We start from the raw sequence: 60,948 nt of genomic DNA on the forward strand, positions 1-60,948 counted from the left end.
TCCGTACCCAACCTCCAGGCAAATCAATCACTCTTACCTGTCATTTAGCCTTTGCATCAATATTGATTAGAGCATCTCTTACTGTAATTCCTTTAGCTTTGTTTGCTCATGCCTGTCTCTCTTGCTGAAGTGTGAGCATCTCAAGGAGAGTATTCATACTCTATGCATCACTAGGATGGGCCTACTGCTAGCATCAAACCACCCCGTTAATGACTGTTGGATGAATGAGTGAATGAATGATGGGAGAAATGGATCTTGGTAAGAACAAGAAAGGCTTTGGGGAAATAAGACATAAAATGTGTGCTGGGTGGTGATAGCAGATTAGGATGAGGAAAAAAACCTGGGTGAGAAGGTACTGAAAGTGAAAGTGAGGAAGGTCCCAACTTGGTTTTTGACCCACTTCACACTTTTCCAGGACTAGTGGTGAGTGTGCCCAATATAAATGTTTGGGGAGGAAGATTTTAAATTTAGACTGAAATTTGTAAATCCTAGGTGAGTAAATGTTAACGTTAAGTCAGAACTTTCTTAGCATGTTAAAAGTGTATTCACGGGAGATGCAAGAGCTAGGTAAATTTTTTTTTTTTTTTGTGACGGAGTTTTGCTCTTATTGCCCAGGCTGGAGTGCAGTGGCACAATCTTGGCTCACTGCAACCTCTGCCTTCCAGTTTCAAGTGATTCTCCTGTCTCACCCTCCCAAGTAGCTGGGATTACAGGTGCCCGCCACCACGCCCAGCTAATTTTTTTTTGTATTTTTAGTAGAGACGGGGTTTCACCATGTTGGTCAGGCTGGTTTTTTTTTTTTTTTTTTTTTTTTTTTTGAGAGGAGGTTCTCACTCTGTTCCCCAGGCTGGAGTGCGGTGGCACGATCATGGCTCATTGCAGCCTCAAACTCCTTGATTCAACCCATCCACCCACCCCAGCCTCCTGAGTAGCTGTGACTACAGGCGTGTGCTACCATGCCTGGCTAATTTTTAGGTTTTGTAGAGATGGGGTCTTGTTGCATTGCCCAGGCTGGTCTCAAACTCCTGGCCTCAAGTAGTCTTCCTGCCTCAGCCTCCCAAAGTGCTGGGATTACAGGCATGAGCCCCGATCCCTGGTCCTAGATAAAATACTTTTGTTGTGGTTAAGTAATGTTCTTAACTTCACTGGGAGGAAATGATGCAGTAAATCTGGATACATATTTTTCTTTGTATTTTGTCATTAATGCAAACTTTGAGAAGTGAGAGAACTGTGCTTGGGAGCCAGGAGGTTGGGGCAGATATTGTTGAGTTGTTCAGTGCACATGGAAGAAATCAGGAGGCTGTCAGGAAAGATGGTGGGCTTGCTTCAGTGAATACTGCAGGGTACTACCCTGGAGTAAAGCAGACTGCTGGCTTAAAGGGCCCATGGGCTCTGATGGAAGCACTTCAATATATGTATATATATATATATTTTTTTTCCGAGACAGAGTCTTGCTCTGTCACCCAGGCTGGAGTGCAGTGGCTCGATCTCAGCTCACTGCAACCTCCGCCTCCCAGGTTCAAGCAATTCTCCTGCCTCAGCCTCCCGAGTAGCTGGGATTACAGGCACCTGCCACCACGCCCAGCTAGTTTGTGTATTTTTAGTAGAGATGGGGGTTTCACAATGTTGGCCAGGCTGGTCTTGAACTCCTGACCTTGTGATCCACCCACCTTGGCCTCCCAAAGTACTGGGATTACAGGCATGAGCCACCGTGCCTGGCAGAACTGCAGTATTCTTTGTGGAGGTTAAAAAGAGGCCCCAGGCCAGGCATGGTGGCTCATGCCTGTAATGTCAGCATGTTGGGAGGCTGAGGAGGGCAGATCATTTGAGCCCAGGAGATCTAGACCAGCCTGGGCAACATCGTGAAACCCCATTTCTACAAAAAATACAAAAATTAGCTGGGCATGGTGGCACATGCCTGTGGTTTCAGGTACTTGGGAGGCTGAGGTGGGAGGATCATTTGAGCCTGGGAGATGGATACTGCAGTGAGCTGTGATCGCATCACTGCACTCCAGCCAGGGCAACAGAGTGAGAACCTGTCTCAAAAAAAAAAAAAAAAAAAAAGAGAGAGACACACAGAGAGATGATCTAGAGAGAGAGAGAGAGAGAGAGAGATGATCTAGATACAGTATGGTGCAAATAATTGGGTAGATCGCAGTTTGGTTTAGAAACTTGGGCATTAGCCCTGAAAGTTCAAATTGATATATGTTACTCTAAACCCATCTAAATGAGGTCTTATTAAACTGAGGTCACCAGACAAGATGATCTGAAGTTTTCTGACACTTAATTTTGTTAAGCAGTAAGTGTGACTGGTAGAATTTAAGATAAGCATGGCACCATTATATGCCGTACTTATAAGCTTGACTATACAACTTTTCTTTAACCTTTAGTCTTAACTTTGGCATCATAGAGTCCAATGCGGATTTTTCTGGGGAAATTTGGGCAAGTCATTTAACTTCTTTGTGTCTGTTTTCTCCTGTGCAAGAAAATAGGGATAAAAGTAGTACCTCCACTGTAGGTACTGGTGTGCTACAGCTAAATCTTACCAGCTCATGAGGGCCTATTGTGTACGTCTCTTCCCAACTGCATGCTCAGTGATGCCATTGGGTAGCTTGAAATCTACCAGGTATTTACACCACAGAAATTGGCAACCACTTCAGACCAGGCAGTGTTTTTCTCCCAGAGAACCAATTGTTAAACATTTCTCAACACAATTCCACTTATAGGATTGCTGCAAAAGTTAAATGAGGTAATGAATGCAAAGGGTTTAGGATATTGTCTAGCAAATACACTAAATATATATGTGAGCATGGCATATACAGATTTTTATCAGACAACTTTTGCTTTAAATTGTTATTTTATTTTAAAAGTTTATTTTTTGCAGTGAGCACAACATTTTAAGTCTTTTCAGCCTCTTGCTTTTCTGGGGTTCCCACCATCTCCACCCCCACCCTTATAATAGGAGCAAAATTGCCTTTATTGTTGTGATCCTGCCCCCTGGCTAGAGTTGTTCAGGAAGGAATAGTCTGGCTGGTCTCTTGAATGGAGGAGATAATACATGCTTGGGAGTTATTGGCAGGGACTACTTTCCAGCACGAAGACTGGAAAATAAAGAACATCTATCTGTAGCAACATAAAGGATGATTCAGATGAAAAGCAGAGGACAGAAATACTTGGAAATATCCTGAGTCCCCCATAGCTTTCCTCTCCCTGCTTCTAATCTCATGTGAAGGCTGACTGTATCTCTGCATTTGGATTCCACGAATCAAGTTTTATTTTAAGTGCCTATTCCAGTGTTTGGCAGAGTAAGTGCTCAGTGCATATTTGTTCTCCTTTTCGTTTAAACTAGTATGTGCTGGTTTCCTCTGTAGCCCAAAGATTTTTTTAAATTTTTATTTATCTATTTATTTATTTTATTTTTTATTTTTGATACTGAGTCTTGCTCTATTATCCAGGCTGGAGTGCAGTGGCATGATCTCAGCTCACTGCAACCTCCACCTCCCAGGCACAAGTGATCCTCCCACCTCAGCCTCCCAAGCAGCTGGGACTACAGGCATGAGCTACCATGCCTGGCTAATTTTTGTATTTTTTTTTCTTTTTTATAGAGACAGAGTCTCGCTATGTTGCCCAGGCTGGTCTCAAACTCCTGGGCTCAAGTGATCCTCCCACCTCAGCCTCTCAAGCAGCTGGGACTACATATGCAAGCCACCGTGCCTGGCTAATTTGTCTGTTTTTTGCAGAGACAGGGTTTCACCATGTTGCCGAGGCTGGTCTCAAACTCCTGGGCTCAAGCAATCCACCTGCCTCGGCCTCCCAAAGTTTTAAGATTACAGGCGTGAGCCACTGTGCTTTGCCTACTCCAAAGAATTCTAAAAAAGCATATGGAGCCTATGCTTTGTCAAAATCTCAGTTATTAATGCCTAGGAAAGCCAGCTCCACTCTGTCTATGACTTAAGACTCCAGTGTTTATCTGGTGGCAGCCTCAGCATAGGCACAATTAGTATAGTATAGAAGAAGCCTTCTCCTCTGGGCTCTAAATGTCTGAGTTATCTCAGTTTTTTTTTTTCAATAGGCAGTAAAAGGACTTTCTGGTTTATATGTGTGTGGGTCTGTGTGTGTGTCTGTGTTTATAGGAGGACTTTAGAAAGGGAGTGAGAGAGAGAGAAAAATGACACAGTTCAAACATAAAATGATGGCTGGGCGTGGTGGCTCATGCCTGTAATCCCAGCACTTTGGGAGGCCGAGGCAGGAGGATCACTTGAGGTCAGGAGTTCGAGACCAGCCTGGACAACATAGTGAAACCCTGTTTCTACTAAAAACACAAAAATTAGCTAGATGTGGTGATGCCTACCTGTAATCCCAGCTACGTAGGAGGCTGAGGTGGGAGAATCGCTTGAACCTGGTAGGCAGACATTGCAGTGAGCCGGAATCATGCCACTGCACTCCAGGCTGGGCAACAGAGCAAGACTGTCTCAAAAAAAAAAAAAAAAAATGATGCATTGGAGAAGAATTTTGTACTATAAAAAATGGCTGAATTGGCAGAGGCTTTCATATATTCAAAGTGCACGAGGGCATTAAGGCATTTATTTGTTCCTTGACCACTGGGAAGAATTGGATCTTTGCTAATCTCTGGAAAATCTTGATGACCTGGTATTACTTAGCTGTGCAGGACCTCTCTTGTGAAGCTCATAAAAACACTGCCAAAGGAGTGTGCGCAGAGCAAGTGGGAAGGCCAAGTTGGAGAATGGAAATGACATAATCTCTGATATTGCAACAGTTTTTAGCAATTGTGCAATGAAATTGCATTATGGTATTCAACCAGCAAAGCATTAGGAGAGAGACCAATAGAACACTACAATGTTTGCTGGAAATAAAAGCACAAACACATTTGCTCTTGCCTTTTAAAATGTCACAAGTGTATTTTGCCTTGGAGATCAGCTTACATTAATTCTTGAATCTTGGCTTCCAATTTTTTAGCATCAGCTCCACAAAATTCAAAAATCTGTTCACAAATGCACAAAGGTGAAACATTTATTGATTCAAGTACTGCGAAAATGTTGAGGCTTTAAGGAATTTTATTCTTGATTGAAAAGTTAATCCTACTCATTTCCATCATCTGCAAGACACTTTAAATATAAATACACATTAAACACATTAAATTCATAATATTTTCATATTTGGCATCCTTTCAAAATTACTTATGCTAAAACTTTGCCAGATCTCTATAATTCTCCATAATATACCTTTAATCTAAGATCTAAAACATATAATGATGCTGGAAATAAACTAACTCCATCACTGGAACTTCTCAGAGCTCTTATACATTGGTATCGAGGATTTGTTAATTAATATACACAATCTCCTGAAATCAAATGGCCTGGGATTTGTCATTCCCTGACTTCTCCCCAGGTAAGAGTATTATAATTCATTGATTCTAAGAAGCACATGTTCTTTTCAAATGTTTACATCTCTGAATCAGAATTCATTTCATAGTGGATGGTATGTTATATTTCACTTGGAACACTTTTTAGTGGTATATAAAATAATGCATCTTTCATGAGAGTGTCTTATTTTGAAGAAAGATGGAATTCAAAGACTTTAGTACTAAATATATTACGTGGTTGAAGACAAGGAAGAGTGTGAGGTTGGGACTGGGTGAAAACTTGAGTTCCCAGTAAGGGGGTGGTTGAGCCACCAGGAATGGTGTTAGGACTTTGGGGCAGGGGCTAGAAAAGTCTAGAACTAACTTTAGTGCCTGGTGTGCTGCAGGGAGAAACCATCCCCACACCTAAGGCTTCTGCTTCTCCAGGCAGCAGCATTCTGCCTGAGTCTGTCATTATATTTATTACTTCAAAGTAAACCCCAGATTTACTTTATCAAAGTAAACTCTACCTTGATCCCATTTCACTTACCAGGTTGCTCATGAATCCACTTCTGTAACAGCAAATTATTCTTTTGATTCTTGAGAATAGGGTTACCTAAGTGTGGGTGCAGAATTTCATAGTTTATCTGAGTTGCCTGGTTTGTAACCATCTCCCCTATAACTAGTTCTTTTGGCCTTGGCCAGGGGAGGAAGGTGTCAGAAAGGATCTGCAAAAGTTTCTCTTTGCTAAGAGTTAGGTGGCAGCTGGGTGGTGGCTCTTTGGCATGAAGGGAGGTTCATGATTTTCTGTGAAATCTGAGGTCAGAGCTCATGCAGAGATAAGAACTTCTGGTGGGAACATAGGCAGGGCTTGGCTAACCTGAATGACCAGTCTTGGCAGGAAGCAATGATAAATTCATTTTGCCTGTTTTTGGACTTTTAAAGATGGACGGCTGGGTGCAGTGGTTCATGCCTGTTATCCGAGCACCTCGGGAGGCTGAGGCGGGTGGGTCACTTGAGATCAGGAGTTTGAAACCAGTCTGGCCGACATGGCAAAACCCCATCTCTACTAAAAATACAAAAATTAGCCAGGTGTGGTGGTGCGCACCTGTAAGTCCAGCTACGTGGGAGGCGGAGGCACGAGAATCACTTGAACCCAGGAGGTGGAGGTTGCAGTGAGCCACGATCAAGCCACTGCATTCCAGCCTGGGTGACAGACAGAGATTCTGTCTCAAAAAAAAACAAAAAAACAAAAAAAACAAAAAACGGAATATGGGGCACTGATTCAAATGTAATTGTTTTTAAAAAAATAGAAAAAAAGAAAGATGGAATTCTACAATATGTATTCTTCTGTGTCTGGCTTCTTCCACTCAACATGATATTTATGAGACTTACCTGGATAGTGTCACTGCAGTCATTTTTCAGTGTTTCTTTGGTATTCCATTGCATGAATGTAACACAGTTTATCCATTTTCGCTGTGACAAATAGTGCTACTGTGGATGTTCTTGTCCATATCTTTGTAGGGATATCTTTGTGGGCACATAAGCACTGATTTCTGTTGTATAGCTAAAAGTGGGATTGTGGGTTCTGCTTCAGTAGAAGCTACCCCACAGTTTTTGAAATTATACTGCATGTATTATTTTTTCTTTCTTTCTTTCTTTTTCTTTCTTTCTTTCTTTCTTTCTTTCTTTCTTTCTTTCTTTCTTTCTTTCTTTCTTTCTTTCTTTCTTTCTTTCTTTCTCTTTCTTTCTTTCCTTCTTTCTTCTTTCTTTTCTTTCTCTCTCTCTTTCTCCCTTTCTTCTCTTTCTTTCTTTCTTCCTTCCTTTTTTTTTTTTTTGACAGTCTTTCTCTGTCACCCACTTTGACTGTAACCTCAGCTCACTGCAACCACTGCCTCCTGGCTTCAAGCGATTCTCCCACCTCTGCCTCCCACCACCACTCCTGGTTAATTTTTAAAATTTTAGTAGAGATGGGGTTTCACCATGTCGGCCAGGCTGGTCTCAAACTCCTGACCTCAAGTGATCTGCTCATCTCAGCCTCCCAAGGTGCTGGGATTACAGGTTTGAGCCACCATGCCTGGCCTGCATATATTTTCAATTTATACTCTACCAGCAGAGGATGAGTGTTCTAGCTCTAGCTCTGCATCCTTGACAACACTTGATATTGCTAGTCTTTTTCATGTTAATTCTGGTGGCTTTAGGGGACAAGTTTGCTACCGAATTCCATATGTTTCACCTGACTTTAGCAATGGCTATATAACTTGTCTCTTTCGGTCTCCAGTCTTGTGCCACTTAGGTCCTTTCTCATCCCTGAAGCTCAAAACCACAAATCCAGGCATGCGATCCTTCTTTGTAAACATCTTCAGTTTTTCCCCATCACCATACAATCCAAGCTTCTTCCAAGGTCTCCCTAATTTTGTCCTGTCTCCCTCCCTGTTGCTCCTTGCCATAAACCTTGAACTCAGATCCATTTGTTCATTTAACAAATACTTAATAAGTGCCTTCTATGAGCCACACTTACTGTGAACAAAACTGACAAAATCCTCTCATGAGCTCATCTGCTAGTGATAACTTTTTACTATTGTTGTGTTATTAGCCAAAGAATTCCTGACATATACCCATGTTATTTTATAACACTGCTTCCTGTCATCTTTTCTCACTTGCTAATCTTAACCATCCCTCAAGATGGTTTGAGTAACTCATGGAGCCTTCCTTGAACCTTTTCTCTGTGATCCCATAGTACTCTGGGCATCGCAGTATTAACTAATTTTTGTCATCTGTCTTTCCCACTACACCAAGGACGAAGACTGTACCTGAAATTTTTTTCCATATATTATTTATTTATTTATTTTAGAGATGAGGTCTTGCTCTGTCACCCAGGCTGGAGTGCAGTGATGCGATCATAGTTCACTGCAGTCTTGAACCCCAGGGCTCAAGTGATCCTCCCACCTCAGCTTCCTGAATAGCTAGGACTACAAGCATGCCCCAAAACACTGGCCTTTTTTTTTTAATTTTTAAATTTTTTGTAAAGATGAGGTCTTGCTGTGTTACCTAGGCTGGTCTCAAACTCCTGGCCTCAAAAGATCCTCTGCCTCCCCTCCCAAAGTGCTGGGTTTATAGGCATAAATCACTGTGCCTGGCTTTATAGTTTTAGTATCCAATCTAGTACCTTACACAGAGTAGGTGTACCATTGATGACTGTAGGCCTGTGTTGAGCTAAGTTTCAGCAACTAGGTATTACCTGTCTTATTCTATCTTTATCTTGTTTGCCAAAGAGAAATGTTACATTCCTGTCTCCCTATCCAGCACTGCGCTCTGCATACGGGAACTTAATAGGTGGAGTTAATGGATAAGGAGCAATTTACTGATAAGAGCTTATTGCACAGATAGCTTTCTTTTGAAGAGAGATGTATGCAAGGCAAATAGTTTAATTTCTGCCCAAAGTGTTGTGAGAGGAAAATAAATAAATCTTGGGGTCCCCAAATCACTAAGCTAAAGGGAAAAGTCAAGCTGGGAACTGCTTAGGGAAAACCTGCCTCTCATTCTCTTCAAAGTCACCTCTCCGCTCACTGAGATAAATGCATATCTGATTGCCTCCTTTGGAAAGGCTAACCAGAAACTCAAAAGAATGCAACCATTTGTCTTTTATCTACCTATGACCTGGAAGCCCCCTCCCCATTTCAAGTTGTCCTGCCTTTCTGGACCAAACCAATGTTCATCTTATATATATTGATTGATGTCTCATATCTCCCTAAAATGTATAAAACCAAGCTGTGCTCCAAGCATTCTTATACACCAATAACAGACAAACAGAGAGCCAAATCATGAGTGAACTCCCATTCACAATTGTTTCAAAGAGAATAAAATACCTAGGAATCCAACTTACAAGGGATGTGAAGGACCTCAAGGAGAACTACAAACCACGGCTCAACGAAATAAAAGAGGATACAAACAAATGGAAGAACATTCCATGCTCATGGATAGGAAGAATCAATATCATGAAAATGGCCATACCACCCAAGGTAATTTATAGATTCAATGCCATCCCCATCAAGCTACCAATGACTTTCTTCACAGAACTGGAAAAAACTACTTTGAAGTTCATATGGAACCAAAAAATAGCCCGCATTGCCAAGTCAACCCTAAGCCAAAAGAACAAAGCTGGAGGCACCACACTACCTGACTTCAAACTATACTACAAGGCTACAGTAACCAAAACAGAGATATAGACCAATGGAACAGAACAGAACCCTCAGAAATAATGCCACACATCTACATCTGATCTTTGACAAACGTGACAAAAACAAGAAATGGGGAAAAGATTCCCTATTTAACAAATGGTGCTGGGAAAACTGGCTAGCCATATGTAGAAAGCTGAAACTGGATTCCTTCCTTACACCTTATACAAAAATCAATTCAAGATGGATTAAAGACTTAAACGTTAGACCTAAAACCATAAAAAACCCTAGAAGAAAACCTAGGCAATACCATTCAGGACATAGGCATGGGCAAGGACTTCATGTCTAAAACACCAAAAGCAATGGCAACAAAAGCCAAAATTGACAAATGGGATCTAATTAAACTAAAGAGCTTCTGCACAGCAAAAGAAACTACCATCAGAGTGAACAGGCAACCTACAAAATGGGAGAAAATTTTTGCAATCTACTCATCTGACAAAGGGTTAATATCCAGAATCTACAAAGAACTCAAATTTACAAGAAAAAAACAAACAACCCCATCAAAAAGTGGGTGAAGGATATGAACAGACACTTCTCAAAAGAAGACATTTATGCAGCCAAAACACACATGAAAAAATGCTCATCATCACTGGCCATCAGAGAAATGCAAATCAAAACCACAATGAGATACCATCTCACACCAGTTAGAATGGCGATCATTAAAAAGTCAGGAAACAACAGGTGCTAGAGAGGATGTGGAGAAATAGGAACACTTTTACACTGTTGGTGGGACTGTAAACTAGTTCAACCATTATGGAAGTCAGTGTGGCGATTCCTCAGGGATCTGGAACTAGAAATACCATTTGACCCAGCCATCCCATTACTGGGCATATATCCAAAGGATTATAAATCATGCTGACCCTCTCCCTCTCCCCTCTCCCCTCTCCCCTCTCCCCTCTCCCCTCTCCCCTCTCCCCTCTCCCCTCTCCCCTCTCCCCTCTCCCCTCTCCCCTCTCCCCTCTCCCCTCTCCCCTCTCCCCTCTCCCCTCTCCCCTCTTTTTTCGGTCTCCCTCTCCTTCTTTTTTCGGTCTCCCTCTGTTGCCGAAGCTGGACTGTACTGCCGGGATCTCGGCTTGCTGCAGCCTCCCTGCCTCGGGCTCCTGTGACTCTCCTGCCTTGGCCTGCCGGGTGCCTGGGATTGCAGGCGCGCGCCGCCACGCCTGAATGGTTTTTGTATTTTTGGTGGAGACGGGGTTTCGCCGTGTTGACCGGGCTGGTCTCCGGCTCCTGGCCTCGAGTGATCTGCCTGCCGCGGCCTCCCGAGGTGCTGGGACTGCAGACGGAGTCTCGCTAACTCAATGCTCAATGGTGCTCAGGCTGGAGTGCAGTGGTGTGATCTCGGCTCTCTGCGACCTCCATCTACCAGCCTCCTGCCTTGGCCTCTTGGAGTGCTGAGATTACAGCCTCTGCCCCACCGCCACCCCGTCTGGGAGGTGGGGAGCGTCTCTGCCTGGCCGCCCATCGTCTGGGATGTGAGGAGCCCCTCTGCCCGGCCGCCCTATCTGGGAAGTGAGGAGCGCCTCTGCCCGGCCGCCCATCATCTGGGATGTGAGGAGCGCCTCTGCCCGGCTGCCACCCCGTCTGGGAGGAAGTGAGGAGCGCCTCTGCCCGGCTGCCCCGTCTGGGAGATGAGGAGCACCTCTGCCCGGCCGCCCCGTATGGGAGGAAGTGAGGAACGCCTCTGCCCTGTTGCCCTATCTGGGAAGTGAGGAGCGCCTCTGCCTGGCCGCCACCCCGTCTGGGAAGTGAGGAGCGCCTCTGCCCGGCTGCCACCCCATATGGGAAGTGAGGAGCGCCTCTGCCCGGCTGCCACCCCATATGGGAAGTGAGGAGCGCCTCTGCCCAGCCGCCCCTTCTGGGAGGTGAGGAGCGCCTCTGCCCAGCCGCCCCGTCTGGGAGGTGAGGAGTGCCTCTGCCCGGCCGCCCCGTCTGGGAGGTGAGGAGCGCCTCTGCCTGGCCGCCACCCCGTCTGGGAGGAAGTGAGGAGCACCTCTGCCCAGCTGCCCCATCTGGGAAGTGAGGAGCGCCTCTGCCCGGCTGCCACCTCCTATGGGAAGTGAGGAGCGCCTCTGCCCGGCCGCCCACTCTGGGAAGTGAGGAGCGCCTCTGCCCGGCCGCCCACTCTGGGAAGTGAGGAGCGCCTCTGCCCGGCCGCCCACTCTGGGAGGTGAGGAGTGCCTCTGCCCGGCCGCCCCGTCTGGGAGGTGAGGAGCGCCTCTGCCTGGCCGCCACCCCGTCTGGGAGGAAGTGAGGAGCGCCTCTGCCTGGCCGCCACCCCGTCTGGGAGGAAGTGAGGAGCACCTCTGCCCAGCTGCCCCATCTGGGAAGTGAGGAGCGCCTCTGCCCGGCTGCCACCCCCTATGGGAAGTGAGGAGCGCCTCTGCCCGGCCGCCCACTCTGGGAAGTGAGGAGCGCCTCTGCCCGGCCGCCCACTCTGGGAAGTGAGGAGCGCCTCTGCCCGGCCGCCCACTCTGGGAGGTGAGGAGTGCCTCTGCCCGGCCGCCCCGTCTGGGAGGTGAGGAGCGCCTCTGCCTGGCCGCCACCCCGTCTGGGAGGAAGTGAGGAGCACCTCTGCCCGGCCGCCCACTCTGGGAGGTGAGGAGCGCCTCTGCCTGGCCACTCCGTCTGGGAAGGGAGGAGCGCCTCTGCCCGGCCACCCCGTCTGGGAGGTGAGGAGCGCCTCTGCCCGGCTGCCACCCCGTCTGGGAGGAAGTGAGGAGCACCTCTGCCCGGCTGCCACATCTGGGAAGTGAGGAGCGCCTCTGCCCGGCCGCCACCCCATATGGGAAGTGAGGAGCGCCTCTGCCTGACCACTCCGTCTGGGAGGTGAGGAGCGCCTCTGCCCGGCCGCCCCGTCTGGGAGGTGAGGAGTGCCTCTGCCCGGCCGTCACCCCGTCTGGGAGGAAGTGAGGAGCACCTCTGCCCGGCTGCCCCGTCTGGGAGATGAGGAGCACCTCTGCCCGGCCGCCCCGTCTGGGAGATGAGGAGCACCTCTGCCCGGCCGCCCCGTCTGGGAGGTGAGGAGTGCCTCTGCCCGGCTGCCACCCTGTCTGGGAGGAAGTGAGGAGCACCTCTGCCCGGCCGCCCCCTCTGGGAAGTGAGGAGCGCCTCTGCCTGGCCGCCACCCCGTCTGGGAGGAAGTGAGGAGCGCCTCTGCCTGGCTGCCCCATCTGGGAAGGGAGGAGCACCTCTGCCCGGCCGCCACACCGTCTGGGAAGTGAGGAGCGCCTCTGCCTGGCTGCCCCATCTGGGAAGGGAGGAGCACCTCTGCCCAGCCGCCACACCGTCTGGGAGGTGAGGAGCGCCTCTGCCTGGTCGCCCCGTCTGGGAGGTGAGGAGCGCCTCTGCCCGGCCGCCCAGTCTGGGAAGTGAGGAGCGCCTCTGCCCGGCCGCCCTGTCTGGGAGGTGAGGAGCGCCTCTGCCTGGCCGCCACCCCATCTGGGAGGAAGTGAGGAGCGTCTCTGCCCGGCCGCCCCGTCTGGGAAGTGAGGAGTGCCTCTGCCCGGCCGCCCCCTCTGGGAAGTGAGGAGCGCCTCTGCTCGGCCGCCCCCTCTGGGAAGTGAGGAGCGCCTCTGCTCGGCCGCCCCGTCGGGGAAGTGAGGAGCGCCTCTGCCCGGCCGCCCCGTCTGGGAGGTGAGGAGCGCCTCTGCCCGGCTGCCACCCGGTCTGGGAGGAACTGAGGAGCGCCTCTGCCCGGGCGGCCCGGTCTGGGAAGCGAGGAGCGCCTCTGCCCGGGCGGCCCCGTCGGGGAAGTGAGGAGCGCCTCTGCCCGGCCGCCCCGTCTGGGAGGAGAGGAGCGCCTCTGCCCGGGCGGCCCCGTCTGGGAAGCGAGGGGCGCCTCTGCCCAGCCGCCCTGTCTGGGAGGTGAGGAGCGCCTCTGCCCGGCTGCCCTGTCTGGGAGGTGTACCCAACAGCTCCGAAGAGACAGCGACCATCGGGAGCGGGCCATGAGGACGATGGCGGTTTTGTTGAAGAGAAGGGGAGGAAGTATGGGGAAAGGAAGGAGAGATCAGATTGTTGCTGTGTCTGTGTAGAAAGGGGTGGGCATAGGAGACTCCATTTTGTTCTGACTAGGAGAAATTCTTCTGCCTTGGGATGCTGTTGATCTATGGCCTTTTCCCCAGCCCCCTGCTCTCTGAAACATGTGCTGTGTCAACTCAGGGTTAAATGGATTAAGGGTGGTGCAAGATGTGCTTTGTTAAACAGATGCTTGAAGGCAGCATGCTCTTTAAGAGTCATCACCACTCCCTAATCTCAAGTACTCAGGGGCACAAACACTGCAGAAGGCCGCAGGGTCCTCTGCCTAGGAAAACCAGAGACCTTTGTTCATGTGTTTATCTCCTGACCTTCTCTCCACTATTATCCTATGACCCTGCCATATCCCCCTCTCCGAGAAACACCCAAGAATGATCAATAAATACTTCAGAAATTAAAAAAAAAAAAAAAAAAAAAAAAAGAAATAAATCATGCTGCTATAAAGACACATGCATATGTATGTTTATTATGACACTATTCACAATAGCAAAGACTTGGAACCAACCCAAACGTCCATCAATGATAGACTGGATTAAGAAAATGTGGCACATATACACCATGGAATACTATGCAGCCATAAAAAATGATGAGTTCATGTCCTTTGTAGGGACATGGATGAAGCTGGAAACCATCATTCTCAGCAAACTATTGCAAGGACAAAAAAACCAAACACCACATGTTCTCACTCATAGGTGGGAATTGAACAAGAAAACACTTGGACACAGGAAGGGGAACATCACACACCGGGGCCTGTTGTGGGGAGGGGGGTGGAGGGATAGCATTAGGAGATATACCTAATGTAAATGACCAGTTAATGGGTGCAGCACACCAACATGGCACATGTATACATATGTAACAAACCTGCACGTTGTGCACATGTACCCTAGAGCTTAAAGTATAAAAAAAACAAACAAAAAAAACCAAGCTGACCATCTTGGGCACATAGCATCAGGACCTCCTGAGGCTGTGTCACGGGCACACGTTCTCAACCTTGGCAAAATAAACTTTCTAAATTAACTGAGACCTATCTCAGATGTTTGGGGTTTACATTTGGCAACCACAAAGGGATTCTGAGTGGAGGTACCCCTGACCTTTGGTAAATCTCCTATTGGTGCTTGATACCAGCATGAGATAACTTTATGGCTCAAACCAATGGGACAATTTGCTGAGGTCTGGGAGCACCCCACTCTAGAGAATCCCCAATCTCCTAAGATTTGGTCAAGATCTAATTTATTTTGCTGTACAACTCCCTTATTTTTGGAGTTTTACTTTCTTCCAACAAGGAAGGCAAGATTTCCTGCTTTCATGATGATGGAAGGCAGGTAACTCCTTTATAGAGTCTGAGGTTGCTCCCAACAGGGAAGACAAGTTTGATTTTTTTCCTGCTTCTTCAGCCCAAGACACAACCCTAGGTAAGTAGCTGAATTTGGGTTTTGTCTTGGCTAGAGTTAACAACCAGCTGATCTTAATTTCTCCTTATCATTAGCGTGCTCAGAGATCACATTTTTGTTATTGTTGTTGTTGTTTGTTCTTTTCTTTCTCCCATCAGATTTGACCTACTCTACCTGACTTGGTCAAATCTGAGTGAGAATTCCAAATTATGGGTAACAAGGCCTCTCTAATTTGGCTACAATTCCTTGCAGCTGCAAAAGAGGGAAAACAAAACAGAAAACCATGCACTTGGTTTCTGTGTTTGCTTCCTGTCTTTTAAAAAAAAAGTTTCTTTCATTTACTTTTCTTCTACAGCATACCTCCTTCCCCTTTGCCACCTGCAGTACCAAAAAAATCTAGAGAAGGCTTCTAATGATTTGAACCCCTTTAAAGAATTCAGAACAAAGGTGCCACTCACCCCTTTTGATGTGTTGTGTTTTCTTTGTGGAGTTTCAAGAGTCATGGGCAGATTCTTCTTAGGTCTAAAGCTCTATTTTCCTGTATTGCATGACCTGACCTCTTTGGCTTTGTGGGTACCAGAGATGACCTTGTACTGTGAGAGGTTTTGACCTTAGCGTGTGTAATGGCGAATGAGAACTACAAAGTTAGGGGTGGCTGAGCACAGTTTACAGGAAGTGGTCTTGGCTGTTATTTTATTTTTTCTCCTAGGAAGTTGTTAAGGATCCTAATTCTAGTTCAGATATGCATTCTAAAGGATCTTCTCCATTGCTTTTTCTCTGAAAATTAATCTTGATTTGGCTTGTCTGTGTATATTTGCATAAGAGACTGAATTTTCTTAGCTCTGAAGAGAAACAACATTTGCTCATTCCAGCTGAAAGTTGCCCCTGGGTGACTGGGGCCTCGAGGGAGTGTCTGGGGGCTTGACACCCCCACAATGTGCAGCAGCCCTACAGGAAAATCCCCAACAAAAATTAATTTTATGTATTTATTTATTTTTTTGAGATGGGGTCTTGCTCTGTCAACCAGGCTGGAGTGCAGTGGCATGATCTCAGCTCACTGCAACCTCTGCCTCCCATGTTCAAGTGATTCTCCTGCCTCCGCCTCCCTAGTAGCTGGAATTACAGGCATTCACCACCATGCCTGGCTAATTTTTGTATTTTTAGTTGAGACGGGGTTTCACCACGTTGACCAGGCTGGGCTTGAACGCCTGACCTCAGGTGATCTGCGCATCTCAACCTCCCAAGGTGCTGGGATTACAGGCGTGAGCCACCGCTCCTGGCCTAAAAATTAATTTAAAAAAAGGCTCATCCAGGAAACACATATAAGGGCTGATTACCTAGTGTTTTGAGCCCTCTCAGAGATAATAGACCTCTGGAGAGAGAAACTGAGTCATGTAAGAGGGTAGAAACAACTCAGTGGTGTGGAATCCTGCTTACAAGCAGCACACATCGATTCATCACACAAAAACTCTAGGCCACAGCTCAGTTCCTTTTATTAAGAAAAAAAAGTGGGAAACCAATAATCTAAGTTCCTTATTAATAATCTCAGTTCCTTTTATTAAGAAAAAGAAAGTGGGAAACCAATAATCTAAGAATGAGAAGAAAACAAGGAGAATGACTCCCCTTTCAAGCACTCCGTAGGTTTTATGGCACCTCTACTTGCCAGAGTTTATGTAAAATGGAAATAATATGGTCTTTGTGCACATTCACATTAAAGAAAAAAGAGTCCTAGGATCCATCTGCAAACTATAGAGTTCCTAAGTTATAGAATCTTTGTGTGTGTGTGTGTGTGTGTGTGTGTGTGTGTGCATGTGTATATTGGAAAGGCCTTTATAATTTCTGTAATTTTTTGTTTAATTGGCAATTAAATCCATTTTAATTTCCCTCTAGCACACCAGACATTTTCTTTCCATACTTGATTATGTAAATTTTGCTGATTTTCACCTGAGTTGTTTCCTTTAATATGCAAATTTAAGGCGATTTAGCTGACAATTGTCTAGGGTAGTGAAACAAGTTATCAAGAATTTGAAAGTCTAAGATAGGAAAAAATAGATTCTAGATGTACTTCTATTGGCATGCCTAATACATCTATGTATTTATGTGTTATGTTACACAATGTTTCATTCCTGAAAATATATAAAAGAGCTCTAATTAGTTGGCTTAAGAAAATAAAAGCACTTGAATCAAATACTTTATCAGGAAAAAAGGAAAGACTAGTCAAAGGCTTTTTCAAATTTATGTAACTTAAGTAAAATCTTTAATAAATAAGCTAGCTTTAAAATTATTGGAAACGTAATATTAGAAATGTCTTAAGAATTGCCAGCATACATTTTTGTTTGCATTTATTAATCAAGCAACTTAATACTTATCCCTGCTAAACACTATAAGGTGTCAAAATTTGGCATAGGGGTTACAAAACTATAAACCCAGCCCAAAACAGAATGAACTTTGCTTGTGTAATTTTTAATAAATAAGACATTGATATTGGTTTAATGAAAATAGTTACATCTTGAATTTAGTAACTTCTAATCTTTTGGCTTCAAGCAGTCTAGTCCACAGGCAGTAAAGTTTGTTTTAGGAAAGGACTGTTATCATCTTTGTTTCAAAGCTAAGCTATAAACTAAGTTCCTCCCAAAGTTAGTTTGGCCTATGCCCAGGAATGAACAAAGACAGCTTGGAGGTTAGAAGCATGATAGATTCAGTTAGGTCAGATCTGTTTCACTGTCTCAGTAATAATTTTGCAGTGGTCGTTCCATAACTTTAAATGATGACTATCACAGTTTACATAAATAATCTAGGTAAATGATTAAAATAGTTAGGTAAATACAATGGGAAAAATACTTGTAGACAAACTCATCATAATTTAGAATCTAAAGTTAGATTAATAGATATTTCATTATTTGGGTATTTTTCAATAAAAATGTATTGTAGGAAAACATTTTTTTTTAAAGAAGTGTGTCCTTTTTAAAAAGGTGAATAATTTTTGTCTAATTCAAAGCTTATTTAAAGGTTATGTATAAAACAAGGTAAAAGAAACCAGGAAATAAGAGCAATGTAAAGAAAGTTACAAAAATAAAGAGGTGTATATATATGTGTGTGTGTGTATATATATCCATACTATATATATACACACATACTATATATATATATCCATACTATATATATACACATACTATATATATATATCCATACTATATATATATGTATCCATACTATATATATATATATATCCATATATATATATATGGATTGCTATATTACTATATCCATATATATATATGGATATATATATACACTATATATGGATATAGTAAACTCATTTAACTTTTTTGTTTTTTGAGATGAAGTTTCACTCTTGTTGCTCAGGCTGGAGTGCAGTGGTGCTATCTTGGCTCGCCACAACCTTCGCCTCCCAGGTTCAAGCAGTTCTCCAGGGAGAGCTGAAATGTTCATGAATATCAAGCAGAACAGCAGTTATCTGCATGGACTGAACTAAAAAAAAACCGAAGTAATATTTTTGACTTTTTCTTAAAATGTTGCTGATCCTTTGTATTGTTTTTCAGAGTCAAGGAAACTTTTGCTTTATTGACAGCTTTTAACAATTTAGTATACTTCTATGAACAAAATTTGGAGTATATTTGTTTCTCTCTACCTGATTTCTCCAGAATTTGGAAACTATTTGTGAGTATTCTTAACTTATGGCAATACAGTTATGGCATAAGTGCAGTAAGAACCTGTTTTCATTTGTAACAGGACACAATTGGAGAAACTGGTTATTTTACCAAAGCTTTGGAATGGTGTACTTTCCCTTAAGGAATCAAATTTGACTTATGGAAACAATAAAAGTCCTTTGGGAAAACTGGCCTCATAACTTGTCTACACAGTTCCTGTACAGGATTCCTGACCTGTGGTAAGTAAAGAATGTCACTTTCTGACAGGCCCAGGAGCCCCAAGTCTATCTTGGAACCTCAAGGGGAGAGGAATTCCCATAGGCATTTGATGGTACAAATCCATCTATGGTTGGGCTCAGCTTTAAAAAAGTCTTATCTGAGATTCTTTCTATGGAACAAAGTTCCATCAAAGTCAATTTAAAAGCCTATGTAAAAAAAATTATTCTTGCTGCACTGTATACAAATACTCAGTCCAAGTATAATAAAGCAAATCAGTCCTATCATGATTTGTCTTTAGTAGAAATGGGAACCTGGAGAGAGAAAATTATGTTTCAAAAAATATAGTACATCTGTTGTTAGATTCTAGTCTTGCCTAATGTTTTTCCATTTATATTATTTTCTGCAGTTTGGACTGAATTCTAACTTCTCTTGGCTACAAGTCTTCTTTTTTTTGTTGTTTTTGAGACAGAGTCTCGCTGCTGCCCAAGCTGGAGTTCAGTGGCATGATCTTGCAATCTCAGCTCACTGCAACCTCCGCCTCCTGGATTCAAGCGATTCTCCTGCCTCAGCCCCCCAAGTAGCTGGGATTACAGGTGCCCGCCACCTTACCCAGCTAATTTTTGTATTTTTAGTAGAGACAGGGTTTCACCATGTTGGCCAGGCTGGTCTCGAACTCCTGACCTCAGGTGATGTGCTCACCTCAGCCTCCCAAAGTGCTGGGATTACAGGTGTGAGCCACTGTGTCCAGCCTGAGTCATATTACTCTGAAGTACAAAAATTACAAAAATACAAAATTTAGCCAGGTGTGGTGGCACACGCCTGTAATCCCAGCTACTTGGGAGGCTGAGGCAGGAGAATCACTTGTACCTGGGAGGTGGAGGTTGCAGTGAGCTGAGACCATGACACTGCACTCCAGCCTGGGTGACAAGAGCAAAACTCCATCTCAAAACAAACAAATAACAAAAAAACAACCAAAATGGAGTAATGTGGCCTATACAGATTTTCCAGGATTGTTCTTTTGTTTGTTGTTGTTCTTCTCCCTTCTTCCCTCTGTTTTCTTTTCATAGGATGTGAGACTTCACAAGCTGCTAAAAATAAGCTTTCCTAATAACTTGGGACCCACCTGTCTAGGAATAAACCATCCTAGCCATGAGAGATCAGATGAAACCTGAGACCAGAGACTCATTTTCTTCTAAAATGATTTCTCTAAAAGATTTTTAAATAGAAAAGGGGGTAAATGTGAAAGGAAAATAAATCTTGGGACCCCAAAATCACTAAGCTAAAGGGAAAAGTCAAGCTGGGAACTGCTTAGGGCCAAACTGCCTCCCATTCTATTCAAACTCACCCCTCTGCTCACTGAGATAAATCTATATCTGATCGTCTCCTTTGGAGAGGCTAATCAGAAACTCAAAGAATGCAACCATTTGTCTTTTATCTACCTATGACCTGGAAGCTCCCTCCCCACTTTGAGTTGTCCTGCCTTTCTGGACTGAACCAATGTTCATCTTACATATGTTGATTGATGTCTCATGTCTCCCTAAAATGTATAAAACCAAGCTGTGCTCTGACCACCTGGGCACATGTCGTCAGGGACTCTTGGGGCTGTGTCACAGGTGGACATCCTCAAACTTGGCAAATTAAACTTTTTTCTTTTCTTTTTTTCTTTTTCTTTTTTTTTTTTTTTGAGATGGAGTCTTGCTCTGTCACCCAGGCTGGAATGCAGTGGCGCGATCTGGGCTCACTGCAAGCTCCACCTCCTGGGTTCACGCCATTCTCCTGCCTCAGCCTCCCGAGTAGCTGGGACTACAGGCGCCCGCCACCCCGCCCGGCTAATTTTTTGTATTTTGTATCTCGGCCTCCCAAAGTGCTGGGATTACAGGCTTGATCCACCGCGCCCGGCCGGCAAATTAAACTTTCTAAATTAACTGAGACGTGTCTCAGATATTCAGGGTTCACATTGTTTTCTCATTTTATTCATGTCGGGTTATGCCTCTCAAAGGCATGCTCCACTCTGAAATATTAAAGGAGCGAGTTTACTTCTCTCTCCTCAATGCCTTCACTTCTCATGCACTGCTGCAACCCTAGTAATAACTGCTAATGAAAATTATAAGCTCTGGTTTGCTGAGACCAAGAGAATGGGGTGTGGCTGTCCATGCATAATATAACCAACTAAGCTCAGTGATCAGATTTTAAATCTTTTATTATGAACATTTTCAAACATCCACAAAAATAAAATAATGAAGTGAACCCTTCTATCCCCTGCATTTGCCCATCATCCAGAGGCAGGTTTTTTGTTTTGTTTTTTTGGCTCTTGTTGCCCAGGCTGGAGTGCAATGGCGCGCTCTTAGCTCACTGCAACCTCTGCCTGCTGGGTTCAAGTGATTCTCTTGCCTCAGCCTCCTGAGTAGCTGGGATTACAAGCACCCGCCACCACGCCCAGCTAATTTTTGTATTTTTAGTACAGACGGGGTTTTGCCATGTTGGCCAGGCTAGTCTCGAACTCCTGACCTCAGGTGATCCACCCGCCTCAGCCTCCCAAAGTGCTGGAATTACAAGCGTGAGCCACTGCACCCGGCCCAGGGGCAATTTTTTTAATGCCAAAAACATTCAATCACTTACAAAAATTCTAGTATTGCTGCTGCGAAATGCGAAGAGGCTGGAGACAGTGGTCCCCTCCTCACAAATGGACTTCTGAGAGTACCAATTAGACTTTAGAGTCTGACTAATGACACACTCAAAAGATAATTATAGCAAAATATCTTGGCCAGTTGATACGCAATTTTGGTTTTGATCCTCCTGCCTCAGCCTGCCAAGTAGCTGGGACTACAGAAGCCTGCCACCAAGCCTGGCTAATTTTTGTATTTTTTTTGTAGAGATAGGGTTTCACTATGTTCAGGCTGGTCTTGAACTCCTGGGCTCAAGGAACCCACCTGGCTTGGCTTCCCAAAGTGCTGGAATTACAGGTGTGAGCCATTGTGCCCAGCCACAAGACACTTTTTTTTTTGGTGGCAGGGGAGGGGGTTGAGGGGGCGGGGGAGCGCAGGCTGTAGAAATGTATGTACAATATACTTTCTTTTTTCTTTTTTTTTGAGACAGAGTCTTGCTCTGTCACTCAGGCTGGAGTGCGGTGTTATGATCTTGGCTCACTGCAACCTCCGCCTCCCGGGTCCAGGTGATTCTCCTGCCTCACACTCCTGAGTAGCTGGGATTATAGACATGTGCCACCACACTCGGCTAATTTTTTTTTTTTTTGTATTTTTAGAAGAGATGGGGTTTCACCATCTAGGCTACCACCAGCTAGGCTGGTCTTGAACACCTGGCCTCAAAGTGATCTGTCTGTCTCGGTCTCCCAAAGTGCTGAGATTACAGGTATGAGCCACTGCGCCTGGCCTGTACAATATAATTTTATAATTTATAATGATATTATATTCTCTTTTTTTAAAAGAGTTTACTAAAGCATTGAATGGTATGAATAAGATGAAAAGAATATGTCTAATAAAAATTTTTAAAATTTCTTTACCTTCTGTGGAGAGGTGGGCAATGTTAATTACTGTTTGATCCTATCTGGGCCCCTTTCTCTGACTCCTCCCCACCCATCTGTTCCCCAGAGCCATCTGCATCACGTTGCAGGTATTTGAACACTTCCCCTTTGACTTTCACAAGACTCAAGACAGGCTTTGCAACTGCAGGGGGCTTGATTAAAGTTTTTGGAGGAGCTAAATAAAAATCAAGCAAGCAGCTTGAATTTATATGCACTCGAATTCAAGAACAAGAGCCTATAAAAACAATGTTAATTTTTTTACTTATCTATACTGGCCTTTTTCTCAACTTATTCTAATAGTGTGATATCAGCAAAATACAAATTTACTTGCATTTTCTTGTAGCTGATTTAAGAAACTCTGCTTACAGATCTGATTCTTTGAGCATTGGTGGCATGAATAATGCAAGACTGCTTTTCTTCTGTGTAGGGGTTGACAAGCTTTTTTTGTAAAGGATCAGATAATACCAGTCTTAGGCTTTGCAGGCCATTTGGTCTCTGTTGCAACTACTCAAATTTGCTGTTGTAATGCTAAAGCAGCTAGCAACAATTCATAAACAAATGGGCATGGCTGTGTTCCAGTGAAAGTTTATTTACAAAAAACAAGTGGAGGGTCGGATTTGGCCCTGGGACTTTCATCAGCTCTTATTCTGTGCCATCAACTGAAGATGTTGAGGCTTCATGCAACTTCCTAAGAGCTAGGTACTCAGTACAATGTGGCTTTCTGTGGAAGGGCAAAAGTGTGTGCATCTAATGTCATAGGAATTCACCTCAAGCCACACCTTGAACAGGAAAACTGATTTTGGACTCTGGCCAGAGGAGATGTCATTTTTCCCGTTACTGGAAGTGTGGGGTGAAACTTTATTCTCAGGGATAAACATGGTTTGGGGGCCATTCCCTTCAATGGCTCATATACTTGTTCTCATGTTTCCACTGGAAAATCTGCTCAAATACCCTGTATTGAGAAAATATGCCTGTTTCCTATATCCCTTCACTTCTCCCCATGTTTAGAGGTGAGCTTATCTGTTAAGCTGACACAAAGGAATGAACTTGTGCCTATCCTCTCTCCTTTTGGGGATGCTCTGCTCAAGGGACAGGTAGGCGCTCTTCCCACTGTCTTTCTGCACAACACATGGGAAGTGGGCCCTAAACCTGCCCAGATAGATCTGGAAGGCCATCATACTATATCCTCACTTTTGGGGCTTGATAGTTGTGCAAAGCAACAATACCTCTTTTACCTGCACAGGTAAGTTTCTTCTTTGCAGCCCCAGATTCTCCCACAGGTGGGTCACCCCAACGTCTAGGCTTAAAGGGAATAGTAGGAAGTCTGTTGACATAGATCCCAGCCACATTGTTCAATGAGCACAGTGTAGCATTATGACTACTTATAATAAAGGTGATATTGTGATTAGCCACATGACTCCTTGGGAGAAAAGAGTTAATGCAGCAGGTCTGGTTGCTTTCTTCTTGTGTGTCTCCAAGAGAACTATGTTTGACCCTTCACCACCTCCTAGAAATGTGGCCCTCCAAGTGTTCTTTGTGTTAGTGATTGTCAGACTTTGTTATCTATTCCTGGAGGGATGGACCATGCCATGCTGGCGTGTCAAGTTGCTTTGCATACACATCAATATTGATGATATGCCCATGGTTTTATTGTTGGGGTTCTGAGTTTCTTTTGCCATGGCCTATTGTGTAGCAATAGTTGCACAAGATAATTATATGTAACAACTACTCCCCTACTTCCACAAAGACCTCAGTCTCTGAGCTCAAAGTGGTGTTCCTAAGTAGGGCCATACCACATAGCTACCCGAAGTTCATTGCTAGAGAGAGAGCATTCCTATGTGTCTGACAAGGAAAGACCTCAGAAGTCTCTGCTGGACCTTTCTGGACTCCATCAATGCCTATCTTTTTTTTTCTGCTGCTTTTTCTCTGTATTCTTTGCTGTACTAAATCTTAGCTATGAATATAACTTGTGATTGGGTCTTGTAAGTCCTTCTGGTGAATCACCAAACAAATCACTCCTATATTTCCACAACTTAAAATTCAGAGGAGAAGAGCAGCGTAGGGACTGGGGTAAAAAATTTAAGGGGTGGCCGGGCGCGGTTGCTCACGCCTGTAATCCCAGCACTTTGGGAGGCCGAGGCAGATGGATCACGAGGTCAGGAGATCGAGACCATCCTGCCTAACACGGTGAAACCCTGTCTCTACTAAAAAATACAAAAAATTAGCCGGGCATTGTGGCGGACACCTGTAGTCCCAGCTACTCGCGAGGCTGAGGCAGGAGAATGGCGTGAAGCAGGGAGGTGGAGCTTGCAGTGGGCCGAGATAGCACCACTGCCTTCCAGCCTGGGCGACAGAGCACGACTCCGTCTAAAAAAAAAAAATTTAAGGGGTAGCTGCCAAAACTCAGTAATCAAGATAAATATTATGTTAATAAGTATTATATAAAAGTATTAAAACCCAATGCAAAAAATCCATGATGAACAAAATATCAAAAATTTAAATAAAGGTAAGATTTAATCCTGCACTTGTCATATCCTAACTTGCTTGCTGCACCCTAATACCTGCTTGGGAGAAGAGACACACGTGAGCCTTTCAACTGTTAAAGCAGAGAGCAGCATCTTTAGCAACGGTGCTAAAGGTTGCTAGATGTTTCTAAATAGTTACTACACTTTGCCCACTTTTGTTCCATCTCACTTAGTTCTTGCCCCCCGACCCCCAGTCAATCTCTGCCAGTGCATCAGCTGTTTATGGAGTTGATAGGAACCCCTTTTAGGGATCTGCACCTTCAGAGTCCTGCACGTGAGAGGTTTCTTTTTTTTCTCATGCAGAACATCTCTGTGTGTAACACAGTCCTTGACAGGTTAAATATTATTGGGTAGGCAACTCCTGAATGCTAAAATGACTTAGCTTAAATGGATGTTGTAGTTATTGAAAGAGCCTTAGAGGTCTTCATAAACTTTATTTCTAAATTACTATTTATTTATACATTTTCAGAGAGATGGGTGTGCACAGCTAGATCCTGGGACTCTAATGATAGCTACATCTTCTAGTATTTACCAAGTCCAGTGCTAGGCACTTTAGATACAATATCACAAATTTGCCTGACAGTTGTTTAAAGATAGGTGGTGTCCCCATTTTACAGAGAAGGAAACTAAGCCTCAAGGTGGTTATGGTACTTTGCCACTAATAAGAGGCAGACCTGGGGCTCAACCTGCAGTTGTCTGATTCTATAGATGGCAAAAACTTACTGAAGACGCTCTTTTGGGAGATGGATCAAGCACTGTGTTTTATGAAGTTGAACAGAGAGAATCTGGGAACATGATTCTCCAGGCACCAACATCTTCCTCAAAAGTATTGTTTCACCTTATTCTCCCTACTTGGTCCTTGAAGACACAGAGTGTGTGACCCTTGCTTCCAATCTTGTCCTCTTTCTAGCATACCACGGTATCATCTCCTGGAGATTCTTGTAATTCCTGTACCTACTTTAAGGAGCGTGCTGTTGAAATGACTTTTATAATCTCAGCAAGAGCCCTACAGTTCATAAACATAAGGGCACAAGCTTCCTCCCACTTTATATGATAGCTCAGTCTAGCAGATGGGTTTTCCTGAATTATTCATTTGTGACTAATTTGTTTAGTAGCATCTATGTACTCATATCCCATCTCTCTTATGAGTGAACCTAAGTGCTTTGGGAAACTATTTTATTCTATAATCAAAGAATGAAAGATGGAGTCAACTTTTGATGGTTGGCTTATATTTAAGCAGTTGCCCCAAACTTGCTAATTCCTGGTTTCTCTTTCCCTACTCCATAGACATACACCAACCATGAGTTGTGTATCCAAATCTCATCTTGAGTTGTAGCTCCCATAATTCCCATGTGTCATGGGAGGGACCCAGTAGGAGGTAATTGAATCATGGGGGCGGGTCTTTCTTGTGCTATTCTCTTGATAGTGAATAAGTCTTATGAGAGTCTGATGGTTTTATAAAGGGGAGTTCCCCTGCGCACACCCTCTTGCCTGCCATCATGTAAGACATCCCTTTGCTTCTCCTTTGCCTTCCACCATGATTGTGAGGCCTCCCTGGTCATGTGGAGCTGTGAATCAATTAAACCTCTTTCCTGTATAAATTACCCAGTCTCAGGTGTGTCTTTATTAGCAGCATGAGAACAGATTAATTCAATGGGTCTACAACCAAAGTTATTCACTTTGGGGATCCATTGATAGGCTTCAGAGGGTCACTGAATATCCTACTATTATCTCACATTTTAGTTTATGTGCCTATGTTCTTTTGTCCGGATGGAGACAGTTCATAGCCTTTATTAGATTTTAAGAGGATCTATAAATCCAATTTATGAACAACTTACAAGAGAATACAGTTTAATATTCTGGTTACAAAGACCAGACAAAGTTTTGGCTCCCCCATCTGGAAGAAACCACAGGAATGATCTTATTTACCACAATTAATCTTCCTGAAACATGATGTGATGTCCTAGATGAAAACACCAAGGAGTACAGCAGGAAGGAACAAGCTCCCCTTATTTATTACCTGGAATTTGCTTAGGCTCTTCTTTGCCCTAGAACTAGGACATAACTTCAGCCACTGCTTATATTGCATCCCTGCCAGATGTTCGTTCAATCTCTGCATGAAAACTTCAGCAACCAGGGATGGCCCATAATCTGCCATGGTCCTAGGTCATTGTATATAGCTTCGTTTGTTTTAGTTTTTTCAAGTTCTATTTTATTGATGTTTTATATACTTTGAAAATAATTGAAACGAGCTAGAATCAAGGGGAAGAAAAAATAATGAAACCATTCAAGGATGTTGCTGTGTGGGTGTGGCTGATAGGGAGTGCCAGGAAACTGCTGGTAAGGGAGATTACTATGTTTGAGCAGAGGAGGCAATCCTGAGATTCTTGGTGGCCATGGCAAAAAGAGAAGCCCAAGGGATTCCCTAGCTTTTCTGATCCAATGCAGAGAAGAGAGCCATACTTTCAAGGGAGGTGAGTATTCTCCTAACTCTTGTGTTCTGGGAGAAATTATCATAAAGCTTTTTATACAATGTACATTTAAAAGGGTATAATGGACAAGTGGCTCTTTGCCAGATGTTTTACCAGAAATGTAAGACATTTCTTGTAAGAAGCCTTAATAGGAACTGGACTCTAGGTTTTATTTTTTAAAATAATAAAAGACACACAGTACTTAACTGCTTCAATAAGTCAGTTTTCAGTTGTGCTGTCCCAGATAAATGAGAGGAGCACATTTATGGAGGTAGTCCTCAAAAAAGTGCATTTGATTTTTCTTGACCCACCAGGAAAACAGTGGATGTTCATGGACACCTTCCTAGTCAGTTCTATGAAAAAAAAAAAAAAAGGGAAATTTATAGGAACATGTCTTTTTGGCTGGCCATCCAAACCTGCCTCCTCTGGTTCTAGTGACTTTCCTTGCAGGTCACTGTGAGGTAGGACCAGGGGAGAGTTTCAGAGGTGTCATGGCTTAACTGCAGCTCTGGAGGCAGTGTAGAAGTGGGGACCTCACTGACCCTGACAGTGCTGCTCAGATACCAAATCCTGCAGGCTGAGTCACAAGAGGTAAACGATTTCTAATACTCTCTCTTTAGGATCTCCTCCTCCTTTTTGTATCTTTTGCATAGAAAATTGATATTCTTTGTCAAATGGACTCAGTATTACAAATTTTTCTGGAGGTTTTCAAATTATATCTAAATTGATCCAGGTATGAGTCTGTCAAAGATATGATTACGATGTACAAAACGTTTAGAAGTAGACTCATTTGTATAATGTGACATAAATGGTCTCAAGTTTTTTTTCTAAATTCATAACCAGGATGCTAAGTTACTAATATTCAATGATAAATTGAATCCTCAATAAAACTTCTTGAGGTATGAGTATCCACATTATAATCAGAGGCTTGTTGGGTGACCCTGGAATTAGAATATGGAAGTGTAAATCATCTTAATGGTTCAATTTGTTTTCTAATAGCTGTCTGGCAGAAAATTCAGATTTGAGATCTTTAATGATCTCTGGAATGCAGGATCTATCAATTCAAAAGAGATACATATCCATTAGAGACCAGTTAAGATATAATTGTTTATAAATGTCCTCTCTCCCCAGCTTATTGAGGGTGCTTCCATCCCCATACAGAATTGAGACCAAGCAGGGCCATGCCTTTCCTCAAAAGCATAGCTTGGATTGGTTCAAGAGCTTAGACACATAATTAGTTGAGAACTCAGAGTCTTGTGTCATCATAAAATGGAGTAAAAACTGTTGAGTGGCAGCAGCTACCAAACAATATCAGTAGCAGAAGGAATAAAACCAGAAAATTAGACTGAACTGGAGAGAAACTTGCCCTGAATCAGACTGGTACCAGGACAGAATCAGGAGGGGAGGCTGAGCTGGCAGTGGGATGCAGGGAAAAAACAGAAGCATTCATTCATTCATTCATTTATTCATGCACTCACTCATTCATCACACACATGATGAGTATTTTCTATCCACTTGGGAATTCTTCTAGACACTGAGCTTTCAAATCAGACATGACCTCCTTTAGGTGCTTGGACTAGTATGAGAAAAATACATGAAGATCTGAGTTAAACAGAAAAAGGCTTAAAGCAGTAGATTGGGTCAAAATTATGGAGAAACTTGAATGCCAGCCTTAAATACAATGGTTTAGCCTTGATTCTATAGGCAATGGAGGGGGAGGGCATCACATGTTAAAAAAGGGGATGCCATACGGGGAGCTGTGCACAAATCTGGAGATGAGAACAGAGCTATGGTGCTAAGTTGAGGGTAAGGAGGGGGCATTGCAATTGTCTAAGTAAAAAAGTATTTATAGATGGAACTAGAAGTAGGAATGACATTGCTAAAGGAGAGAGGTAGAATGGGAAATGGATTGAACCAAAAAGATAGATACCCCAAATGGATATATTTGACTATAACAGGAGACAAGCCAGAGGAGAGCATAGGGAGGGATGAGAGATAAAGTCAAAAGAGAAGAAAATTTCCAGAATATAGAAGCTCATTAGTTAATGGTGCTTCTGTGTAGCTAAGGAATCAAGAATTGAGAAATGGCTATTTAAATTAGGTGCAGGGAGATCCTTGGTGACTTTAGAGAGGACAGAAAGATAAATAGATAGATAGATGAGGGAATGAGTGGAAAATGAGAATTGGAAACTGCAAATATATTCTACTCTTTTAACGATTACACCATGAAATGAAGGAGAGTAGCCTGGGAGAACACCAGATATATTCATCAGAATTTTTGGGGTTGCAAGTGACAGAGAAACCAACCCAGAGTTTACATAGCTGAAGAATCTATGGGGATAGTGTAGGCTTCAGGCATGGATAGATTCAGGGTGCAGTCAATGCCGTTAGTACCTCTTGGCTTGACTCTGTTTTCTTCTGTGTGGTAGATTCATTTTCAAGTTTTACATGGTGACAAGCTGTAGTAGCTTCAGACTCATATCTTCCCAAATTCAAATCCAGTGATATCAAAAGAGAAGGTTATTTACCTAGCTGCTTAAGCAAAGTCTTGCAATTAGCTCTGGTTTGACTTGGATTGGCTTGACTGGAGTCAAGGGTCCATTTCTGATGGGGATGGAGTTCACTGGTTGGTGTAGGCCTGAAGATGGAGCCCTAAGGAAGTACATGGGATAAGAATGCGAAAGGGAGTGGTTCCTTGGAGGAAAATCAGAGTACTATTAATAGAGAATGGATGCTGGGTGCCAAAAAGAAGTGTCTAAACTCCAAGTTTTAAAGAGAGTAACTGATGGATAGAGGCCTGAAGCAGAAGGTAGAGAATGCAGTCAAGCTGCGTGGATGAAACTGATTTTGAAAGGAGGAAGCATTCTCATTTCTGAAATGGGAGTGAAGGAGAAGATAATAAAAGATGATATGTAGACAATTGGACATCTAAGTCAGGTAAGTTGAGGGAGCATATGTTAAATAACTTTAGTTTTCAAGTAAAAATCCAAATGAGGGAATATGTAGTGTTATTTTAAAAAATAATTGAAATATATTGCACGAGCTATATTACAGAAAATACTTAGAAATTGAAAATAAAATTCTGCAGCTAGCATATCCAATGCTTTCATTCTTTACACTGCAGACATAATCTTTATAAAGCTTAAGCATGCATTTTGCTTTAAATTATTCTTTATAACTTTTTTTTTGCTTGCATCCTATTTCATGGAGTAGATGTATCAGAATTCACTTAGCCTTTTTACTTAAAGACGTTGAGATTGCTTTCATTTTTTAAAATTAGATATAGTGCTACAAATATTATTATATAGGTAGCTGTTTTTTTTTCCTTGAGGTATTTCTGTACCGAAAGTTCCCAGGAATGGGGTAATTGTGTAAAATGGAATAAACATTTTGTGTCTCCTACATATGTTTGCAAAATCGCCTTTCATAAGGTATGGAAAATTGCCAATGCCCCCGGCCATATAAGAAAGTGCTAGTTTCCACCAAATGCGGTGGCACATGCCTGTAATCCCATTACTTTGGGAGGCCAAGGTGGATGGATGACTTGAGGCCAGGAGTTTGAGAACAGTCTGGCCAACATGGTGAAACCCCATCTCTACTAGAAATACAAAAATTAGCTGGGCATGTTGGTTCTTGCCTGTAATCCCAGCTACTCAGAAGGCTGAAGTAGGAAAATAGCTTGAACCCAGGAGGCGGAGGTTGCAGTGAGCTGAGATTGCGAGATCATGCCACTGCTGTCCAGCCTGGGTGACCTTGCAAGACTCTGTCCCCCACTGCCCCAAAAAAATAACAAAGTACTAGTTTCATAACTTGCTGAATATTTTAGACATTTTATTCCATTAATATTTTTAAGATAACTAACATAACACAGTAAGCACTTAATGCCAGGAGGGGTCTAAACACCTGAGTCATGTTAATTCATTTAATTATCACACCAACCCTATGAGGGGAAAATTTATTATGATCCATGTGTAAATAGGGAAACTAAGATATAAACAGATTAAATACACTACTCAAGGCGCTACAGCTAGGAAGTGCTAGAAGCAGTATGTGAACCGTGGGAACCTGAATCCCGAGTCTGCGTGCTCAACCACTGGGCAATATTACTTTGTGATAGCTTTTGGTTAGCATTTCCTCAAGTATTGTTTAAATTTGTATACATTTTTTTTTTTTTTTTTTGAGACGGAGTCTCGCTCTGTCACCTAGGCTGGATGGAATGCAGTGTCGCGATCTTGGCTCACTGCAAGCTCCGCGTCCCGGGTTCATACCATTCTCCTGCCTTAGCCTCCTGAGTAGCTGGGACTACAGGTACCCACCACCACGCCTGGCTAATTTTTGTATTTTTAGTAGAGACGGGGTTTCACTGTGTTAGCCAGGATGGTCTCGATCTCCTGACCTTGTGATCCACCCGTCTTGGCCTCCCAAAGTGCTGGGATTACAGGCGTGAGCCACCATGCCCGGCCTACAACTTGTATACATTTTTGTGAGAATTTCAGAATATCTTTCTCTGAAAGAGTCTTTCTTGATGGTTTTGCCCCAGTGTAGAGATAATAGTGGGAAAATACTTATGGACTTGGATACTTCAGATGGTCTGAATGGGGAGATTTACTAATAAGTCATACATTTTTTAACCCTTTGTAAAGTTGTATGTAAAGTTGTTGTATGTAAAGTACAACATACTTGTATGTAAAGAATTATATTGGTAAGCATTAAAAATAAATGTAGTTATTTCATCCACCCAGGACAGCCAGGCTTTTTTGAGGAACTCTGATGGTTCTATAATCTAATTCAACCCTGCTGGTTACCATGGAAACATACCTTCTGCCTTTTCTTGAACATCTGAAATGTGGGTATTGTTTTGATGTGACAAGTTTCAGCCAGTTCCTGGGAAAGCAAAGAAATGGCATGAAGTTAACAGTATTGGTGTCCTCTCTCTGTACCAAGCATGTTATTTGGTAACTTCTCAGGAGGCGTGTCTGAAATTCCAAGGACACCTGACACTTTACAGACTCTCCTGCTATGAACTTTTCTAACGTTCCTCCAGGAATGTCACAATGATTGACATGAAATGATTGATAGAAAATGATTGTTACAGCATTCCTGGGCTTTTTCATCCCATAGAACCAGGAGGTGGGTAAGAGATGGAGGCCGCAACAGAGTAGATGCTTAATAACAAAATGAGCTGCATTTAAAGGATCTTGTGAAAGCATACAGAGGGGCCCCAGTGGAACTCAGTATAAGAAGAGCTTATTGCAAAAATAGAAAAGAGTAAACAAATCTTTATAACTCTACTTGAGGCGTGGAATGCATCCTGATCTAGCATTTTAAGTAAGGCTTATAACCATGTCTTTCTTTTAAGTCCTTCACTGCTCATCTTTGTGAAAGATTTGGAGCCAAAATATGAGAAAATATGCCAGAATCCCAATTGTTTTAATCTATTTCAAACGACTTTCAATGGTTAGATTTTGTTTTTCTTGTTTAGGAGTCAAAAGAAAATTAGTCACCCACAGGATCAACAGAACTGGACATCTCTCTCTAATATACCAATCATTTTGTTGGCATTAAATCTGTTGCCCTGCTACTCACGCACACACACACACACACACACACACACACGCACACCTGAAGACATACTGTATTATAATTTTTCGTGACCACACAGTGAAAACAACTGATACATAAATTACTATTAGACAATTACGCATTTTGTTTTACCTTAAAAGACAATGAGCTCTAATCAAAAAGCCAGACAATAACACAGGTTGGCAAGGATGTGGAGAAATCAGAGCTCTCATACATTGCTGGTGAGAATGTAAAATAGTGCAGCTGCTTTAGAAAACAGTTTGCCAGTTCCTCAGAAAGTTAAACAGAGTTACCATATTACCCCAAAATTCCAATCCTGGATATATACCCAAGGGAAATGGAAATTTTGTTTACACAAAAATTTGTACACTAATGTTTATACCATTTTTTTTTTTTTTTTTTGAGATGGAATTTCGCTCTTGTCGCCCTGGCTGGAGTGCAATGGCACGATCTGGGCTCGCTGCAACCTCTGCCTCCCAGGTTCAAGCGATTCTCCTGCCTCAGCCTCTCAAGTAGCTGGGATTACAGGTGTGCATCATCACGCCCGGCCAATTTTTGTATTTTTAGTAGAGATGGGGGTTCGCCACGTTGGCCAGGCTGGTCTTGAACTCCTGACCTCAAGCGATCCACCCATCTGGGCCTCCCAATGTGCTGATATTACAGGTGTGAGCCACTGTGGCTGGCCAAAGTACTGATACATTCTATAATATGAATGCACCTTGAAAATATACGCAGTGAAAGCAGCCAGTGACTAAAGACCACATATTCTATGATTCCCTTTAAAGGAAATGTTCAGAATAAGCAAATCTATTTAGCTTACTGTGGATTTGTGGTTGCCTAGGATTGGGGGGGTGGAGGGTGGAGGGAATTGGGTGTAACTACTGAAGGGTACAGTGTTTCTTCTTGGAGTGATGAAAGTGTTCTAAAATTGATTGTAGTGATGATTGCACAACTCTGTGAATATAGAAAAGGTAAAGAGATAGTCATACTAGCTGTGTATTCTCAATTTATAGGTTATGATTCATCCTAAAGGGCAATTAAACACTCACACTTCAATAAAGCTTGAAGGAAATGGAGAAAGGGAACTTCTATTATGCTCTGGGCACCATGTCATTTATTTAATGTATTTTATCTCATTTTATCTTCAGTTAAGTGTTACTATCCTGTTTTACAAATGAAGAAACTGAAGTTTATGGAGGTTGAGCTATAATGGGTCACAAAATCATTAAAGGGCAGAATGGTAGATATCACTTTTTTCATTCTAAAGCTCAAATGCATTCTAACATGTGAATAGACCACCTGTTGGTACCTTTCATCATTACAAATTAACAGATGTTAAAAATAATAATTTTGTAGAAACATTGTGTGTATTAATAAGACACACTTTGTTTGAGGTTATGGGGTTGATTTTTTTTTGGGGGAGTGGGATGAGGAAGGATGGCTTCAGAGACAGGAAGAAGGGATTTCTGGGAATTTCTTGTGATGCTTCAAAAAAAAAACACAAAAAGCATAAGATATTGCAAGAGAAAAGCAAAATATATTAAGATGTCTGTAATGCACTGAGTTAGGTTTTAGAAATTGATTAACAAGGCTGGATGCTGTGGCTCACGCCTGTAATCCCAACACTTTGGGAGGCTGAGGCAGGTGGATCACATGAGGTTGGGAGTTCAAGACCAGCCTGACCAACATGGAGAAACCCTGTCTCTAATAAAAATACAAAATTAGCCAGGCATGGTGGCACATGCCTGTAATCCCAGCGACTCAGGAGGCTGAGGCAGGAGAATCACTTGAACCCAGTAGGCGGAGGTTATGGTGAGCCAAGATCACGCCATTGCACTCCAGCCTGGGTAACAAGAGTGAAACTCTGTGCCCACCCACCCCCCCCAAAAAAGAAATTGATTAACAATCCATCACAGGGATGAAAACCATCTTTCACCTTGAGCTGAACTTTAACAGATTTCTATTGTCTCCCTAGAGCAACTCTGCTGAGGAGGATTCTGGGGCAGAACCCAGAGCAAGTGGTGAAGAAAACTGGGATTGATTAGTGAGGCCTGCCACAGCATAAGAGGGGAGAGGGGTATCAGGAGAGCTAACCTTTTTTTTTGCTAATCTTTTTCTTTTCTTTTAAGTAATACAAAACATATAAGAGCGTAATGAGGTTTACTGTAGTTATTAGAAAAAATATAAAATTCTACTTGATTTTAAATTGATCATGTATTAATAATTACTGAGACAGTGCTATTCAATTACAATGCCTTTGGATTTTGAGTATGTGCACGGAAGATTTAAGATTCTTACCGGAGAATTGTTCACATCCACATTAGCAAAAAATACATTTTGGTATTTCACAGACATAGCCTTCAAAATAAAAAATAAATATTTCCCATTAGTTTGATGTTAATATTAAAATACACACTGGAAGTGTCTTTTCAGTAGAAACGAAAATTGAACAAAAAGGCTGTTAAAGAGGACTAAGCATCATTCTGACATTTCACTACAGCCTAGAGCCTGAAGCATCAAGTCGAATACCAGATGATGCCGAGGTCAGATGATGTAAGGACCAGTGGCAGAAGCAGAGTCAAAGAACCAAACTGAAGATTACAGTTTCAAGGTTGGCAAAGAAATAACAGAATGTGCGTGGTGGATCCAGACTTACTTTGTGGGGTGGAGGAAGGGATAGTAGAGTAGCTTTCACCTGGGAGAGCAGTTGGGGGAGTCTGTCTTCAGTGATCTTTGAGATACAGTTCTCTGAGCCAAACTCTACCTTCTCTTGCCTGGCATTTTGGGAGGTGCTGGTGCTACTGGTGCTAGAAGGCTGTTCTGCTTGAAGCGATGTCAACATTTTAATGCTGACCATTAGCCTAATTTATTTGCACCCCTGTTGCCAACTCTCTGTGCTCTACTATGTATGGAAACTAGATTTTCCAGGTTCCATTGCTGGCTGACTTCCAATTAGCTCCTTCCAATGGGAAGTATTTGCAGGAAATGGAAGGGGAGGAGGGAAGAAGTAACTCCCTCCTACTTCTGTTTTGTTCTGGAATCATCTTTGGCAGTGGTGGTGATCATGGTGCTGGTAGTAGGTCTAGGGGAAGAGGAAGTGGCAGCAGCCACAGCAGCAGCAGTGACAACAGTGGCCTGTAAATGTCAGCTCCTGGGTGTCTTTTCATACAGCTGTGTTCATACCTTAAGGACACTTGATGGCATCTTGAATTGTTTGCTTAAAATCATATCTCATGTATTGCTAGTCGCTTATTTCTGTTGATCTAACTCTAAAATGTTTCCTGAATTTGATCTTTCCTTTTTCTCTGAAAGTCACTGCTGTAGTTTTGGAAAAACCTGTCATTACTGACATTCACTCTGGGTTTCCTGCTTTTAGACTTTCCAACCTATTCTTGTGCAACCTCCAAAAATATTTTCTAAATGCCACATTTGATTGTGGCAAAATCCTTCTTAAAATTGTCCTATTTGACTCTCCACAGCAGTTTGTTAAGTTATAACACAAGATCCTACTCGATCTGGCCTCAGCTTCCTTTTTGCGGCTCATTTTTTGCCAGTTCCATTGCACACTATATGTAAGCCTCACAGACTACATATTGCCTTCCCCCGATCACACCATACAATTTCTCAAAAAAATTTTAGCCTCTCCTTTTCCAGAAATGTTCTTTTCAGGGATCTATGCCTAGTGATCCTCTTAGCCCAGGATCAGCAAACTATGCCCTGTGGACCAAATCCAGCCCTCCACCTGTTCTTTTAAATAAAGTTTTTTTGGAACTAGTTGCCCATCTGTTTTTGTGCTGTCACTGGATTTTGCACTACAGCAGCAAGGTTGAGTAATTGTGACAGAGATCATATGGCCTGCAAAGCTGAAAATATTTTCTATCTTGTCTTTTACAGGAAAAGTTTGTTGACCCCTGCTCTTGCATGATTTAAATTACTTCTTAAAAGCCACATTTTCTTATGATTCACTGTTTTTTGTTTTTTTTTCCTTGTTGTAATACATCCATTAGCAATTTCTTCAGAGAGATTCTGTGGCTAGTAAACTTTTAGTTTTTGTGTGTCTGAAAATGTCTTGAATTCTTTCCCTCTCTTGAATAATGGTTTTGCTAACTAACTTCCATTTTACCATCCTGGAGAGCCTGGAAAGGAAAAGTGGTGAAGATTTCTTTGCCTCCCTTGCAGCTAGAGTTCTGGATGCAAATTTCATTTTACCAGTCAGATGCATGCCAGTGTAAATGAGACAGAAGCTATTTTCTTCTTATTTTTTGGTGGAAAGTGAGGTCGTGGGTACTGGTTGTGCTAGAGGCAAGCAGTGGTGGCAGCCAGACTCAGGGTCCAGAAATTAACTTCTTAGATGTCCAGAGGCCATGGTGGCTGTAGTAGCTGCCTAATCCTGCTTCTGACTCTCTGACCGCTGATCTGTTGGTGGTTTTTTAACTCCCAATCATGGCCTCCCGTTTCCTGTGACTTCTGGTTATGGCAAAGTTAGAAACTCCACAGGTGGGTCTGTGGTGCTCTGAAGAGTGGTTCGTGGAGTTTCTGTCCCAAACCCATTCACCCAGTCTTCTGATGATTTTATGAGCATTTAATTCCTTGTATTAAAATCCTTTTCTAATTTGGTTCTAATGTGGTTTATGTTTCTTGCTTTGATCTCTGACTGATACAGTCATCTAACCTTTTTGATACCAGGGGCCAGTTTCATGGAAGATATTTTTTTTTTTCCCCAGACTGGGGGTGGGGGGGTGGTTTCAGGATGAAACTGTTCCACCTCAGATCATCAGGTATTCGATTCTCATAAGGAATGTGCAACCTAGATCCCTTGCATATGCAGTTCACAATAGGGTTTGCACTCCTATGAAAACCTAATGCTGCCACTAATATAACACGAGGCGGAGCTCAGAAGGTAATGCTTACTCGCTGGCCGCTCACCTCCTGCTGTGTGGCCAGTTCCGAATAGGCCGTGGACCTGTGGAGTGGTACTGGTCCATGGCTTGGGGGTTGGGGACCCCTGATCTAGGGTAAGTAAAGCCTTCCTCCAACCCCCTCATATACTATGAGTTAAAAAAAATTACATACATGATACAGGAATGTCTTTTTTTGCAAAAGTTCAAACATTACAAGGAAAAACTGGTTATGGCGAAGTTAGAATCTCCACAGGTGGGTCTGTGGTGTTCTGAAGAGTGGTTAAAAAACTGAACACTAGATATTCCGTGGCAAAGTCAAGGAGATCCTCTTTTCTAAGTCTTGAGTGTCAGCATGGTAGGACCTGTCAGAAACTAAAATGTTCCCTCAGGATATTCTTCATTTTTTATTTTTAAATACAGACAGGGTTTCACTATGTTGGCCAGGGTGGTCTGGAACTCCTGGCCCCAAGCAATCCTCCCTCTTTGTCTTCCCAAAGTGCTGGGATTACAGGCATCAGCCACCATGGCTGGCCTCCCTTCTGGATATTCTAAGAATTTTAGGCAGATAAGGGATGTTGTGATGTTATGTAGCCAGTTTCTCTATTGGAATATAAGTTCATTTTAAATTAAATATCAAAGATTGTGATTGTGGTTAAAATTAACTCAGGCTGTGACTGAGGCTCAGGTGGATTTAAAAAAGTAGAAATGTTAGAAACCTTGCTGAAAATAAACCAGAGTATTTTTAGCTGTATAGAGTATTCTTTATATTTGAAGGAATAAACTTCACAAAAGTGACCATAAAAACATGTAAAGTTTTATACAATAAGAAAAAATGAAAAAAAGTGCCCTGAGAGTCTTTCTGCAGTATGTTATACCAAAAATAAATAAATAAAATGTTAAAAACTGTTATGTAGGATATTACAGAAATTAACCAGATAAAATATTGTATAGATATTGAAAGGTTCATTTGGAGACTATGAAAACATGAACCAATGTGTACGTGGAAAAAAGATTTGAATATAAATATATGATTACAACTCAGTAGAATATTGTACAAAGTAAATCACGGACAAGAAAGGAACATGCAAGGTGTATTATTCGCCTCATTGCAACAACATGTATGGACCTGGAGGACATCATGCTAAGTGAAACGAATGAGTCACCATAGAATAAATACTGCATGATTCAATTTTTATGAAGTATGTAAAATATAGTCAACTTACAGAAGCAGAAAATATAATGGAAGTTGCCAGGGAACAGGGAAGGAGTAAGTGAGTTGTTTAATGGGTATAAAGATACAGTTGTACAGGATGATAAGTTCTAGAGATCTGATATACCAGGCATCCTCAATCCCAGGGCCAGTCTACGGCCTGTTAGGAACCAGGTTGCACAACGGGAGGTGAGTGGCGGGCGAGCGATCATTACTGCCTGAGCTCTGCCTCCTGTCAGATTAGCGTGGAATTAGATCCTCATAGGAGCAAGAACTGTATTCTGAACTGCACATGTGAGGGAGCTAAGTTGCGCTACTTATGAGAATCGAATACCTCATGATCTGAGGTGGAACAGTTTCTTCCTGAAACCATCCTGGCACCCCCTACCCTAAGCCCTAGTCCATGGAAAAATTGTCTTCCACAAAACTGGTCCTGGTGTCAAAAAGGTTGGGGACCACTGTGATATACAACATAGTGCTTAGAGTTAACATTAGGGTGTTGCACACTTAAAAATTTAGTGTAGATTCCATGTTAAGTGTTCTTATCACACATACACACACACACAAAAGCAAATGTATTTTGATTGTGATTTGGAGGTGATGGATTTTGATTGTGGTAATAATATCATGGGTGTATACATATGTCCCAACATCAATTGTTTACAGTAAATAAACAGATTTGTTTATTTAACAATTATACCTCAATAAAGATATTTAACAATTATATATCAATAAAGCTGTAGGAAAAATAACATAAAGACGTATGGTTTGTTCTGATAATAAGGTTGAAGAATTGGGAGAAATTTATTCTTTTATGTTATATTTAAAAATAAATATCATATTTATCTGTATTCTAATCCAGTGTTTGAAAGTTCTGAACTCTTGAAACTTTGGTAAAATGTCATTGCTATAATAGGAAGAATCCATTAATTTGTACAATTGGACTCCTTTGCACATCTTGAGATGTTCTTGCAGAATTACCTTGGACAAGTAGTATTAATCTTCTGGTGTGTACACTCATTATCTAATTAGATCTCAGCATATTATCTTCAAGTTAATCAGGGTGCTTCAAAAATCTATGGCTCCATAATGGCTCATAATTGCCAAACTTTTAAGAATTACTGGGAAAAATATTCTGGAACTTTAAATTTCTTCTGAAACTATGAGATAGATACTGGTTGTACTCACATGGAAAACAGGAACCATCCTTTTGCAGGGACCACACTGTTTCGAAGAAAATTCAACCACTGCGAGTTTGTGTCCGGCAGCTGTCAAAAATGTTTTGAATTCATTCTGAAAACAGAAAATAAATGAGGAAATGTGCATAATGACTGAATCTCATGACATTTTGTAGAGAATAAGATGACAGATTAGTTTTGGTTTTGTTTTTGGTTTTTTAAAGCCAGGATATCACTGTGCTGCCCAGGCTCGTCTCAAACTCCTGGGCTCAAGTGATCCTCCCGCCTCAGCTTCCCAAAGTGCTGGGATTACAGGTGTGAGCCACCTTATCTGGCCATGTTAGTTCTTAAAAACCTTAACCACGTGTACCATGCCATTGTTCTCTAGCTGACCCCACCTTAAATGTCCCTCATGTCAAATATATTTCTCTTTGTAAGTACATACAAATCATGGAAGTCTATGCACCAAAAAGGTTGGTAATGGAAGTTGATAACAGTGGTTACCTCTGAGGAGAAACAGGTTGGCCAGGGAGGGATGGGGGCTGGAGGGTGGAGGTGAACTGCTGTTCAGGGCGGATATCTATAGTACTGGATTTTTATTAAACAAGGTCCTAAACATGCATGACTAGTGAACTTTAAAAGGAGAAGAATTAATCTCACACCTTGAGTCATTTCTTATTTTTTTGGGGGGAAGTGATCAGTATTACAGCTACAGTTAAAATTATACATTTAAGGATTTGACATGCTTATTGCTGAATGTTAAGTGAATTTCCCATCAACTGTTTGTATCATCTAAGTAAATAAAGTTTTCCCTTCCTGGGACTCAGATGACTGCATCTATATTTGATTGCTTTATGACAAGTGACTGGTCCTACACTAGTTATTTCATGCATGATTGATCTCCCCAAGTCCTTACAGGACTTAATCTTGATTCATTCGTGTACCTCCCATGATCCCTAACTGACACATAAGTGCTCATAGAGTACTCATAGAGTAAGTGCTCATAGAGTGTTTTCTTTATTTTTATTTTAATTTAACTTTATTTTTATTTTAATTTAACTTTATTTTTATTTTAATTTAACTTTATTTTTTGGAGACAGGGTCTGGCTGTTCGTCCAGGTTGGGGTGTAGTGGTGCGATCTCAGCTCACTGCAGCCTCTGCCTCCTGGACTCAAGCCATCCTCCCACCTCAGTCTCCCAAAGTGCTGGGATTACAGGTATGAGCCACCCCGCCCAGCCTGAGTGTCTTCTTGATGAATGAATGATTTGCTAATATATAGTACTCTGTTCAATACTTTTCCTTTTCTCACTGGAATTGCAACAATTGTAGCTAATTTACTCTGTGCCCTATATTCTCTCGCATAATCTTTACAACAACACTACAACGTGTATACTATTATTATCTCCATTTTACAAATGAGAAAACTGAAGTCCACTAACTTTATCATGATCAATTAGCTGGTGAGTGGTGTAGCTGGCATTGGTATCCTAGGCAGCCTGACTCCAGTTCCTGTTTCCTTAACCACTACAGAAAATCCACTCCTGAGTTCATCATAGAATTAGGACTTATTCTCCCTTTCATTGGCCCTAATTGCATTGTGTGCTTATTCCTGGACCAAACGTTAAGAGGAGGGGGATGGGATTGTTCATTGTATTAAGTCAAGCAAGGCCTATTCCCACTGTGGTTGGGTTTAATCCATACAAATGACATTTGATACAGTTTGGCTGAGTCCCCACCCAAATCTCATCTTGAATATTATAGCTCCCATAATCCCCACATGTCATGGGAGAGACCTAGTGGGAGGTAAATGAATTATGGGGGTGGGTTTTTCCCATGCTGTTCTCATGACAGTGAGTCAGTCTCAAAAGATCTGACAGTTTTATAAAGGGCAGTTCCCCTGCACATGCTGTCTTGCCTGCCGCCGTGTCAGATATGCCTTTGCCCCTCCTTTGCCTTCGCCATGATTGTGAGGCCTTCCCAGCCATGTGGAACCGTGAGTTCATTAGATCTCTTTTTCTTTATAAATTACTAAGTATTGGGCATTTCTTCAGAGCAGTATGCAAATAGACTAATACAACATGCCTGCTCTATAATAGCCTTGACAATTATGTGGCTACTTTGTTTAGTTTCAATCAGGTGAAAGTGATGACTCAAAGAAGATGCACTCTCTTTCTTTATCAATATTCCTCTAGGATGGAGTAACTGACTTTTCAGAGAGCCATGCCAAGCCTTTATTTCTCACTTGCTTCTGAAGTTATAAGGTAGATGCTATCCTCACAAGCTCCCAACACTCTTCACTTTCCAGTAGTTGTTGTTTGGTTGTGAGCTGGCCTAGTTGGACCCATGAACTTGACTTGACTAAACTATCTGAAGGGAATACTCTCACAGTATAGGTATTTATTTAACATATGCCTATTGAGGCCTATACTATGCCAGCTACTGCACAAACTGTGAGGATACCACTGTGGACAAAAACAAAACAAAACAAAACAAAAACTATGCATTCTGTCTCCATGAAGTTTACATTTTAGAATGGGAAGCTTACTGTAAGGTCAATAGGTAATAGTTATAGTATATTAGTGATAATTGCTAATAAAGAAAATGAAGTAGGAAGGAAGAATGAGGGTTGTATTACAACTGTAGTCCAGATGACCACAGTCAACCTCAAAGAGAAGGTGGCATCTGAATAAAGATAGGACAGAGAGCAGGGATTCCGGAAAGGTCCCTGGGGAAGAGAGAAAAGGTCTTCTGAAGGAATAAGGCTCCGGGCTATTCTGTGACATCCCCAGAACATTAAAAAAATAAGTGTCAAAAGCATTAGCAAATGTGTGATGTTTCAAAACATGTTCTTACATCAAAGTTACAGGGCAGTACTGTCTTTCAATCTGGTCAGTGTCATTTTTGTGATCTGTATAGCCACCTTTGGGAAAAATGTCACAAGTCTAAATCTGAGGGTGCTCATGGATATGAGGCTCAGGCCCTAAACCCTCTCCCCTCCTCCAGCTCTTGACTTCCTGTAATGAGGGCAGGCATCAGAAGGTCTGGGTTCTAATGCCCACACCACCTCTTAAACGAACTAGCCCTGAACCTCTCTTTTAGAGGCAATTTTCTCCTTTACAAATCAAGAATTATCTCTGTCCTATACATGAATTTAGATTTATTGTGACAGCAACATTGGGCTGTTCCCAATTTTCCCACCCCATTCCACATCTGGGGTTTCTGTTCTCTTTCCTTGGATAAAGATGTGGGCTCCCTTACTTCCATGGAATTTTCCAAGCACAACTGAGGTAGTATCCATGGGATCAGATACAGGATGGGATGTACTAGGAGCTGGTCTGGGATTCACCTGAACTCAGGCAGGAAATAAGAGTCCAGGAGGAAGAAAGCCCTTCTTTATCAATTTGCCCCTTGGCTGCTTTTCTAGATAGTACCATCCCTCAAGGAACAAGATAAAGAGCAAGAATTTAAAACTCTCCCCTTGCTACAATGCAATGATAGAAGACTGGATAGAGAGAACACATTCTTAAAGTTTTTCAAATCTGTTCCCAAGATGGCCACATTTGAAATATTCAGTGAAGCCAAATAAATACTTGCCATGTCTTTAATAATCTGCACCATGATTACACCAGGGAAGTGCTGATGAAAATCCCCTGTTGGTTTAGTTGGATCACTGTAGCTGTCTCCTATTTATTACAGTATCCTGCCTGGAATACATGGGTAACTTCTCTATGACATCATTAAACATGTCATCTCAGAACCTGGAACTTTGGCAGACTTTGGATCCCATTTTCACTTTTATGCCATGACTAGTTCACTTGTGGACAGCCAAGAATCAGAAAACTGAGGGCCTTATACGCAGAATCAGTGATGTGTTTGCTTTATTTTCATCTTTTATAACCTATTTCTAAATATCCTTCTCCCTTCTCTAATCCCTCCATCCCATCACCAAATGAGAAGTAAGCAGAGTAATATTAAATAGATGAGATTTTCACTTAAGAATTTGAGGACGCGATTTTGCTGTTGAGAAAAATACCAAAGTCTTAACCCTATAATAATGAGTTTCCTGTAAGTTTGATTTCATGAGTCATAAATTCCATGAACTTTGTTATTTTGCTCTAATTATTTAGAGAGTAAAGAAATGTCACTTTTATGCACTAGATCAAGGGTTGGCAAATGTTTTCTCTAAAGGAACAGATACTATTTTAGCTTTAAGGGCCACATACAGTCTTTGTTGCATGTTCCTTATTTTTTTGCAACCTTTAAAAAATGTAAAAACCATTCTCAGCTCTAAGGATGTACAAAGAACAGCAGCAGTTTGCTGACCCCTGCACTTGATGATTTGCCATTTTCAGAACTGATGTCAGAAAAATTCTGAACATGGCCATGGCCAATGTTCTTCAAATCTACGGAGCAACAAGAACAACCAAAATGAGAAATAGTAGATTCTATAATAAAACAAAAATAGCAAAATCCTTCTTTCTGTTTTTCTATGTATGCAGCTCTGGGCCTTTAGTCATGTGTTGCATGAAAACTGTCAGATGGAGACAGTGGCTGCCTCTGTAGAGGTATTTGAAGTATGCATGTAACAAAATATCACATGTACCCCATAAATATGTAGAAGTATTATGTATTGATATGGTTTGGCTGTGTCCCCACTCAAATCTCATCTTGAATTGTAGCTCCCATAATTCCCAAGGGTTGTGGGAGGGACCGGTGGGAGATAATTGAATAATGGCGGCAGTTCCTCCATACTTTTCTCATGGTAGTGAATACATCTCATGAGATCTGATGGTTTTATAAGACGTTTCCGCATTTGCTTGGCTCTCATTCTCTCTTGCCTGCTGCCGTGTAAGACGTGACTTTCGCCTTCTGCCAGAATTGTGAGGCCTCCCCAGCCACATGGAACTGTGAATCTATTAAACCTCTTTTTCTTTATAAATTACCTAGTCTTGGGTATGTCTTTATCAGCAATGTGCAAACAGACTAATACATGTATTAACAAAATTTTTTTTTATTATACTTCAAGTTTTAGGGTACATGTGCACAACGTCCAGGTTAGTTACATATGTATACATATGCCATGCTGGTGTGCTGCACCCAGTAACTCGTCATTTAAGATTAGATATATCTCCAAATGCTATCCCTCCCCCCTCCACCCACCCCACAACAGGCCCCGGTGCGTGATGTTCCCCTTCCTGTGTCCATGTGTTCTCATTGTTCAATTCCCACCTATGACTGAGAACATGTGGTGTTTGGTTTTTTGTCCTTGCGATAGTTTGCTGAGAATGATGGTTTCCAGTTTCATCCATGTCCCTACAAAGGACATGAACTTATCATTTTTTATGGCTGCATAGTATTCCCTGGTGTATATGTGTCACATTTTCTTAATCCAGTCTACCATTGTTGGACATTTGGGTTGGTTCCAAGTCTTTGCTATTGTGAATAGTGCCACAATAAACATACATGTGCACGTGTCTTTATAGCAGCATGATTTATAATCCTTTGGGTGTATACCCAGTAATGGGATTTCTGGGTCAAATGGTATTTTTAGTTCTAGATCCCTGAGGAATCGCCACACTGACTTCCACAATGGTTGAACTAGTTTACAGTCCCACCAACAGTGTAAAAGTGTTCCTATTTCTCCATATCCTGTCCAGCACCTGTTGTTTCCTGACTTTTTAATGATCACCATTCTAACTGGTGTGAGATGGTATCTCATTGTGGTTTTGATTTGCATTTCTCTGATGGCCAGTGATGATGAGCATTTTTTCATGTGTTTTTTGGCTGCATAAATGTCTTCTTTTGAGAAGTGTCTGTTCATATCCTTCGCCCACTTTTTGATGGGGTTGTTTTTTTTTTCCTGTAAATTTGTTGGAGTTCATTGTAGATTCTGGATGTTAGCCCTTTGTCAGATGAGTAGATTTCAAAAATTTTCTCCCATTGTGTAGGTTGCCTGTTCACTCTGATGGTAGTTTCTTTTGCTGTGCAGAAGCTCTTTAGTTTAATTAGATCCCATTTGTCAATTTTGGCTTAAAAAATTAAAAAAGGTATTTGAAGTATTTTCAATGTCTTTGTTCATTGCTTGTTCTCTCTCTCTCTCTCTTTTTCATTGGGATGCATCCTCCATCACAGCCAGAAATTTTATTCATGCCTATATATTGTAGATCTTATCCTCATCTATTTCTCCTCCATCTTTTCTGTTATTTTCATTCAAGAAGGAAAAATGGATGTTGACACAAACTGAACATCTTCCAAGCAGGGTTTCTTAACCTCAGCATTCCTGATGCTTTGGGCCAATAATGCTTTGTTATAGGGGGCTGTCCTGTGCATTGTAGGCTGTTTAGCAGCATCCCTGACTTCTACCCACTAGATGTCAGTAGCACCTCCAAGTGGTAATAACCACAAGTGTCTCCCGGGGGGCAAAATTGTCCCCACTGGAAAACCGCTGCTTCAAAGTGTGAGCTCCATTGTAAGCATTATTTTCATACATGTTATCTTATAAGTGCCCAGTTAGCTAAGGTAATTCTGTCCATCTACAGGTAAGATGGTCCAGGTACAGCAAGTTTAGATAACTTATGATTGCTAGAATTAATTTAGAATCCAAGCCTGGGTTGCTTCTCATGTAGGAAGGAACACAGGGTAAGCTAAAATATATAGGTCTCTTAGAAAGCCATTTAGCACTGGATGATCTGAATTCAGAGTGAATTCCTTTTTTCTCTGCACCAGGAAGACATCTACCATTTCCATTCTCCTTTTCCTTGTGGAATTAGCTCTTCTTGAACTTCTCTCCACAGCATTTGAAAAGAAGATGGTTCATAATGAACGCTCAGACACAGCTGCTACACCAACAAACTCTGGCCATGTCCCTGGGGTTTCTGGAAGTCAAGCAAGGCTGGGCCAGTACCTCTACCTTTCAGTGCCAGGGCTTGTAGACTTTTTTGTGGAATTTGCTGCTAAGAAGCTTGCCTAGCCCAAGGACAGGGAGAGTACAAGCTGATGGCTCACAGAGGTTTATTTATTCTCAACTAGAATAAACACTACTACAATCCAGAAAATGGCCAAATTGACTAAAATTGATTTTTTTTTAATGTTTTGCAGAGAGAGAGCTAGTCAGTAAGCATGGCAAATTTCTAGTCCTGGAAAAAGACTACTGGCCTAGTATTTTCTAGAAAAGAGCCATCAGGGCTTTCCCTTTGCACTTGACTGCCTTCTTTGTTTCCCTAGACTAATTTCTTACCTCGTTGGACTCACGAAGCTCCAGGACAGTCTGGGTAGAGTCTCTTTTTGAGAAGTCAGGGTTGCATTTTTTGTTTTTGTTTTTATTTTGTTTTTTAAAAAATTTAACCAGGAAGAGAATCCTGAGAGTGGGTTGGGAATTTTAAATCTTGAGAAATCTACAAGAAAAACAGACTGGAAAGAAAAGAAGTAAAAAGAGAAAGGAAAGGAAAGGAAGAGAAGAAAACTGGTAAGAGGAAAAGGGAGAAAGTAAGAGCAAAAGAAGGCAAAGCAAAGTTTAAAAATTAAATGAAAGAAGGGCGAAAAAGTAATTATAGACAGAGGATAAAGAACTTATAATTAGGGGCTGGGCGTGGTGGCTCACACCTGTAATACCAACACTTTGGGAGGCTGAGGTGGGTGGATCATTTGAGGTCAGGAGTTCGAGACCAGCCCGGCCAGCATGGTGAAACCCCGTCTCAGTATACTAAAAATACAAAAATTAGCCAGGCATGGTGGCATGTGCCTGTAATCCCAGCTACTCAGGAGGCTGAGGCAGGAGAAATGTTTGAACCCAGGAGGTGGAGGCTGCAGTGAGTTGAGATCGCACCACTGCACTCCAGCCTGGGTGAAAGAGTGACACTCTGTCTCAAAAAAAAACAAACAAAAAAACCCAAAAAACAAAAACAAAAAAACAAAAGAAAACCAGAAAACATATAAGTAGGACTTTCATTACGTGGTCATACATAGACATTAGCATCACCTGGGAGCTTGATAGAACTATAGAACTTGTAGTTCCATCCCAGATCCATTGAATTATAATCTGTGTGATTCTGGTGAACGTTGATGTTTGAGAAGCACTGTTCTGGAGACAGAATTTCTAACAGAGAACTGTTCTGTGGACCTGTGAACCAGCAACATCAGCACCACTTGAGAACTGTGAGAAATGCCAATTCCCAGGCCCCACCCTGGACCTGCTGACTCAGAATCTCTGAGGGTAGGGCTGACAGTGTGTGTTTTAACAAGCTCCCCAGATGACGCTGCTGCCTGCTCAAGTTTGAGAACCGCTGGGCTAGAGGTTTTTTTTTAAACCACTGGATGGGTTTATGTTGCTCAGGTGTATCATGTCATCGACACCATGACGGCTCAGGATTATTATTCAAAATATTTAACAATTTGAGTGGCTTGCATGCTGATCAGTCAGAATGAGCAACAGCTATGCATCTGCTCAGCTAATTGCTTTGCCAGGCATAAACCCTTTTAGTTTCTGGATTTGGGGGAGATCCAGGGTGCCCTAGGGAACAGATTAGGTCAGCCTCAGTGAGGTAGGACGTGGGAATAGGGTGGGGGGGCAGAGCCTATTTATCAGCCATTATGTATTTCAATAATTTAACAACTACTATGAGCATTCCTGTATGTGTCAGCTAAACATTAGCCTTGTGATGTTGATGATAAATTCAACAACTGCTCTTCCTAAATGCCAAGTAGTCAACTGCAACAAAGTGATTTATTTATCATAAAAAAATGTTTATTTAAAATTAGTGGCTGGGCGCAGTGGCTCACGACAGTAATCCCAGCATTTTGGGAAGCTGAGGTGGGCAGATTGCTTGAGCCCAGGAGTTTGAGACCAGCCTGGGCAACATGGCGAGATACCATCTCCACAAAAAAATTAAAAAAATTAGCTGGGTGTGGTGGTGCATGCCTGTAGTCCCAGCTACTCAGGAGGCTGAGGTGGGAGGATCATTCAAGCTTGGGAGGTCGAGGCTACAGAGAGCCATGGTCATGCTACTGCACTCCAGCTTGGGTGAAAGAGCAAGATCCTGTCCCAAAACAACAACAAAACCCTAAAAAACAAAATTAGTCAGTTTGCTTGGAATCGCAACATGAACATGGGGCTATTTGATACATTTATAACCTTCAGTGACCGCCCCCCTCCTTATTGTTAGGAAGCAAAACTCTGTAGCTGATCTCAGAGACAGGAGCGGAAAAAGCTCTATTAATTGAAGGGCACTCAGTGCTGGCTACAGGTTATTGAGCAGGAGTTGAGGGGTTGGATACCATGGATAGTGCACATCTTGAAAAGTGTGGAGAAAAAGAAACCCACGAGGCCAAGAACTGAACAAAATACCAAGACAGAAAAGACCATTCTCACTCTTCATTCAACCCCTGCAATGTGCTTTAAGGGCCATGAATGAATCTACATGTGCAAAAACTGTGCCAAGGACAAAATGTTCCACAAAAATGAGTTATGTAGTATTACGGCAATTATCGCCAGCATGGGGCAAACTCATGCCTCTGGCTTTTGTAGGCTGTGTCTTTGTGCGCTGCTGTGAGATATGCAGAAATTGATCATAGTGAGGACAAACATGTACATCATTATCTAAAACTTTGTAGATTCTGATCTTAAAAGTCCTTGGATTTTCCTTCAGGCATGAAAAGAGCTGGGACAGAGAGACTGAGGTCAGGCAAATGCCTGCCTCTCTGTACTAAACAAGCATTTAGAGTAAGGGAGCTGTTACATTTGGGTCAGTTTAGAAAAATGATTCAGCAGGCCAGGCACGGTGGCTCACGCCTGTAATCCCAGCACTTTGGGAGGCCGAGGCAGGCGGATCACGAGGTCAGGAGTTCGAGACTAGCCTGACCAACATGGTGAAAACCCGTTTCTACTAAAAATACAAAAATTAGCTGGGTGTGGTGGTGTGCACCTGTAATCCCAGCTACTTAGGAGGCTGAGGCAGGAGAATCTCTTGAACCCGGGAGGCGAAGATTGCAGTGAGCTGAGGTTGCGCCATTGCACTCCAGCCTGGGCAACAGAGTGAGACTCCATCTAAAAAAAAAATTATTCAGCAAACATATTTCATGAAAACGGAAGTGAACCTCAGTGTTCCCGTGCATAAACCAAGGAATAGGGACAAGAACGTTAAGAAAGAATATCAAGTTTTAATGTTTTAGCAAGAAAAAAAGTCACTGTAATAAATTCAGGAAAACTGCTTCATTGGAGCAGCCTACTATTGGGAAAGGACAGAAAAATGTGAGATGGTATTATTTTATTTTTTATTTTATGTATTTTATTTGACGGGGTCTTGCTCTGTCACTCAGGCTGGTGTGCAGTGGCGCCGTCATTGTGCAGAGGCGCTGATATGCAGGTTGCCCCATCACTGCAGCCTCAATCTCCCATGCTCAAGCCATCCTCCCAGCTCACCCTCCTGAGTAGCTGGAACTACAGGCATGCGCCACCACGCCAGGCTAAGAGACGGCATTATTAAAGAGGGTCCCCAAATGCATATTGCTTGTAGACAGAACTTATAATGTGTTATCAGTGTAAGAGTCTATTCCTGCGCAATCCTGTATCTTGTATCTGTCTTGTGCCACAATAATGTGGCTTAGTAAATTATACCATCGTATAGAAAAAAGCTTAGCAGTAGCAGAAAAGGCTCTGGAGGGAAATAATTTTAAAGTGTTTATTTTTTTGTTCAAGCATTTCACAAAATAGTTTTAAAAATAACATGTATTTGATTAAAAGATGAATATACATTTTTGAAGAAAATTTGGTTCATCAGGGATAAACCAAATATATGATAATGGGATTAGAATTCCTGTCATCTACTAACACTTTACTCGCGTGTTTGTGTCAATGCTGTTGTAAACACGTTGGGCTGCCAGATCTGCAAAATATAGCTCATACAATTATGTATAGCACAGAACACTCGATAATGGTGACAAACAACTATGCTACTCATGAATGTGTTTACTATACAGTTGACCCTTTAACAAAATGGGTTTGAAATGTATGGGTCTACTTCTGTGTGGATTTTTTTCAATAAATATTTTAGAAAAATTTTTGGAAATTTGTGACAATTTGAAAAAACTTGAAGCCAAACTGCGCAGCCTGGGAATATAAAAAAAATTAAGAAAAAGGTATGTCATGAATCCAAGAAACACACATAAATACCAATTTTATAATTTACTACCATAAAATAGACACAAGTCTTTTTTTTTTTTTTTTTTTTTTTAAGGCAGATCCTCGCTCTTGTCACCCAGGCTGGAGTGCAGTGGCGTGAGCTTTGCTCACTGCAACCTCTGCCTCCTGGGTTCAAGCGATTCTCCTGCCTCAGCCTCCTGTGTAGCTGGGATTACAGGTGCCTGTCAACACGCCCGGCTAATTTTTGTATTTTCAGTATAGACAGGGTTTTGCCATGTTGGCTAGGCTGGTCTCGAACTCCTGACCTCAGGTGATCCACCCACCTCAGCCTCCCAAATTGCTGGGATTACAAGCATGAGCCACCGCACCCGGCTGACACAAATCTATTATAAAAACTTAAGATTTATCAAAACTTACATACACAAACAGATCGCACATGGTACGTTTCATAGTCGAGAGAAATATGAACAAATGCAAAGATGCAGTATTAGATCATTTAGTACAATTTAGTACAAATTAGATCAATTTACTACAACTGTACTACTGTAATAATTTTGTAACTACCTCCTGTCGCCATTGTGGTGAGCTTAAGTATTACAAGTATTCTCTTAAAACACTGTGAGATGCTCATCATCTCTGAGTGAGCTGTTGTCACTCCAGTAAAGTGTGTCTCACTGTAAGATGTGATCTCTGGCAGTTCTTGCATATTTTTCATAGTGTTTAGTGCAATACTATAAAGCTTGAATAACACCATGGGACCCATACGAAGTGCCGTTAGTGATGCTGGAAGTGCTTCCAAGAAGCAGAGAAAAGTCATGACATTACAAGAAAAAGCTGAATTGCTTGATATGTACCATAGATTGAGGTCTGCAGATGCAGTTGCCTGCCATTTCAAGATAAATGAATCCAGCATAACGACCATTATAAAAAAAGAAAACGAAATTTCTGAAGCTCACTGCAGCTATGCCAGCAAGCATGAATACTTTACACTTTTTGCAAACTCCCTTTTTATCTCATATTAAAAATGCAGCGTTTATATGTAAGTAGGATTGCTGTAAGAAAGGCATACCTATAGACTCTAATATGATTAGAGAAAAAGTAAAGTAATTGTATGACGACTCTGTCAGCAAACTTTTTCTGTGAAGGGCCAGATAGTCACACAAAAGTGGCCATAGATAATAGATAAATAAACAGGCATGGCTGTGTTCCCATAAAACTTTATTTACAAAACAGGCACTGGGCTGAATTTAGCCCACAGGCCTTTGTTTCATGGTCCACGTCCTAGATTAAAATGTAGTTTAATCATGCTGGGCATGGTGGCTCATGCCTATAAACCCAGCACTTTGGGATGCTGAGGCTGTGGAGGATTGCTTGAGGCCAGGAGTTTGAGACCAGCCTGGATAACATAGCTAGACCCTGTCTTTATTTTATATATATATAGTTAATCAAAGAGAACACAAATACCTAGAGACATAAATAAGTATGTGAATCACTACATATCAAGTTGGACACAGTGGTTTATCATAAGGTGACACAATCATATCTGAGCACCTTCCATTCATTCCAGATTGGGAAGAATTGTGTGTGATTCTATAGATAAGAGGGGGATGGGTTAGATGGCTTCTGCTATTGAAGTTCTAGAGCCATTTGAACTTCAATCACTTTTCTTTTATATCTCCTAGATTATTAATCAATCTTTAAGATTTTCATGCTAGCCAGGTGCAGTGGCTCATGCCTGTAATCCCAGAACTTTGGGAGACTGAGGCAAGCCAATCACTTGAGATCAGGAGTTCAAGATCAGCCTGGCCTACATGGTGAAACCCCATCTCTACTGAAAATACAAAAATTAGCCAGACATGGTGGCAGGCGCCTGTAGTCCCAGCTACTCAGGAGTCTAAGGCATGAGAATTGCTTGAACCCAGGAGATGGAGGTTGCAGTAAGCTGAGATCGCACCACTGAACTGCAGCCTGGGTGAGAGTGAGACTCTGTCTCAAGAAAAAAAAATGATTTTCATGCTAACTAAATTTCAAGAGGCTACTTGGTCTCATGGAAAAAGGATTGAACTCTGACTATGTTACTGATTACTTGTGTGACCGTGAGAAAGCCACTTAATCCCTTATGAATCAGTATTTTCACTTCTAGGCGTTGGTCTCAAACCATGCTTCTCCAGAGCACAGGTGTTTCTTTAATTGAATTGAGCTGTTCTGCTGCTAAAATGCCCAGATTAAATAGCATTTCTAGGTGTGTCTGTGAAGGTGTTTCTGGATGAGATTAACATTTCAATCTGTGGACTCAGTCAAGTAGATTGCCTTTCCCAATTGATTGGGCACCATCTAATCCATTGAGTGCCTGAATAGAAAAAAAGGCAGAAGGAGGAGTTCACCCCTTTTTTTTTCTGTCTCACTGCTGCAACTGAATATCTCATCTAATTTGTATTCTGGGACCGGGATTTATACCATCAGCTCCTTTGGTTTTTAGCGTTTGGACTTGGACTGAATTATACCACTGGCTTTTCTGAGCCTATAGCTTGAGATGGTAGATCGTGGAACTTAACCTCCATAATCCTATGAGCCAATTCTTCATAATAAACACGCACACACACACACACAATCAGTTCTGTTTGTCCAGAGAACTTTGACTAATATACCCACCAATAGTCCACATGGTTTCTCCCTGACCTGTAGTCAGACATTGCCATGCCCCAGAATCTACAATTTAAGTTGCTAATTTAAAGTGCCAGTAAATCGTGTTGTTCCTCAAAGGATACCATGACCTCTTATCACTTTAAACCTAAACACTGTGATTTATAAAAATAGGGATAGGGCCGGGCACAGTGGCTCACGCCTGTAATCCCAGCACTTTTGGAGGCCGAGGAGGGTGGATTACGAGGTCAGGAGACCACCATGGCTAACATGGTGAAACCCCATCTCTACTAAAATACAAAAAAATTAGCCGGGTGTGGTGGTGGGTGCCTGTAGTCCCAGTTACTCAGGAGGCTGAGGCAGAGGAATTGCTTGAACCCGGGAGGTGAAGGTTGCAGTGAGCTGAGATCGTGCCACTGCACTTCAGCCTGGCAACAGAGCAAGACTCCGTCTCAAAAAAAAAAAAAAAAAAAAGGGATTAGATGACTTGGCCTACCTAACTTACTGAGTTGTTGCAAGGTAAAAATAAAAAGAGAAACTGGCTTTGAAAGCAATGAAGTGCTCCACAGATGCATGAGATTGTGATTCTCATTCATTTAATGCTAAGCCAGCTGTCACTGTGCACCTATACTAGGGCCTAAAGATGAATGACAGAGTTAAGACATTTGGAAGTTAGGTAGAACCTAGGTCTGAAGTTTACTGAAACAGAGTTTCCCTTTGGCCTGTCTAGGAAAAATCCTCTTCTGGATTTTGATAATGCTATTTCATGATAAAAGCAAAACAACTCAAATAGAAGATTTAGAGCACACAGCTCCTTAGCTAGGCTACCTTCTCTCTTTTTTTTGGTGTGTTTGTGGGGGGGTCTCAATCCACACTTTTTCACATGTGATGTAACAAGTAAAAGAAGTGTTTGGGTCATAGAAGAGGTAGATTTTAGTGTATGCGAGTCCAGTTTTCTAGAAGCTCTTTGATGATCAGGTATGTAGCTCAATCGCTTGTGACTTTCTAGACTTTTACCACTGTTACTTTTTGATGCTCCTTGGGACAGTTGCTGTAATCGAGAATTCTACCAGAGTGTACTACATGTGCTACATGACGTGGGAAAGGCACAGGGCCTGTGATTCCTGGGTTGCCTAATATGAATTCTGGAACACAAACACCTTGTGGGAGCAGTTCTTGGTCCTGTAGTTGGTGCTTAATCACCCAGCCCTGTCACTTGGAAACAGTTTGGTGCTTGATCAAAATCTTTTGCACTCCTTTCCCTCTATCACTTCCCTAGTTGCTTTCCTTTCTTTCTGCCCTCCATTCTCCTCCCCCAAGAGAAAAAACAAGGAGTAAAGCCAATGTAGACATGCGGAGGAGATTAAATTACCACTTTTTGTTTTTTTGAGATGGGGTCTCGCTCTGTTGCCCAGGCTGGAGTGCAGTGGCATGATCATGGCTTACTGCAGCCTCGACTGCCTGGGCTTGAGCAATCCCCCCAACACAGCCTCCTGAGTCGCTGTGACAACAGGTGCATGCCACCATTCCCGGCTAGTTTTTTTAAAAAATTATTTATTACTTGCAGAGATGGGGGGCTCATTATGTTGCCTAGGCTGGTCTTGAACTCCTGGGCTCAAATGATCCTCCCATCTCAGCCTCCAAAAGTGCTGGGATTCCAGGTGTAAGCTACCACACCCTCCCCACACACACTCCTCATAAGATGTTGGGAATGTGAGCTGTGATCCTTGGTGATCATCGTGCTACACTGCCGCAACAATGAGTGGGTGGGAAAAGGGCTTCTGTTTCCTTAGTAGCATGTCATAAGCCAGTGTGTTGAGCACAGGACAACTGCAGGGACATGGATTCCTGGCAGGGAAGGACAGTGACAACACGTGTCGAAAGTCACTTCACAACATAGGTTGCAGAGATGTCTCATGTTAAGGATCCAGAGCTGAAGAGAGGTGGAGACTTCTGGAGGAAAAGAAATGTTGAGGCCGGGCACGGTGGCTCACGCCTGTAATCCCAGCACTTTGGGAGGCCAAGACGGGCGGATCACGAGGTCGGGAGATCGAGACCATCCTGGCTAACACGGTGAAACCCCGTCTCTACTAAAAATACAAAAAATTAGCCGGGCGTGGTGGCGGGCACCTGTAGTCCCAGGTACTCGGGAGGCTGAGGCAGGAGAATGGCGTGAACCCGGGAGGCAGAGCTCGCAGTGAGCTGAGATCACACCACTGCACTCCAGCCTGGGCAACAGTGTGAGACTCCGTCTCAAAAAAAAAAAAAAAAAAAAAAAGAAATGTTGAAAGGAAAATGGGAAGAGGAGAGAAGGGGGGACTTGGACTGGGTCTCTCTCCTTGATTTTAGGGAACATCTATGAGGGAACATCATGAGCGTCTGGGCAGGGAGGCCTCCTACTTTTCTGGAGAGCAAGAGGACTAAGTTGGAATAAGAGGGGCAAATGCCAGATTCTTTTTACTCCCAACTATTACTAAGCCTGTTAAGTTTTGGTTTCTTGCCTTTATTTGAGACAAAACTATTGAAACTTTTTGGGATTGTGTGTGTGTGTGTTCCCATGTGTTTTTGTTTAAAAGGGAATGCAGCCAAGATGTTTGCTAACATGGGAAAGGCGAGTTCATCCCCAAGTCAATGTCATAATTTTACCATAAAGAATGGATGATAAAGGGACCTAGTCAGGGAAGATCCCCAAATGGGGAAGGCATCCAAGGGGTCAAAGATGAGGAACCTATTGCCTGGTTGAGTGAGGATGCCAAGGACATAGGTTGGGTCATGCTGTTCCCCTTTCCACATACCCTCCATGCTTCAATGCGGACAACTGATTCTTTCTTAATCTTAAATAAAGTCATATGCACATGTACCTTCAAGCTCCACTTCCAAGCACACTGCTACACTTATAGAGCCACCACTTTTTGTATTAAGACAGTGATGTCCAGTGCATTCTCATACCCTTTTATTATAATCCGGAAAGATTACAAAGAGCATGATAGCTGTCCAGGATTGCAATTTATCTGCTGTTTTTGAGACTGTGATTGGGGAGAATCTAAACTGAGGGAAGAAGCACATCCTCCTGAAGGAAGGGCTGGAGGTGATGGCCAAGGTTCTGTTCTTCACTCTTTTAGAAGTGATGGTGTCACTCTGGGTAAGTCCCTCACTCTCTGAGCCTCATTTGTAAAATGTGAAAATCAAGAGAGGCCCTGTTCCTTAAGGATCTTAAGGACTTTACTAATGCCTTTTCCTCCTCTGGTTACAACACTGCAGAGGCTTTTGCTGTCAAGGATACTGGCTAGTTAAGATTCTTACTCTGCTGAAGCTGCTTTGGAGAAGGACACATTTCCTGGGAGAGCATGTGAAGCTGAAGGTCATCATACCAGGAAAAACAGGAGAAATTATCATATCAGCAATAGGAAGGCAAAGTAAGGGTGTAGGGTGTAGCTTAGATATTGCTGCCAAAAAAGACAGGCCTCCAGTGCCTGTGGATGTGAATCACCAGGGAGCTTGATGACAAGGCCGATATTGGGTGGAGAAGGAAGTTTAAATGTATGAAAGGGAAAGACTCTATTATAAGAGGCGTCTTAGCAGGGAAGAAGCTGGATCTAGCCAACTCCTCCTTTTTATATTCTCTGCTCAGCTATTAGGGAAACCAATGGGGTGGGGGTTGGAGAGGACTTGTTAAGATCTAGAGTGGCATTCTACAATGACTCATACAAACCAAAACAATGACACTTAGGAAAGAGCCTTTCTCAAATCAAGGCTCAGGTTTTCAAGGAGCTCATATGTTATTTTTTTATCTTGATGATCATTTTTTTGTTAGAAACAGCAGGGCTTTGAGAACATAGCCCTAGAGAAAAACACCATAAGGCTTTTCACAGACCTGGAAAATACCTCTATTTCTGGGTAGAGAAAAAAACCTCTGAGTCTTTGGCCAGTAATTTGCCTAAGCCTGTAGGTTTCCATATGCCAAATATTATATTGATACAATGCCACATTCTGAAGATTTAATATTTTTTTCTTTTTTTCTTATTTTTATTTTGAGACAGAGTTTCACTCTCGTTGCTGAGGCTGGAGTGCAATGGCACAATCTTAGCTCACTGCACCTCCACCTCCCGGGTTCAAGTGATTCTCCTGCCTCAGCCTCCTGAGTAGCTGGGATTACAGTCACCCGCCACCATGCCCAGCTAATTTTTTGTATTTTTAGTAGAGACAGGGTTTCACTATGTTGGCCAGACTTGTCTCGAACTCCTGACCTCAGGTGATCCACCTGCCTTGGCCTCCCAAAGTGCTGGGTCACCAGGCATGAACCACTGCGCCCAGCGAAGATTTAATCTTATCAGTTCTTGTTGAACCTAAGATATCATGTTTGTAAGATAAATCATTAAATTGCCAATCATACTATGCAATGCTATTGCAAGATGCATTCCCATTTCAGAGATGTTAAGATATGTAAAATACATATTATATTTATATTGGATGAATAAAACATGTTAAATAGCTTAACTCTGTTGAATTTTGTGATTTATGTTTAAGTCTAACTGCTACCTAGACACTGCTCTGAGAATACGGTGAGCTGACTCTGCCAAGAGTTTGTTAATCCCCAAGCCTTTATTTTAATACCTGAGTCAGAATCCTGAACACCAAGCCTGTAAAATTCCACTGGGAGAGTCACTGGTATTGTGTTGACAGCAGGGACACCAGGTGGGTCAGTTATAGGAAAATAGATTGTCTTGGCGAATTGATAGCACAGCACAGCAGGGCAAGGACAAGAGTATTCTTCAAGTTCAGTTCCAAGGGCTTGATAGAGTACATCTCTCAATACTGGCCTTTCTTTTAAGGACACTAAAGCATAAAAGTCATAAGTTTGTGTGTGTACTTATTGTTTGTGAGACCCCTTAATCCTTACAGAAACATCAGTAAGAGTGGGCCCTATTATTGCTTCCATTACACAGATGAGGAAAGAGGCATCCAAATCACATGGCTAGTAAAGGGAAGGACCAGGGTTTGGATATGGGCAGTCAAATTCCAGAGCTTGTGCTTTTAATCACTGCACCCATCCATGAGAAATAAACCTTGCTATCAAAGCAATTCAGACACGTAAACTAGCCATGATATAAAGAAAAAAGTGCTTTTCTTTGATAGAGATGTGTGTAAAGTGATGCAGAGCCTGAAGGATAAAGCAACTAAGTTCAGGAATCTTACATATTAATAAAAGCCCTGAGGCCGGGCACGGTGGCTCACACCTGTAATCCCAGCACTTTGGGAGGCCAAGGCACTTTGTAATCCGAGCACTTTGGTTGCTATCAAAGCAATTCAGACACGTAAACTAGCCATGATATAAAGAAAAAAGTGCTTTGATAGAGATGTGTGTAAAGTGATGCAGAGCCTGAAGGATAAAGCAACTAAATTCAGGGATCTTACATATTAATAAAAGCACTGAGGCCGGGCACGGTGGCTCACACCTGTAATTCCAGCACTTTGGTAGGCCGAGGCGGGTGGATCACTTGAGGTCAGGAGTTTGAGACCAGTCTGGTCAACATGGTGAAACTCCATCTCTACTAAAAATACAAAAATTGGCCAGGCGTGATGGCACATGCCTGTAATCCCAGCTACTCAGGAGGCTGAGGCAGGAGAATCATTTGAACCTGGAAGGCAGTGGTTGCAGTGAGCTGAGATCACGCCATTGCACTTCAGACTAGGCAACAGAGTGAGACTCTGTCTCAAAAAAAAAAAAAAAAAAAAAAGAAGAGCAAGCCAGCTACATTGTCTTTTTAAGAAGGGATTCATCTTAATATTCTATAATTGCAGACCATGGGTTTCCTAGATACCATGCGTTTGCATATTTGTGGACTGAATAGTCAATGTATTTACTCCAAGATTCATGAATATCGACACAAGGCTCATTACCTCATAGTCAGTAAATGTGGTTTAAACAAATTTTTTGGTTGTAGAAAGTTTCCAGCATACACAAAAGTAGAGAGGAGCATATGCTGAACTCCCATCTACTACCTACTCAGCTATTATCAACATTTTGCTGCGCTTGCTTTAGCTATATTCACCTTCCCCGTCTCCTTATACACTGTTTTCTTTTGGGGGGATTTGAAAGCAAATCCAAGCATTTACATAATCTCACTAGTAAATACTTCAGTATAGTTATCTAATATACAAGATATTAAAAAATAATCAAAATTATTCCAACCAAAGGCATTAACAATAATTCCAAATATTCATCTAATACCCAGTCTTTGTTCAGTTTTTCCTGATTAATAAATGTGATTTAATGGAAAAACTTTTACTTCTTTTGTGTTGACTAGAAGTAGATAGTTCTTCCTCTCAGAACTATTTAGGCCATATTTGCAAAAACGCAGAACCTTTCTGATGAGCAATTTAGGCTGTTAGGAAATATAAATAAAATGAATAGTTTTTATAAACAGCACATGCAGTATAACTTTATTTTTAAGATTAAAGACCCACAGTAGATTTTAAAACAAACACCTGGCAATGATAGAGATGAACCAGCATGTGCCCAGGTGAGTCCTGTTGAGGAAGTGCATGGTAAAAATTCACAAATTGAGGGGTAAGATGGTCATTTTGCTCAGGAAGGCTGAGCAAGTAACTCTTGAATTCTGATTCATGCTTTTTCTTTGATCAACGTCGTTTGTCATTACTGAATGCTTTCCAAAAACTCATTGGGATGTCGTATGTGCTAAACTTTTCTCAGTCGCCCTCTGAACCAACCCAGTCTTCAAGGTAACTGTGCTGATTTTATCTTTCAGTGTTTTTCTGTCTTTGACTTTAGAAAGGCAAATGATGAAAACAGAATTGAAAACTTAAGTTGTTTTCCTCTG

General features: G+C 42.2%; 1 protein-coding gene across 11 annotated transcripts; it reads right to left on the reverse strand.

Annotated features, from left to right (window-relative positions):
* Positions 1–4,887: 4,887 nt before the first annotated feature.
* On the reverse strand, positions 4,888–44,071 carry TXNDC8 (thioredoxin domain containing 8). Of its 11 annotated transcripts, XM_054500619.1 has the most exons (7): positions 43,921–44,044; positions 40,336–40,440; positions 35,335–35,394; positions 32,272–32,337; positions 23,693–23,759; positions 5,913–5,978; positions 4,888–5,002 (listed from the first exon to the last, which is right to left on the reverse strand). In XM_054500619.1, the coding sequence occupies exons 1-7, from the start codon at positions 43,942–43,944 to the stop codon at positions 4,995–4,997; spliced, it is 396 nt and encodes a 131-aa protein (XP_054356594.1). In that variant the 5' UTR covers positions 43,945–44,044; the 3' UTR covers positions 4,888–4,994. The 11 variants fall into 11 exon arrangements, 10 of the variants coding, with proteins under 10 accessions (XP_054356594.1, XP_054356598.1, XP_054356596.1 ...); XM_054500623.1 differs by lacking the exon at positions 35,335–35,394 and having other exon boundaries at positions 4,888–5,126; XM_054500621.1 differs by lacking the exon at positions 23,693–23,759.
* Between the last annotated feature and the right edge of the window lie 16,877 nt (positions 44,072–60,948).

This window comes from Pongo pygmaeus, chromosome 13, assembly GCF_028885625.2.
Source record: "Pongo pygmaeus isolate AG05252 chromosome 13, NHGRI_mPonPyg2-v2.0_pri, whole genome shotgun sequence".
NCBI classification, from domain to species: Eukaryota; Metazoa; Chordata; class Mammalia; order Primates; family Hominidae; genus Pongo; species Pongo pygmaeus.

Bases quoted from the DNA above. Each gene is read 5' to 3' on its own strand.
- TXNDC8 (XM_054500618.2), bottom strand. From the start codon at position 43,944: ATGGTGCAGATTATTAAAGACATG. The intron at 40,441-43,920 runs GCAAGTATTTAT...TTCTGTTTTCAG, and splicing joins TGCAGATTATTAAAGACATG to AATGAATTCAAAACATTTTT. The intron at 30,106-32,271 runs GTATGTTTCCAT...GTACTTCCTTAG, and splicing joins TGTTCAAGAAAAGGCAGAAG to GGCTCCATCTTCAGGCCTAC.